This window comes from Zingiber officinale, chromosome 6A (assembly GCF_018446385.1).
Source record: "Zingiber officinale cultivar Zhangliang chromosome 6A, Zo_v1.1, whole genome shotgun sequence".
Lineage (NCBI taxonomy): Eukaryota > Viridiplantae > Streptophyta > Magnoliopsida > Zingiberales > Zingiberaceae > Zingiber > Zingiber officinale.
In genome coordinates, this window is record NC_055997.1 from 30,195,157 (window position 1) to 30,267,245 (window position 72,089).

Here is a 72,089-nt window from a genome sequence, read left to right on the forward strand (position 1 = left end):
TTAAGGAAAGATTCGACACTTATACAAAAATTTTTGTACAGTGAAACCGATACATTTTCCTAGGACTAACCAACATATTCTTCCAAGGATAATTAATACTTATCCCACACCGATGGATTTCCACAAGCTTACAATAACCTTGCAACTGAGACTTTTCTCAAGAAATAACAATCCTTTGACTATGGAAATGAAAACCAAATATGATAAACTACCAAGAGCTTGATGAGGCTGAAGTCTTCCAAACTTGTATAGTAATTGAGAGAATATTCAATGAATCATGCATGAGTACCCAAAAGCTATCTAAAAGCTAATGCAACCGTGGTTCTAACTTTTATTTGGAAAAGATGAAATTTAACTCTAGTTGACTAGAACCCTATCAAATCAATTGGACACCAAATAACCTTTCATTCAATTCAACAGACTATTTTTCAAACAAAAATAGTTTATTTGTGATATAAACCTTGCATTTAATCAGTTTGAAATCTTCTCCTAATTGATTGACATCATTTGGACAATTCTTCTTACTCATCTTATAGTTTGTTAAAAGTCTACCTAAGGTCTAGGACTTAAGTTTATTGACATACATGACTTGAGAACACTCCAATCAATGTCAGAAAACTTCAATATCCAATCCCTAGGCAATCTATCATCTACCTATACTATCACAACATCATTACAACCAAACCTGTAAACAAGCCCAAGATAATGTAAGAATTACGATACATCAATAATGAACTAAAGGATACATCTACAATAAGATCTAACTATCATCAATTTCTAAAGTAATATTAAAACTAAAATAATAGCTAATGAAGAGCTTACCTGAATTCATCATAAGGTTATTGCTTCTTATTTGTCACCGGAGATCCTGCAAGTGCAGCGGAAGCCTGCCACAAGATTGACCTGACAACTCAAGGTCCTTCTCAATGGGGGACAAGAGGCAAGAGGAAGAGAGCAAGATTCAGAATGTCCTAATTGAACCAATCTCTTCTTTTATATATCTGACTAAAACTATGAGGACTATCTACCATAAAACTCATCCATCATTAACAGTCAATCAATGTTAACGAATCAGTTTAACGAATCGACACATTGAATCCACATCAATTTAATCCAAACCCCGTTATATGCAATCAAGCATTAGATCACTTAATTGGAGTTTATTTTCTTTAATGACAATTAATTATATGTGTGTTAATCAAGTGTAAACTCATCTTATGGAGATTAAGTCCATCCATGTGGACTTAATTGGATTTAGTCCACCATGTGAATTTAATCCTATAATCTCCCACTTGAACTATACTTGATTCCTTATACACCACATAGCCCCTTAGTTAAGTTCAACATGCCAAACTTTATGGGTTAAATACCTCTTTAAACAATCTGATCCATTAAATCAATTTGTATAAGACTAAAGAAGTTATAACTACTATAATTGTAATAAGACTCAACAATAATCACACTACTAATATCATTAATAATATAAATCAAATATGGATATGTAGTATAAGAATGACATGAAATATGATCTATAAGCGTTCATTCTCAATAAGTCCTCTTTATGATCCAAACCTGGTCCAAATCATATTTACCAAAATCTTATACTAAACTGCAATGGTAAATTATGATTCAACCTTATGACTCCAAATGGAGTCCATATCATATTTATAGTAACCAAATATAAAATTGCAATAGTAAATATAATATCCATATGTCAAAGAAAGTCAAAATCATGCACACATATAGAAATTTGTCTTATATATAATGAGACAAAATATGTGTTCATAAATATAGAGTATCATACAAAATATAGATTCCTACATAATGGGTACTTCATTTAAAGGAAGAACCCTCATGTTCAGCACATGCTGATGAAACACCTTGGGCAACAAGTCCTTGATGAGTGTATCTGCTAACATGGAATCTGTGACCATACTGAATTATTTCTTTAACAGTCAAAAACTTTATGTCAATGTTTTTAGACTTCAACGAACTGCGATTATTTTTGGAATATAATTCTGTAGCTTTATTATCACAGTTGATCCTTAATATCCTGTCAGTGCCCTCAATGATCTATAAATCTATGATAAGATTTCACATCCATATCCTATGGTTGGAAGCTAACTTTGCTCCATAGTAGAAGCTGATAGGACCTTGAGTATGGCTAGAGGGGGGGTGAATAGCCTTTCTTTGATTCTTCACCTACAATTTGTTATCGGAAGCACGAAAAGAAATGAAATTGAAAGACAATAAGAGAACAAGGCTAACTCCTCGATTTACTTGGTCTCCACCTCCTTGAGGTGACTAATTCAAGGCACACACACACCCAATCAAGCTCCACTAAGATCTTCTCCTTTTTAATCCAAGAGTGATGGTGGAGAAACCTTTACAAAATGATCTCCTCCTTTTACAAGTTTTTGATGAGCTTCGGGAGGAGAGAATAAGAGTTATAGGACTTGAAGATCACTTGGAAAGCTTATACAGTAATTTGAATCAGTTAAGTTTTTCTTTCCAAGCTCTCAACTTTTTATACAGTATGCTGGAATTCCCGATATCAGTCGACTGCTAAAACATGCAGTCGACTGGTATCACACAACGGCTACTATTTTATTCAAATCTGTGGAGATCCTGTGCGTCATCATCCCAACGGCATTATACCAGTCGACTGTTGAAACATGCAGTCGACTGCACCAGTCGACTGCATGTTTCATCAGTCGACTGGTGACTATGGACTGAGCGAACAGAGGCATTCTGTTCGCTCCCAGTCGACTGCATCAGTCGACTGGTGTCCGGAGTTGCTCTTGAAGTCTTCCTCCTCAGCCTTTGTCCCTCAGATGCACTCAAGCCTGCAGTTATTCTTCGTTCCATCCTTCATATTTCCTTGAGATTCACTTCCCTTCACTCCGTTTGCTTCTTGTCCGTGGTCCATCGGATGCACCATCCTTCACCAATCTTCAAGAACCTGAGTCATGAAACTTTCCAAGCTTGTGCAATCTACCAAGTCCTACACAACTTAAGTACATATTAGAACCAATGTAAAGCCTAACTTAAACCCTTTGACACACACATCAAAAACAAAGATCACCCTATTTAATCCTATGCCGATTGTATCAACAATCTCCCCCTTTTTTGATGTGTGATAATATGTTTAAGTTAAACATAAAACCAACTTTGAAAGTTACAATCATAATATAGGCATGAAACATAACTTTGATATTTGTTATCATGAAGCATAAAATCATGAAAAATATAAACTCATAACTTTGAAGATTGTAAGCATGATATAAATCATGAACCATAAAGCATAAGGAGATCCACATACACTCCCCCTTAACATATGCTCTATCAAAAGTATTTTTAACTTAAACTTGTTGTTGTATCCTCCCCCTTTGACATACATCAAAAAGGTAAGAAGAAGCAACAATTTCATCGAACCATAGCACGACAAGAGTAAACTGAAGCATATGTGTACAAGAATAGTTACAAATAGAAACACATAATCATAGAGTAACAATAATACCAGAAACATAACTATCATGCATAAATAGAAAGATAAAAGGTCTCAAACAACATAGGAAAAAGAGTGAATAATATCCAACAACATCAGCATCAACAGTGTTCGAGGTGAGAAAAGATAGTCACAACAAAGCCAAAAGGTCACCCGACACCATAGCAACACAACAAAACCCTATGCTGAAGCATCATCATGGGAAGGTGGAGGAGGAGGGGGGCCCTGGTAGGCAAGATCCCAGCGCCGCATCATATCAAACATCTCTGTCTGCTACTGGCGAACGCTCTGAAACTCCTCCCGAACAAACTCCTCCAAGTGGAAGACACGCTCCCGCAGGGAGGCATGTACTGGCTTTGCAGCAGGAATAGGGACCTTCTCCGCATCATCATCAGAATCAGAATCATCCTGGCCAGGACAGCGACGCCACACCATAACACCGTCACGTGGCTCAATCTGGGCTAAAGACATCTGGCGAGGCCCTAACTGATCAAAGTCCTTAGACAACTGATGCAAGGCACCCCTAGTGACATCTATCCCTTTATGCACGAAAAATGATGTTAAGACATGGCAAAAAGGCATGTATAACTTCCCCTGGACTGGTTTAGAAAAGTGGATGATAGACTCATAGACCTGAAGAGCAATATCGATATCAAGACGCTGCTCTAGGGCATACATCAGAACTAGATGAGGAAGACGGATTTTGGCTTGCCCTTTGGTCACGATGGGCAGAAGACATGCAATGACAACCTTATAGAGAACGTAACTGGGGGTTGACATGCGGGTGGCATCAAAAATGCATTTAAGTGGAGGCCTAGGAACATGAAAATAATGCTGATGAATCAGATCAACGGAGACATGAGAGAGTGTATCAGATAGAGGCTCCTCAACCTGAGGAAAACATGTAAAGGTGCTAGTAGACTGCCTACACCCTAAGAATGACCTCAATATTTCAGGGGTGAAGCTAATGGATGTCCCGCCAACTATAGTGACATATGCATGACCCTCAGTACTAGATGGACACAGATTATTGTAGAATTCCTTACATAGGTCCAAATTGACGGTAGTCGTGCAATGACATAACTTTTCTAAACCATAATGCACATTGATGTCAATGATTTCGGGGGCAATTCCAGTGAAATAGGGACGATTGAGATAACGACAACTCATCATTTTGAAGTCAGTGTTCTCAAAACGAGTACGGCAAGCCTCGGAGGGAAACCGCCCTCCTCGGAGGGACAACTCATCATTCTGCCGAGTGGGCTGCCGAGAGGTACCCTCTCCACTCGGACGTTTTTGCCTAACTCTAAACCATGCATATGCAATAACCGTGCCAATTATCAGTCAAACAGGAAAGGAAACAACATGTAAACAACACATAGAAGAATTTAGGCATGAATCAACCCCAAAATAACGAAACAAAAATGGAAGAAGGTATTACCGACGCTCCATTGTGTCGGGAAATCGTCGAATGACAGAGGAATGGCAGGAATCGCAACCCAAACCTCGGAGTGGTGGCTAAACCGTGTTCCAGGCGACAACATGAGAGAAGGAGCGTGAGGGAGAACAGATCCGAAGGTTTGGAAGAGGATTTGGAGCCACAAAATGGTGCGAGATGTCGGGAAGAAGGTGTAGGAGGTGAGAAATAGCGGGCGGCGGCGAAAAACTAGGGTTTTTGCCGCCGCCCCAATCGGGCGGCTTATATAAAATCGAGGGCATCAGTCGACTGATAAAACATGCAGTCGACTGCACCAGTTGACTGCATGTTTTAGCAGTCGACTGTACCCCAGAGAGAAAACATGCAGAACCATTCTATATGGTCGAACAGTGCTATCAGTCGACTGATTCAGTCGACTGATGCAGTAACAGGGGACTGGCACGCAGATGGAAAGATCAGGATCCGAGTTTTGAAAAATCACCAAATATTCTCTAGACCTTTAAAAATGCCCAAAACTCGTGGAGTGATCTGTTATGTGAATATTTACTTGGGAAAAATAGGTATCCAAGTGGATACAAGCCAACCTATAAAATAGATACAAACTTGATAACCATCAAGATTACAAAGATGGAACCTTGAGCCAAAGTACTAGTTTGAGTTTGTCCTTAAAATGATTTACCTAGCCAAATCTGAGTATATCTCAAGGAGTCATTTATATGATAATTATGCAATGAATTTATAAATAAATGTCCTCATGACCATATTTGTTTCAAAAATTTCCAATCATATTCTAGGAGCAAAGAGCACATTGATCATGCACAAGCCTTCCCAATGATTGGTCCAATGAAGGATTGATATCTCTAGATGCCATTTTGGCTCACAATAATGCATCATAACTAACATGGTGAACCAAATGCATCTTCCTAATATCTCCCATGATGTCTAAATACAAGCAAGTCATCCTAGGACTTTGTGAGATACATTCAAGTATATATTTAGCTTCAATAAAAGATAAATCTATTATTCTACAAGGCACAGACCAAGCTCTCTTCTAATAGAGATAAACTCCGCTTCGGGTAAAGGTTTGGTAAAAATATCGGCAAGATTAAATTTGGATTCAACATAAAGTAGTTCAATGTCTCCTCTTGCCACATGATCTCTAATGAAGTGGTGTTTTACCTCAATGTGCTTTGTTCGAGAGTGATGTACCGGATTTTTGGTTAAATTAATGGTGCTCACATTATCACATAAGACCTTGACCTTGGAATAATGTAGCTCATAATCCTCTAAGGTATGCATCATCCAAAGTAATTGGGCTACACAACCACCCATTGCCACATACTCGGCCTCGGTTGTGGACAATGTCACACAAGGTTATTTTCGACTACTCCAACTTACAAGAGAAGGTCCAAGAAATTGACATCCACCGCTAGTACTCTTTCTATCCAATTTGTAACCCGCATAATCGGAATCGGTATACCCAATTAAGTCAAAATTTCTAGTTCTAGGGTACCAAAGCCCCACATTAAGAGTGCTCTTGATGTATCTCAAAATTCTTTTTACCGCTACTAAATGTGACTCTTTAGCACATGATTGGTATCTTGCACACATTCCTACCGTGAATAATATATCCGGTCTACTGCGGTTAGGTATAGCAAACTACCAATCATGCTCCTATATTGCTTTGGATCCACTAACTTTCCTTCTTGATCACTATCTATCTTGGTGTTTGTCCTCATAGGGGTAGTTGCTCCTTTAGCATTTTCCAACCCAAATTTCTTGATAAGTTCTTTAGCAAATTTGGATTGGTAAACATAGGTTCCCTCATTAGTTTGTTTGACTTGTAATTCCAAAAAGAAACTTAATTCTCCAACTAGACTCATTTCAAACTCACTTTCCATGTGTTTGATAAAATCATGAAGAAGGTCATTATTTGTTGAGCCAAAAATGATGTCATCAACATAAACTTGGGCAACAAAAATGTCTCCATCTTTAGACTTTAAAAACAATGTTGGATCAATTGTTCCCCTCCTAAAGCCCTTAGAAATTAAAAAGGATGAAAGTCTCTCATACTAAGCCCGGGGAGCTTGTTTTAAATCATATAATGCCTTTTTAAGTTTATAAACATGGTTCGGATAATCTATATTCTCAAATCTGGGTGGTTGCTCTACATAAACTTTTTCCTTAATGAACTCATTTAGAAAGGCTGATTTTACATCCATTTGATGAAGTTTGAACCTCATATAGGCGGCATATCCTAATAGTATCCGAATGGACTGTAATCGTGCTACCGGAGCATATGTTTCATCATAATCAAGTCCTTCTACTTGATTGAAACCCCTAGATACCAACCTAGCCTTATTCCTAGTGACTCTCCCTTGATCATCCAACTTGTTTCTAAAGACCCATTTTGTTGTGACAATTGTACTATCATTTGGTCTTGGAACCAACTCTCATACATCACTTATTTCAAATTGATTCAACTCTTCTTGCATTGCTAGAATCCAAACCATATCAAGTAAAGCGTCATCAATTGTTTTTGGTTCAAGTTGTGATATTAGAGCAATTTGACTAGTGTGATCCCTAAAGTATGATCTAGTCCTTACCCCTTGTGTAACATCTCCAACTACTTGATTAATAGGATGATCTTGATGATGCCTTAAGATCCTTGAGGTTATAGAATCATCATCTTTGGAAGGATCATTGTTTACATTGTTTCTTTCATCATCCGAACCATCTCTTCCTCCCCCTTGATCAATATCCCCTAAATGTAGATTTTGTAATCCTTGAGTAATGTCTTGATTTGGTTCACTTATATCCTTATCAATAGGGGATTTCCTAGGGTAAGTACTAGTGGATTCATCAAACTCAACATTGGATGATTTCTCAATCGTTTGAGTCATTTTGTTGTATACTCTATATCCTCGACTAGTAGATGAGTATCCAACTAAAATTCCCTCATTGGACTTGGCCTCAAATTTTCCTAAGTCATCTTTAGTATTAAGAATATAAACCTTACAACCAAAGACTTTAAAATAGTGAATTGTAGGGATTTTGCCATTCCATAATTCAAAAGGTGTTTTACCTAAAAACTTATGAATCAAGACACGATTTTGAATATAACATGCGGTATTAACCGCTTCGGCCCACAAATAGCTAGGTAATGAGTATGCATTAAGCATGGTCCTAGTCACCTCTTGTAAGGCCCTATTTTTTCTCTCCACTACACCATTTTGTTAAGGTGTTCTTGGACAAGAAAATTCGTGCTTATAGCCATTTTCCAAGCAAAATTTAGAAAAGTTCAAGTTTTTAAACTCTCCACCATGATCACTTCGAATTCTATCAATCTTGAGATTCTTTTCATTTTCTACCCTCTTGGTAAACCCGATAATTGTTTCTAAAGTTTCCCCCTTTTGTTTCAAGAAATAAACCCAAGTATATCTAGAATAATCATCTACTATCACCAAACAATATTTGTTACCTACCAAAGAGGGTGTTCTATGAAAATCAAAAAGATCCAAATGCAATAACTCTAATGGCAATGAAGTGCTAGTTAAAGTTTTACCTTTGTGTGATGACCTTGATTGCTTACCCTCTTGACATGCATCACACAATTTGTCCTTGATGTACTTGATCTTTGGTAGTCCCTTTACTAGCTCCATCTTGGCTACCTTGGCTATATTTCTCATGTTGATATGTCCAAGTCTTCTATGTCATAACTATCCTTCCTCTTCTTTTGATATTAAACACTTAATAGGAGGATTAGAAGCATATGAAAGATCAATATAATAAAGATTTGCTTTTCTAAATCTGTTTAGCACAACATTCTCAAAATTTTTGTGCTTAACTAAACATTTATCAGGATGAAACTCAACATTATATCCGGCATCACATAATTGGCTAACACTAAGCAAATTAAACCCCATACTTTTAACCAATAGAACTTTATGAATGGTAATTTTAGATGATACCTCAATTGTACATTTACCTATAATCTTGAGCTTTCCACTATTCCCAAATGATATTGTTCCCTTCTTTATATAATTTATTGTGGAGAACTTGCTTACATCACCGGTCATATGTCTTGAGCAACCGCTATCCACAATCCACATACTTGCATCCTTCTTCTCCTCTACCTAAGAAACATAAAACACACAACTCTTTGGTACCCATGCACTAGATTCGGAAATATCATTCAAATATTTCTTAGGCACCCAAGCTTGTTTTACCTTCCCTTTAAGATTTTTCGTAACTTTGTTCCTAAGTGCATCATTCCTAGTACCATTGATTAGAGACATATAAGCAACTTCATTTTCCTTAGGTCTATATCCTATTCCGACTTTGTTATAAACGGCTCTTTGATCTCTAATGATCATATCTAGATACTTGGATCCATTTGTGAATTTTTCTAAACATGCTCTTAATTCAATCACATAATTCTTCAATTTCTCATTTTCTTCCTTGAGCATATTTGACTCACTAGACATGCATGCATCAACTTTAATGGTCCTAAGCTTTCCCTTCAAGATTTTTACCTTAGATTGTGATTTGACAAAAGCATTTTTGAGGTGAGCAATAGTTTTATAGAGAAATTATACTTTGGGAGATTCTTTTACCTCATCATCATCACTTGATGATGATTCCTCACTTGATGACTCTCCATTTGATGAATCCTTTTCACTTGGCACTTCTTCTTGACTTGACTCTTTTTTGTCATCTTCAAACGCCATAAATGCCATATGTCGAGTAACATGGCATAGCTCATCTTCATCCGATGAGTCAATGCTTGGTGTATCCCATGTAGCTTGAGCCACCATGGCTTCCTTCTTCTTTTTCTCCTTCTTCTTCTTCTCCTTTTCTTCTTTCTTCTTTAGTTCCAGGCAATTTGGCTTGATGTATCCTTTTTTGTTACATCCATAACAAGTGACATTAGTGTTAAAACTTGAACTTTGACTACTTTTACCTTTTGAGGGTTGAAATATTTTATTCACATCCTTTCTTGTGAATTTTCTTGATCTTCCCATCATCTTTTTGACATAGTGAGCCACTTCGCTCGCTGACATTTCATCATCACTATCCGATGATTCTTGCTCGGATTCGGATGATGAGGATTCTATCTTCTTTTCTTTCTTCTTTTTCTTTTCCTTCTTTTCTACAATAAGAGCCATACCTTTCTCTTTTGAAACCATATTAGCTTGTTCATGAAGTTCAAATTCACAAAATAATTCATCAAGCTTAACTAAGGAAAGATCTCTAGAAACCTTATACGCATCAACCATTGATGCCCATAAGGTAGTTCTAGGAAAGGATTGGAGAACATACCTTACTAAGTCTCGATTGTCAATTTTCTCACCTATTACATGAAGTCCATTTACTATCTCCTTGAATCTATCGTGCATTTGACTCACGGTCTCATTGGACTTCATAGTGAAAGTTTGAAGTTGCCCCAACAAGAGATCTCTCTTGGCTCTCCTTGATTCACTTGATCCTTCATTTAACTTAATGAGTTTTTCCCAAAGCTCTTTGGCGGAGTTGAATGGTTCTACTTTGCTTAGTTGCTCCTTTGAGAGTCCACATTGTAGAGTTGTTGTAGCCTTTGCATTTGCTTGAGCCTTCTTTGCCATCTCTTTTGTCCAATCCTTGGTTGAAAGAGGAGCTCCCGACCCATCCTTTGGCATCTCGAATCCATCTACAACACTAAACCAATTTTCAATGTCATTCATTAAATAATACTCCATCCTACCTTTCTAATATGCAAAGTCGTTCCCATCGAAGAAGGGTGGCCTTGCGGTGCTATATCCCTCTTGAAATACCATTTTGATGCTTCGGTTGACAGTGAGGTCTTCCGATGCGAACCTTGCTCTGATACCAATTGATAGGACCTTGAGTATGGCTAGAGGGGGGTGAATAGCCTTTCTTTGATTCTTCACCTACAATTTGTTAGCGGAAGCACGAAAAGAAATGAAATTGAAAGACAATAAGAGAACAAGGCTAACTCCTTGATTTACTTGGTCTCCACCTCCTTAAGGTGACTAATCCAAGGCACACACACACCCAATCAAGTTCCACTAAGATCTTCTCCTTTTCAATCCAAGAGTGATGGTGGAGAAACCTTTACAAAATGATCTCCTCCTTTTACAAGTTTTTGATGAGCTTCGGGAGGAGAGAATAAGAGTTGTAGGACTTGAAGATCACTTGGAAAGCTTAAACAGTAATTTGAATCAGTTAAGTTTTTCTTTCCAAGCTCTCAACTTTATATACAGTATGCTAGAATTCCCGATATCAGTCGACTGCTAAAACATGCAGTCGACTGGTATCACACAACGGCTACTGTTTTATTCAAATATGTGGAGATCCTGTGCGTCATCATCCCAACGGCATTATACCAGTCGACTGCTGAAACATGTAGTCGACTGCACCAGTCGACTGCATGTTTCATCAATCGACTGGTGACTGTGGACTGAGCGAATAGAGGCATTCTGTTCGCTCCCAGTCGACTGTATCAGTCGACTGGTGTCCGGAGTTGCTCTTGAAGTCTTCCTCCTCAGCCTTTGTCCCTCAGATGCACTCAAGCTTGCAGCTATTCTTCGTGTCATCCTTCACATTGCCTTGAGATTCACTTCCCTTCACTCCGTTTGCTTCTTGTTCATGGTCCATCGGATGCACCATCCTTCACCAGTCTTCAAGAACCTGAGTCATGAAACTTTCCAAGCTTGTGCAATCTACCAAGTCCTGCACAACTTAAGTACATATTAGAATCAATGTAAAGCCTAACTTAAACCCTTTGACACATACATTAAAAATAAAGATCACCCTATTTAATCCTAGGTCGATTGTATCAATAGAAGTGGTTATAAGCATCTGTTTAACGCTTTTCCATGGCACAACCCCTCCTATCATCATGAAGATATAGCCTAAGGTGGACCTCTTACTATCTAAGCATCCAAAAAAATCAGAGTCTAAATATCCAATGATCTCCAGATGACCTGATCTCCGATATGTGAGCTTATAATCCTTCGTTCTTTACAAATACCACATAACCTTCTTTACAACTTTCCAATGCTCTGATCCAGGGTTACTCAAATATCTATCCAACATTCTTATAATGTAGCAAGATTCAAACGTGTACATACTTGAGCATACATCAAAAAAAGGTAGATCGGCTATCTTAGCGCCCCCCCTAGTGTCGGCCCCATGGATATGGAGGGAGGTACATGTAGGTACACATACCATAGGCACATAGTGGGGTAAACTTCAGGTCATCAATTTCTTAGAATCGACCCCTGGCTATTACGCCAGAGATGTCATGTGTTCACCGTCTGCGCTATGCCCTGGGGGCTACTTGAGCATACATCAAACTCTCTACTACATATGGATAGGGGAATTGCTTTATTTCTAGAATCTCAAGTTTATGACATGGATATTATTACAAGATAAGTCTATCAACCTTTGCCACCGGAGTGTTACCAGGAGCATAATTTACATGCATATCGATGAGCACCTTTTCTATATATACCTTTTGTGATAGTTTAAGTGTGTACCTTGAATGATCACGTATAATCTGTATGCCTAAGATAAAAGATGTCTCACCAAGATCCTTCATTTCAAATTCATCGGATAGAAATGACTTGATTTCTAACAGCAGACTCATATCATTGATTACAAGTAATATATCATCCACATAGAGAACATGTATGATAAACTTTCTTTCACTGAACTTGATATACAAACATTGATCAACTGGATTCTCCTTAAAATCATATGAAAAAATCACTTGATCAAACTTTTGGTATCATTGATGAGATGTGTGCTTTAAATCATAAATATGTTGGTGCAACCTTAGGTCAAGGTTGACCTGGTTGACCTGACTCGAGTTGACCTGACTCGAGTTGTGTTTTGATGTTTGACGAGAAGAGAGTTGTATTCTTGATGTTTGACAAGAATAGGTGTTTGGGAGATTGTAGGTGCAACCTTAGGTCAAGGTTGACCTGGTTGACCTGATTCGGGAAAAGTCCAAGCAGGAAGCTTGGCACGCGAAAAGTCCATGTATGGAGACTTGGCACTGGAAAAAGTCTAAGTACGGAGACTTGGCACGGGGAAAAGTCCAAGCAGGTAGCTTGGCACGCGGAAAGTCCAAGTATGAAGACTTGGCACGGGGAAAGTCCAAACAGGGAGTTTGGCACCGGGAAAAGTCCTGGTGAGTGAAGCCAGGCAGTCGGAGAAGTCCTGGTGAATGAAGCCAGGCAGTCGGGAAATCCTGGTGAGTGAAGCCAGGTGAAAATCCTAGTGAGTGAAGCTAGGTGAAAGGGAAAACCCTGATGAGTGAAGCCAGGTAAAAGTCCTAGTGAGTGAAGCTAGGCAGTTTGAAAGTCCTGGTGAGTTAAGCCGGGCAAGGGAAAATCCAGATGGATCAAGGGTGATCGAACATCTGGTGTTGGGAAGTCCAAGTAGATCAAGGGACTGATCGGATACTTGGCACGAAGAGGAAAGTCCAAGTGGGTCAAAGGGATTGACCGGACACTTGGTGGGGAGTCTTAGCAGGTCAAGGGAGTGACCGGATGCTAAGCATGATGTACCAATAGGTCAAGGTTGATCGGATATGGGTTTGGAAGGTTTGGGACTTGGTTTGGGCAAAAACCAAGCTCTGGATCGGTCTGCAGACCGATCCAGTGATACCCTTGTGTATTTGATCGGTCTGCTGACCGATCAGATGACAAACAGAAGGCATGCATCGATTCTATGAGCTTACTGATCGGTCTGGGGACCGATCAGGCGATATCCTGATCGGTCTGCCGACCGATCAGGTAACGATCTTGAGGAGTGCGAGGAACCACACTCAATAAGCCCTGATCGGTCCCCACGACCAATCAGAGCACGATCAGTAGCTAGCGGAGTTCGGGAGAAAGCGCTGATCGATCTGTGGACCGATCAGGGCACTAGCCGTTGCGACGCAACGGCTATATTCCTTCGTGTTTTTCTTTGCAGGTATAAAAAAGAAGCTACAGGGCTTCGTTGTGGTTACTGCTTCCTCCTTAGAACTTCTGTTCTTGTGCTCTAGAGCTTCTGCTCTTACCTGCCATCAGAGCTTTGCTGAGCTCCTCGCAGCTGAAGCTTCGCGTGAGCTTCTCGACTGGATTTTCGTCAGCTACTGCTGGTGTGAAACTGCTGCTTCATCACTCCAGTCAACAAGAAAGGCAAGCAAGTGTTTCATATTGTCTTTTGCTTTCTTGTATCTGTTGTACTCCTATCTTGCTTGTGCAAGAAACATTGTGGCGAGGTTTCTCCACCCAGAAGGAGTATATTGTATTAGCCGGTTCTCCGGGGACTCATCCACCGACGGATTGGTAGGCTTCGTCCACCTTACGGACACGCCGAGGAGTAGGAGTTCATCTCCGAACCTCGTTACATCGGTTTGTTTGAGGTTTGTCTTCTTTTCCTTCGTTTCTACGTGTTATTTTCCGCTGCGCTAACCTAGTTTGTAGAAACGCGACGATTTGGTGTCGGCTATTCACACCCCCCCTCTCTAGCCTCCGTACGAAGGATCCTAACAAAATAGACTTTCTTAGTTTACATACTAGGCACTTTGAATCTTTTGACTCAAAGTTCTCTGATTGCACTATGTATATAGTTTCCTTAATGTTTCCATTGAGAAAAATAGTCTTAACATCTATTTGGTATAGCTCTAGATCATAATAAGCTACAAGTGTCATGATTATCCTATAGGAATCTTTTGTCGAAACCAGCAAAAAAGTCTCCTTGTAATCAATGTCCTCCTTTTGAGTGAATCCCTTGGCGACTAAGCATGCCTTATACTTTTCAACATTGCTATGTGAATCCCTTTTGGTTTTAAATATCCATTTACAACCAACAGGTTTCACATCTTCAAGCAATTCAACAAGTTTCCAAACACCATTATCCACCATAGACTTAATCTCTTCCTTCATGACTTCAACTCATTTTTCTAGATGAGGGTATTGTTTGACTTCTTGGAAGGATATGAGATCATCTTTCGACCTAATGTCAAACTAATGCTCTTAGAGATATACATAATCACGAGACATCGTGGATCTCCTTTCTATAATGGATCTCCTTAGTTACACTTGATCTTAAAGTGGTTGGGAGATTCTCAACCGTGAGAGGGAATACCTCAATTTGAGATGACGTACCTTCTAATTGAATTGGAGGTGGCGTGGGAATATCATGGTCAACTTCCCTTTCTGGTTGTACAACTTCAACTGTATGTAGAATGAAAATTATTTCACTATTGGCTGTATTGATAGTTGCCATATTAGGATCATCAATATTCTTCTCAAATAATGTTTCCCTAACTTTATCACTCCCACCATCCTCAATAAATTTAGCATTTTCCATCTCAAAAAAAGATTTACTCAAGAGGTTAGAAAACTTAAAACTTCTTAAGTTTTCAGAGTATCCTATAAAATGAAAACTAACAGTTCTTGAGTCCAATTTTTTTTCATTAAGCCTATAGGGCTTAACCTCAGTTGGACAACCCTAGACATGTAGATGTCTAAGATTAGATACTCTATCTATCCATAACTTGTATGATATTTTTGTTATCGTCTTACTAGGAACTATGTTAAGTAGGTAAATCACAATCTTGAGTGTCTTACCCCACAAGGACTCCGATAGAGAAGAAAATATAATCATACTTCTCACCATGTTCTTATAGGTTTAGTTTCATTGCTCTGCTACACTATTCTACTGAGGTGTTCTAGGCATAGTGTGTTGCGCCATGATATCGCACTCAACAAGGTAATCCGTAAATGACCCAGTATATTATTCACCTGTTCGGCATATCTACCATAGTATTCACCACTACGGTCTGATCTTATGACCTTAATCTTCTTACCAAGTTGATTTTCAACTTTAGCTTGAAGGTTTTCAACATTTCCAAGGAATGTGACTTCTCATGATAAGGTATAAGTATTCGTATCGGGAATAGTCATCTATAAAGCTTATAAAGTACGCTTGACAGTTTCAAGAAATCTTAGGGAACAGTCTACATATAGATGTATGTATAACCTCTACAACATCATTACTCCACCTTAAACTCTTATTACTTTTGTTATTCATTTTCCCCTTGATACACTCAATGCAGATTTTAAAATCTAACATATCAAGAGAATTAAGAATTCCAAGTGACATTAACCTTTCTAAGCGTTATTTAGAGATATGCTATAAACGTCTATGCCACAAGATGGATGAATTCTCATTTGTCACACCAAGTTTCACACATATGCTATGCATCACAATATTATCCGTATAAGTTATAGTATCTAATCTGTATAGTTTATCAATCAAGGAATCCATATCACATAAGATATAATTTCAAAAAATACTAAATTTTTCATTTTCAAATGAACAAGTGTATCTAAATTTGTCCAAACATGAAATATAAATTAAATTCTACCTAAAAGATGGTACTATAAATGTATTATTTAAATTCAAAAGTATATTGTTCCCTAAATAACCCCTAAAGACACATATTGCCTCTACTTTTATTTTTTTACCAGTTCCCATATAGATGAATCTTTCAATATCAATTGACATTCGGCTCCTAAGGCAATCATGTATAATTATATTTATATAAGTAGTTGCACCAATATCTATTCACCAAGTGGTATTAGGTACAGTAGGTAGGTTGACTTCTGAAGTGACAAAGTTAAGAAGTGTACCTTTTTTGACATGTCAGTTGACATATCTGGGATAATCCTTTTTTAGATGGCCTTTCATTTTACAAAAGAAACAAGTTGGATACAGATCTCATTGCTTTTACACCTTATGCCTTGAAGCCCCAGACATTGTAAGTTATTTACCTTTACTCTTATCATTACCCTTTTTCTTCTTCTTGTTCAAATATTGAAATGAGGATGCATAATGAGCACTATGAGATAAGTCACCCCTCAATCTCACTTCTTCCTATACACACTGAGCTATGAGATCATTTAGTGTCCATTTCTCCTTTTGAGTATTATAACTAATCTAAAAAGAAGTAAATTGTGTAGGCATAGATATTAGGATAAGGTTCACAAGGACACTTTTAGATATATCTTTGTCTTAACCCTTGTAACCAAGTTGGACATCTCCATGATGTATCCCTATGTTACCCTTCCCATTGTACCGCATGTACACTAATTTCGTGAGAAGTGTAGTAGTCTCGACCTTTTTTTTTTAGGCGAATTGGTCTGCTAATTCCTTAAGAAAGGCTTTGGTATCCTCATTCTCAATTATTGAATCTCTAAGTGATTCTGAAATAGACATCCTCATGATCACCAGACTTATGCCATTTGATCTCTCCCACTTGTCAAAGATCACCTTTTGATCCACAGTGGAATTATTAGTTAAAGGTGAAGGGTGATCATGCCTAAATGCAAAGTCTAGATCCATGCAGGATAATAAAACTCTAATATACTCTTTCCATTGTCCAAAGTTTATGCTAGTAAACACAAGGATGTTGTTTAGATTAGCAGACATTGAGAGTTTTGAATAAACAAAAACAAAAAAACATAGCTCAATTTAATAAACAAGGCATGTATCTTTATAGTTATGCAATAATAAAATACAACAAATAAAACATGCAACTATATGGATATTAATAGAGATACCTAGTGTAACATTACATTAAGTCTTCGGACTAAATTATAACTTACTATTGGTACTCTCCAAATAACTCATAATTACCTTCAACTGTTACATAATTCATCTTCCTTTAGGTTGATGCATTATGCACATGATACTTTATTTATGAGTTTCCTTAGCTAGCTTATGTTTTCAACCATCACTCACAATGCTTCTAATCGATCACATAGTGTCCCTTCCTTTGAGCTGACACACTATGCGCATGAGTTAGAAGTTTAACTTAATTCATGAGCTTCCTTAAATATACATCTGGCATAAGAATGACTTTTCTTTGTGCTAATCACCCTTAGCATGGACACACATCCTTCTACACTAATACTCCTAGCTTCCCCAAAAAGTTCTTACTTTGGCGATAGTATATGTTTGACTAAGCAGCAAAAACGAAGAAGAATCCCGGAAAAGTCGTTGAAAACTAAGCTAAATTCAGTTATCAATCGATTGGTATCAGATACCAATCGATTGACACCCTTCTTAATCGATTAAGAATAGATGGGAATCAATTCACACTCGCGCTAATCGATTGCCCAACATTACCAATTGATTAGTACACAACAATTGATCCTCAGATCGATTCCAAAGGTCAATGTTCGCAAACTCATCCACTTTAATCGATTGGCATAATCGATTGGTGAATGTCAATCAATTCACCGATCCATTCAGAAACTCTCTATGGACAACTTAATGAATTGTAATCAATTGCTCGATCGATTGATAGCACCAATCGATCTGTCGATTGATTTAGAAACTCTCTTTGAACAATGTAAATAACCATAATCTATTGCCCAATGGATTGGTGAAAACCAATCTATCAGCAATCGATTCAGAAACTCTCTGTAATCTTCCTCAAATTCTATAATCGATTGATTCCTTATAGTAATCAATTGATGAACATCAGTCGATCACCCAATCGATTTGAAAACTCTCTGTTAATAAATCAGGCTCACATAATTGATTAACTCAATCATTAGTGAACACCAATCAATCAGCTCAATCAATTTGGAATCCTGTCGTGATCTAGCAATCCCAATTGATTGGCCTTCATGCTAATCGATTGGTAAACATCAATCAATTAGCTCAATCGATTTGGGAACATTCATTGTGATTTGACAATCCCAATTGATTGGTGTTTATGTTAATCAATTGGTAAGTACCAGTCAATTTGGGAACTCTCTATTCACGATTTTGGGCATCTTAATCAATTGAACCCCGTATGGTAATTGATTAGTGAACACAAATCGATTACCTAATCGATTGGTGACTAAAAAACCTGATTTCTTATCATGATTTTTCAGCCCTAAGAACCCTAAAATCACAACGTTAATCGTTTCTTTGTGGATAATGAGAAAACCTCATTTTATAGGTTAAATCCTAACCTATCCATGTTACATTCAATGGATATATGTTAATTTTGATCATCCATATGGAATCAAATGTATATGTATATATATATCAAATTGTTGAAAAATAATCCTTATGCCTTAGCTAAATCTCGTTCTGATACTAATTGTAAGAATTGTGATACATCAATAATGAACTAAAGGATACATCTACAATAAAATCTAACTATCATCAATTTCTAAAGCAATATTGAAATCGAAAAAATAACTAATGAAGAGCTGACCTGAATCCATCGCAAGGCTATTGCTTCTTACTTGTCACTGAAGATCTTGCAAGTATAGCAGATGCCTTCCACAAGATTGAGCCGACAACTCAAGGTCCTTCTCAATGGGGAAGAAGAGGCAAGAGAAAGAGAGCAAGATTCAACATGTCCTAATTGAACAAATCTCTTCCTTTATATACCTGACCAAACCTATGGGGACTACCCACCACAAAGCTCATCCCTCATTAATAGTCTATCAATATTAACGAATTGGGTTAATGGATCTACATATTGAATCCACATATATTTAATCCAACTCTTTTTATATACAATCAAGCATTAGATCACTTAATTATGGTTTATTTTCTTTAATGGTAATTAGTTGTGTGTATATTAATCAAGTATAAGCTCACCTTATACAGATTAAATCTATCCATATAAACTTAATTAGATTTAGTCCACTCATATGAACTTAATCCTACATACCATAAACACAATTCATTCACATGTTTTTGGTCCTTCTCCAAGCTTAATGATCATGCACAAGTCCTTAACCCAACATTGGCTTCTCACTAGCTTATGCCATCTTTTGTACCAGCTTGATCTCGAAATAAATTTGTCCCCAGGGCGTAGTATAGTTGGAGGTGCATGGTCTTGTGGCCAAGAGGTCCAGGATTCGATACTCGGGGTGTCATGGCCTGGGGTTAACGTCTCTGCCATGCACCTTTAACTATGTACCTGCATTTACCTCCTTCCATATCCGTGGGACCGGCTCTAGGGGGGTCGCTGATGTGGCGGTTCCACATTTTTTTGATCTCGAAATGAATTGTGTCCCCAGGGCGTAGCACAGCTGGGGCGCATGATTTTGTGGCCGAGAGGTGCAGGGTTCGATCCTCGAGGTGTCATTACTTGAGGTTAGCATCCCGGCCATAAGCTTTTAGCTGTATACTTACATTTATCTTTCTTCATATCCGTAGGACCGGTTCTAGGGGTCGCTAATGTGACGATTTCATTTTTTTTTTATCTCGAAATAGCGTAGTACAGTTGGAGGTGCATGGTCTTGTGGCCGAGAGGTCCAGGGTTCGATACTCGGGGTGTCATGGCCTAGGGTTAACGTCTCTACCATGCAGCTTTAACTATGTACCTGCATTTACCTCCTTCCATATCTGTGGGACCGGCTCTAGGGGGCCGCTGATGTGGCGGTTCCACATTTTTTTATCTCAAAATGAATTGTGTCCCCAGAGCGTAGCACAGCTGGGGCGCATGATTTTGTGGCCGAGAGGTGCAGGGTTCAATCCTCGAGGTGTCATTACTTGAGGTTAGCATCCCAGCCATATGCTTTTAGCTGTATACTTATATTTATCTTTCTTCATATCTATAGGACTGGTTCTAGGGGTCGCTAATGTGACGATTTTAATTTTTTTTTTATCTCGAAATAAATTATAGATTGATTCGAAATAAAAAAAAATCTTGATACAAAAAGAACACTCAAAGATTGACACGTCTATAATAAATAAAATTATCTTGGAAGAGATTTATTTGGTAATTAATATTCTCTATTTTGGTAATAAATAGAGAATAATTATAAGATTAACTTATTTTTTATTTAAAATATGTATTTCCATAATTACTATTGAATCTAGTTAGATTCCTGTATTTTAATTATTTTTTAATTAATATAATTTTCAATTTGACATCTCTAGTATGAGATTTTTTTTTCTCTTTGGGAGGTTATTTTCTTATTTGCTCTATCAATTTCATTCATAGTTCCTGCGTGGTTCGATAATTCAAATTTGGTGTTACATCAGCACGCTTAATGAATTAATATGGATTACATATCTATGTCATTATTGTCAAACTATCAAAATATCATGATTAAACCTATCCATAAGAGAGGAATAATTTTATCAATAAAAATGATTCGGACAAAACACATTAATGATCATTATCAATTAAAAAAAATATGAAAAAAAAAGAAAGAAAGAAAGAAAGAAGAGAGATGACTATCAAACATGTAGAGGGAAATAAGTAAAGAAATTAAGCAATTGTTAAAAATGGAGCACAACAACAAGAGAGTGTCCCACTAGCAATCTAGAGAACCAAGATCTTTTAAGTAACTAGAAGGGTAGTGGCGGATCTAGAGGAAGCAGGGGTGTGCTTGAGCACTCCCTTGCTCCCCAAAAATTCCACCAGTATGTTGTAGTCAGAGGGACAGCGAGAAGGACAACAAGCTCCAACTCCCTTCTTTGAGTATCTTCTTTCTTTTTTTGTCTCGATTCACCACTGTAGAAGGGTGTTAGTGATTGTTGATCAAGAGAAGAATAACAACATAGAAACAATAGAGCTTTCAAAGCGCGGTAAGAATTTTTTATTATTCTCAAACACTTTTTTAGGTAGGATGTTGGATCAATACCTTTGATCAAACCCTTCGGATCTAACTTGTTAACTCCTAAACCAAGCAACGATCGATATTTACCACTTATTTAAATACACAATTAAATAAACCACATAATTTAGCTTCCCATCTATTCATATTTCCAAAAGCTAAACATGACTCCCACCATTTGACATTCTCACCAGCCAAGCAACTTTGAGGCTCTAGATATCATAATCAATTCATTTTAGATATCATAATTGCTACTAAATTATCATCAATTTCTAGTGAAGGTCACATTTATACCCTAGATGGCAACTCAAACCTAGCGTTGACTTAATCTCTTCATTTAATTATTTTCATACTTCATAACCCTTGTAGTGCTGGCTATAATTAATCTTGGTCGCATCAAGAGATCAACCCTATATAATATTTTCTTAAAATTTAAATCACTGAATTATATTTTTATTTATTATGACCTATTTCCTCGTTGACCATTTGTAAAAAAAAAACAGAATAAAATTATAAAAGGAGTTCGCGTGCAATTTGCGTATGTAATTAGAGAGAGCACACACATCATCATTTTTTTAATTAAATGTTATCACAAATAATTAAATTTCTATAGTGTTTGAAAGTTCAGCTTTTTACCGACTAGATAGTTTTTCCAAATATCTAAATTATCATAGTTTTAAAATTACTAAATCCTATATTTATTTTTCATTTTATCCTCATTCTTAAATCAATTGGCTTGAAAAAAAAATCAATCAACTGATTTTTTTTCCAATCGAATGGATTTTTTGTTCGTTCAAAAAATTCATCGTATTCGATCGAAATTGACTGATGGACCTATAGATATCAGAATGACATGAAATCAATTTCTATATATATTTTTCAAGTTCTACTGATTATAAAAATACTATTAACCATAAATTTGATCAAATATATTGAAAGTAATTATTTTTTAAGTACGAATTAATTTTTCAGATATATTTGTATTCAAAAAATTACTGCTCTTAATATATTGGATCAAATTGATATTTGATAGTATTTTTATAATCAGAAGAACTAGACGTACATATAAGAACTTGTTCCATATCATTTCGAGATCTCTAGGTCCATCAACCAATTTCGACCAAAACGGATTGATGGACCTAAAGAGCTCGGAATGATATAAAACTAGTTTCTATGTATTTATCTAATTCTCCTGATTGTAAAAACAATATCAAACATCAATTTGATGCAATATATTGAGAGCAATGATTTTTTTGAAACTATGACCGAATGAACCTAAATAAAATCAATTTAGGTTCATTCAACCAAAATCGGTTGATGAACCTAGAGAGTTTGGAATGAAAATAAAACCAGATTCTATGAGTTTTTCTAGTTCTTATGATTATATTTATGCTCTTAAATATTAATTTGACTCAATATATTGAGAGCGGTAATTTTTTAAATATGAATATAGCCAAAAAAATTAATTTATATTTAAAAAATATTACTCTCAATATATTCAACCAAAATCGAATGATGAATCTAGAGATCTCAAAATAATAAGAAACAAGTTCTTATATATTCATCTAGTTCTGTTCTCCTGATTGTAAAAATACTATCAAACATCAATTTGACTCAATATAGTAATAATTTTTTTAACATTAATTAGTTTTTCAAACACATTCATATTTAAAAAGATCAACGCTCTCAATATATTGTGTTAAAATAATGTTAATTGTATTTTTATAATCAGGAAAACTAAATGAACACATAGGAACTGATTTCATTTCATTTCAAGATCTCTAGATCCATCAACCAATTTTGATCGATTTAACCAATTTTGACCGAAATCGATTGATAAATTTTTTGAACACACATAAAGAAATCAATTCAATTAGAACAAATATTGATTTTTTTTCAATGGAATTGATTTGAGGATAAGATTAAAATGGAAAGTGGGTACCATTTGATCATTTTAAAATTATGGTATGTGATTTAGATATTTTAAAAACTTATTTACTGAGTTTGATAAAAAACTATTGAAAGTTAGAAGGCCAAGACAAGCGATACTTAGAGACGGCAATACTCGTTAACTGTCATAATGTCTGTAGTGAAATTTGAATTCTCTTTGTCTAACGAATCCATCCTCTTTTACCATGGCACCATAGCTCATGGGACCATGTGATATTCACTTTAAAACTCTAAACAAGAGGAAATTATAAAGTTTATGAGATAAATATGCATACTAATTCTATCAATCTAATAAGAACTAGTTGTAACAACAATACAAAAATAGTTTAAAGAAATAACGATGGAGGCGCAGACAGGGACCATTTTTAGAATGAAAGTCAAATTTGGATTTATAATTATTTATCTATTAATTAGTTATTTATTGCCATCGCATTAAATTAAAATCCACATGGAGAATCGAAAGTTATGTTCCCATAAATTTAACACAGACTTACATTTCTTATTATTGATAAGATATCGGGACCCGCACAGTAAATCGACATATAGGTATACGCGTATGGGTCGTCGCGTGCGATCCGCGGGTATACGAAAGCGGAAGCCGAGAAATTATTAACTGTTCGATTTGGTTACGCATCTTGGGTAAGCGAAAACCAGGATGATTTTACCCAAGGAATCTGGCCCCACCTTGTTAAGTCGCCGAGACGGAGAGGGTATAAAAGGCGGTAACTGAGGAGAGGAGGCAACAAGCGTGCCGTCTTCTTTCGTGCGCTCTCTGTTCGTTGCTCTGTTTCTTCGCGCTTGAATCCATTGAACGCCGCATGGCAGCTTAATTTTTAATCTCTGTGCAAAGTACTGCTGCCTTACCGGCTCTCTCTCTCTCTCGATTCAAGGTGAGGAAATGGCGAGAGATAAAGCCACGAGCTTGGAGGATCTCAAAAACGAGACTGTTGATCTGGTAATTCAAACCTCCTTGTTTTGATCTGTCTGTTTCTAGCTTCTTTGTTTTGGCGATTCAGTAAGCAGAGAGTTGACTCCGGGTTTCATTGATTAAACAGTATAGTAAGGACAGTTAGCAAACACAGATTTTTTCCGTAAAGCAGAAAATTGAAAGCATAGCTGAGTCCATAGGAAAACTATAACAAGAACTGAATCTGATCACGCGATTCTGTTCTTCTCTTTTTTCCTTTTTTTTTAATGTTGAGAACTCATTTGCCTTATCCTGGTTAATGTGCTTTCGGCAAGACTGCACACGACGTGGATGACAGCCTTAAAAAGTTGTAGATTCCTCGAAAGATTCTAATTTTGGATGTAAGTTTTTTATGCCCTGAGATCTGTGCTCGAGTTTGTCCTGCACTGTTTCATCTTCTTCTGGTCTCTTTCTTCGATTTCTGTTTACAAAATTCAGCAACAAAGTTGTTTAAAGCTGAATGAAGGTTACTTGAATTCACAGGAAAAGATTCCCATAGAAGAAGTCTTCGAGCAGCTGAAATGTACCAAAGAGGGTCTGAGCTCGGAGGAGGGAGCAAATCGGATTCAACTCTTCGGGCCGAACAAGCTCGAGGAGAAAAAGGTCGGTTATTTCAGCAATCCGGATCAGTTTTCCGATGACTGACTTGTTTTGTGTTTCCAGGAGAGCAAATTCCTCAAGTTTCTCGGGTTCATGTGGAATCCGCTGTCGTGGGTGATGGAGATGGCGGCGATCATGGCAATTGCGCTGGCGAACGGCGGAGGGAAGCCTCCGGATTGGGAGGACTTCGTCGGAATCATCATCCTGCTGGTTATCAACTCCACCATCTCGTTTATCGAAGAGAACAACGCCGGCAATGCCGCGGCCGCTCTCATGGCCCGTCTCGCTCCCAAAGCTAAGGTAAATTCTAATTTAATGCCCACTTGTGGCTTTATTTGAAAATAATTTTAACTTAAATATTCATTATTTATTTTATTTTATTTTATTTTTGTCATTGTTAAGGTACTGAGAGACGGCACATGGGGCGAGCAGGACGCGGCGATCCTGGTGCCCGGCGACATCATCAGCATCAAGCTCGGCGACATCATACCCGCCGACGCCCGGCTGCTGGAGGGAGACCCCTTGAAGATTGACCAGTCCGCCCTCACCGGAGAATCTCTCCCCGTCACCAAGAACCCCGGCGACGAGGTCTTCTCCGGCTCCACATGCAAGCAGGGCGAGATCGAGGCCGTCGTCATCGCCACCGGCGTCCACACCTTCTTCGGAAAGGCCGCCCACCTCGTCGACAGCACCAACCAGGTCGGCCACTTCCAGAAGGTCCTCACCTCCATTGGGAATTTCTGCATCTGCTCCATCGCCGTCGGCATCGTCATCGAGATCATCGTCATGTTCCCGATCCAGAAACGCAAATACCGAGACGGCATCGACAACCTATTGGTCCTCTTGATCGGAGGCATCCCCATTGCCATGCCCACCGTGCTCTCCGTCACCATGGCCATCGGATCCCACAAGCTCTCTCAACAGGGCGCCATCACCAAGAGGATGACCGCCATAGAGGAGATGGCCGGAATGGATGTGCTCTGCAGCGATAAGACCGGCACGCTTACCCTAAACAAACTCAGCGTCGATAAGAACTTAATCGAGGTGTTCTCCAAAGGCGTCGACAAGGATCATGTCGTCCTGCTGGCTGCAAGGGCCTCCAGGACCGAGAATCAGGACGCCATCGATGCTGCTATGGTTGGGATGCTCGCAGACCCAAAGGAGGTAAGAAATCAACCTCGCGATGTTTTGGAATTGTTTACTGAACTATAGTTGAACACAATCTCATGCTTTGCTAATCACTTGGACTACACAGGCAAGAGCAGGAATACGGGAAGTCCATTTCTTTCCCTTCAATCCCGTCGACAAGAGAACAGCGCTGACTTATATCGATGAAGAGGGCAAATGGCATAGAGTCAGCAAAGGTGCTCCTGAACAGGTGCAGCTCTGTCTCTTGTGTATCTATTTATAACCAAATTCATCCACTCATGGTTAACTGTTTGATCACCATCTCGCGCAGATATTGAACCTATGCAACTGCAAAGAGGATGTGAGGAAGAGAGTTCACACAGTGATTGATAAGTTTGCTGAACGGGGGCTTCGATCTTTGGCAGTGGGAAGACAGGTTTCTGCTTGCAACACTTGGTTATGTTCTCACTAGAACTTCAGCTTCTCTTGGGCTACTCAAAATATGTGATGTGCTGCAGGAAGTTCCTGAGAGGAGCAAAGAGAGTCCTGGTGCACCATGGCAGTTTGTTGGTTTACTGCCTCTCTTTGACCCTCCGAGACATGATAGTGCTGAGACCATCCGCAAGGCTCTCAACCTTGGCGTGAATGTGAAGATGATCACTGGTATTTGGAAATTCTTTTAGTCTGAAGTCGTGGTATTTTTCTTATGAGTTATAACTAACATATTGATTTGTTCTTAAGGCGATCAACTAGCGATAGCAAAGGAAACCGGTAGGAGACTTGGAATGGGATCAAACATGTATCCTTCCTCTTCTCTCCTTGGACAACACAAGGATGAGGCACTTGGTGCACTTCCAGTGGATGAATTAATCGAGAAGGCTGATGGGTTTGCAGGAGTTTTTCCAGGTTTGCTCATGTTGTTTGTCAACTGCTAGACCATAAATTCAAAAACTGGATCTATTCCTACACTAAGCTTTTGTGATCGTAGAAACTCAGAAAAAAACTTGCCAGAGATAAAAATTGACTTACCTTCTAACTGCTAAACCTTCAAATAATTTGACAAGTCATTCTTAAAGTATATCAAATTAGAACATTGTATTTCTACCATGATTGTTGCTTAATGTGGCATTCTCTGGACCAGAGCATAAGTATGAGATTGTGAGGAAGTTGCAAGAGAGGAAGCATATATGTGGGATGACTGGGGATGGAGTAAATGATGCTCCTGCCTTGAAGAAGGCTGATATTGGCATTGCTGTTTCCGATGCCACGGATGCTGCAAGAAGTGCTTCTGACATTGTCCTGACTGAACCTGGCTTAAGTGTCATCATCAGTGCTGTCCTTACCAGCAGAGCCATCTTCCAGAGGATGAAAAACTATACAGTATGATCAATTTATTATGCACATATGTTACTCTCTGGTTGTTTAGTTAATTGAACTGCTGGTTTCTGTTTCAATGGCAGATATATGCTGTTTCAATCACCATCCGTATTGTCGTAAGCACTGAATTGGCATTTGCTGGCCTATTATATTTAATCTTTTCTATGATCTCATGTGACAATTTTGTTTTGTTGATGGATTTTTATTTCAATTATTTGCAGCTTGGATTTATGCTTATTGCTCTGATTTGGAAATTTGACTTCTCCCCTTTCATGGTTTTGATTATTGCCATACTAAATGATGGTGAGGACATACTTAGAATCAAAGATGTCAACCATCCGACTGGTTATGGTTAATATTATTTGACAATATTAAATGTAGGTACAATTATGACAATATCTAAAGATCGTGTGAAGCCATCTCCAATGCCAGACAGTTGGAAATTGAAAGAAATATTTGCCACTGGCATTGTGCTGGGAACTTACTTGGCCTTGATGACTGTCCTCTTCTTCTGGGCTATGAAAGAAACTAATTTCTTTCCGGTAAATTGTCTATCTTCCTTGGCAATTCAAGTGTCATCATGAACATTGATTTGTGTCATTATACATTTTGTATGGTCACTTTTCTTAAAAACAAATCCATTGATGCAGAACAAATTCGATGTTAGACGGATAAGAGAAAGTGACCATGAGATGATGGCTGCACTATACCTGCAAGTGAGCATTATCAGCCAAGCACTCATATTCGTTACCCGTTCACGTGGTTGGTGCTTCACTGAACGTCCTGGACTTCTACTCTGTGGTGCCTTTGTGATTGCTCAACTCGTAAGTCCTTCAGTTTCCTGTCTCTGAAACATGTGTACACCAAGTACTCTTTGCATTTTAGAATACGGGCCTCAATGGACAATTAGTTTCGCCTCTTTCCAGTCATAACACAATCATTTTCTTCCATCAGATTGCCACTTTAGTAGCTGTTTATGCCAACTGGAGCTTTGCCCACATTAAAGGCTGCGGATGGGGTTGGGCTGGAATAATATGGCTTTATAGTTTAATTACCTTCATCCCACTTGACTTGATTAAGTTTGCTACTCGCTATATACTAAGTGGAAAGGCATGGGACACTCTCTTTGAGAGGAAGGTAACATAATGCTTCTCAAAGTGAACTCTATTTATTTTTCATTTGTGTTTCTACAATCTCTATCTATACTAACTGCTTTGTGTTATATACTCTTCTATGTTAATGAATATATTAGACTGCTTTCACCACAAAGAAAGATTATGGAAGAGAGGAAAGAGAAGCTCAATGGGCAATCGCTCAGAGAACACTTCATGGTCTCCAACCTCCTGACACTTCAAACCTCTTCTCTGACAAGAACAGCTATCGCGAGCTTTCAGAAATTGCTGAGCAGGCCAAGAGACGAGCTGAGATTGCGAGGTAATGTGCATTACATTATTAAGTACAGTGAGGTATCAAAGTAATTATTGAATTGGAAATCACAAGTTAGTCCTCGGTTAAGAAATCATTAACACCACGGAATATTCAGTTTTCTAGTATTGACAAACTGTTGCTTAATTTGACAGGAGCATGAGCGATGTCTTGTACAATAGTTGCAGCAAACTGGAAATGTCAAATTTGACTAATCTATAGCAGCTTAAACTTTCGAGACTGCCCAAAATCGCAATAAATAAAGTCATCCTGCTTTTAAATGAAATCGAGAAGTTATTCTGAATTATCATTTGTAGGGGCAGGATGACTATATTTTGGCTGAATAACTCATTCTCAAATATGGTTAGATAAACAGTTTAAGATATTTGTAAGGGCAGGCGTGAGATATTAATCTTCCTAAATCTTTGGTTAATTTCCAGGCTAAGAGAGCTGCACACACTAAAGGGTCATGTGGAATCAGTGGTCAAGCTGAAAGGGCTTGACATCGACACCATTCAGCAACATTACACAGTTTAGGAACACCCAAACGTTTCTGCCAAGAAGCTCCTCGTCGGAAATGGCGACAAAGCATCAAATGGATAATTATTGCGTGATGAAGTAATACTATCTATGTACAACGGGGAGAGGTAAGTGGTGTTTAAAATCTGCATCTTGCTGTTTAAAGTTTGTTGGAAATAAGCTAATTGCCTTTGGTGTATCTTGATCCTTAAGTACCTTTGTTAATCATATTCCCAAATCGATCATTATCATGAACACAAAACCCAATTTGTTCTAATCAATCGCTCGCGTTGCACTCCGGCGGCACCCCACGAGGGAACCTTCTCCAATCAGTGCAGTAGTCATAAATCATGTAGTTCGTCCGCACCCACTTCAACCTCTCCGTGCCATTCGAATCCAGCTCCTGTCTCATCCACGCATTACTGCCAGCCGCCGCGTTCGCACATGACGTAGCCGAGGTGCCGCCGTTGCCGCCCCAGCTCACGCACCCGTCGGCGGTGAAGTTCCTGTAGGCCGCTGTGAACGGCGCCTTGGACCAGTCGGTCTTCACCAGCCCACCCCTAGTCGCCCAGTCGTCGGCGTCCCACAAGCTGCCGTACGCCCTCATTGTCTGGCTCTTCGGGTAGGCCACGCCGGTAGAGGTCTCCCTGTTCTTGAACTCCCTGATCGGCGTCCCGTCCACGTAGAACCTGAAACATAGTTAAAAATTACACAGAATCGTAGAACGAGAATCGGAAATTAAGCAGCGTTGGATTTTTAAGAATGAGATGGAACTGGTTTAACTAATTACACGATATGGGAAGGATTCCAGAGAACAGAGTAGGTGTGGAAGTCCTTCGTGGGATCGAACCACAGATAGAACTGCTGCTCCCTGTCGCCCTTCCCCTGCGAGTACAAATTGGTGTGCAGAACGTAAGGGTCCCCGCTAAGGTTCCCCAAGAACTCGAAGTCGATCTCATCGTGCGTGTTTCCTTGCGAAGAAAGCTGCAATTTCGCATCCACTTCATGATCAATCGATACAGAATCGATGCTATATATATGATATATACACAGTGAGCGCTCACATAGAAGGTGGCTACGGTTCCGGCAGAGTCGCCGGCGACGAGCTTCATCTGCACGTCGAAGCGGCCGAAGAGGTGCTGGTTCCTGGACTGGAAGCCGGAGCCGGAGTAGCGGTCGAGGGAGAGGGTGAGGAGCTGGCCGTTGTCTAGGATTTTGGCACGGCCGTCACCCCAAGTGATGTCCACGTCTTGGTAGAAATTAGCAGTCAACACAGAAAAAACAGAGCACGATAAGAAGAGAAGCAGCGCAGCAAGAAAGAGACGGAATGTGGCCATGGCAACTGTTTTCTCTGTTTGCGAACTATTGCGCTCACTGGGAGTCGTATTTATAGTAAAGTGAATCGTTCAGCAGCAACATAAAGCAAAGATTGTGGGCAGAACCTAAGACTGGATACGACAAGGAAGGAAGTCATATAAAAGTCAACGTGAATTCGATTTGAGAGAGGGCGGTGCCGGATCGAGTGCGGTCGCCGGCCAAGAGCACCGACGTCCACGACGCATGCGTCGACTAATTTAGAGGAGACGGCACAAAGCACGCGTGGATTAACTAAGAGGAGCATTAGCGGAGGAGATTTTGTTTGTATTTGTTTTGGATCGCTTCACCAACCGGACTCCACTACTGTAAAGATTGGGCTGTCGCTGTGCATGGCCATGGCATTTGGGGTTTGCTCCAGTAAAATATCAAATTTGGAAGGATCCATTTGGTTCCATAAAAACTTTTCATAAGTCATCTGAAAATTCTTAATAATATATCACAGTTAAATAAATCATACTCTTTTGAGTTGTGATTTGTGATGTATATCATTATCGATCGTTGTGTTAAAGCTAGCAATAGATGAATTGATAGAAGCTAGCAGTGGAGGTTCCCTGGGAAATAGACATTTTTGCTGAGGAGGATTGGGTGGGTTGACAGAATGTGGAGTCACATCTCTATTGATGAGTGGAGGGTGCAAATTGGATGAAAACAAAACTGGAAGATTGTGTAAAATGTAATGATAATGGATTGGAATTGGAATTACAGATCACAAGCAGAAATGTTAGACTATGGATAAAGAATAACTTGCCAGAGTTAGAGTTAGAGTCGTAAATGAATTAAATATTTATAAATAAGTTTGATGTTCTATTTGATAGATTTTTAATACGCATAAGATTAATTAAATAAAAAAATGAAATTGAATTTTCTGAATATTGACTTGTGAAGAGAAGAGAGCTTAGCTTAGGTTGCATGAGATAATTAGTTCTTTGCCACAGTCTAAATGGCTGCCCTGCTTTGAAGCCAGGGAAGCTAGTGCCTTGACCATTACAATTATTTTTCTTAAACTAAAGTGTAGATATTCTCTTGTGTTAGACCTAAAATTTACACAAACTGTAATTACCATTTAATTTCAAATTAGTAAATAATAAAAGTGAAAATTTGGATTGTGCCTGTTTGTTGTTTTGATAAATCAAACTAAAAATGATAAATCAGAATAAAGATGATTAGGTGTGCTTTTGATGACAATCTAAATAGAAATATTTATTTGTAGGATTCATCGTTCGAATCTGCTGATGCTTAAACAGAGTTGACATCCAAACTCTGTTGAATTGTCCAAAATAAACATATTAGTTAGTGTTTGATCAACTTTATAAGATAGAGATAAACAGAGCTCCACGCCGGCACAGAGCTAAGGGGCGACGGCGTAATCGGATCCATGTACCATTTCTTGGTCTGTTTTTGGACCAAAAAAAGTGGATTGGTGGGAGGCAATGACCCTCACATGTTAAACAGGTGGGAGTCATTGCCTCCCACCAATATAAATGTTGGATCAGGAGATGATCCAATATTTACGGACCAGAGGATCTTTTTCCGATAGCGAAGGTCTATCTTTGAGATGATACTTTTTAATATTATTTGAAAATAAAAATAATTTTTTTATAATTCAGATATTCGAATATCCATGCAGTATGATAAATTTTGGAGATAGTCAATCTCCCCCTTGGTTCACCTATAAGATAAATCTAGAAGTTCGAACGACCCAATGATCTGGTGACCCAATAGCTCAACTGTCTCAATAGTTGGAACTCAATGGTGAATTCATTATCAATCATGAGATTGAAATCCTCGGTCATGATTAAAAATCATAACCATGACTTGATTAATTTACACCCCTAATCAGGACCTTACTGCTACGTCTTCCTTGTTCATCGAGTAAATCTGGAGGCGCGAGTGATTTGGTGGCCCAATAAGCCTAATTGTCCTAATTGTTCGAATTTAAATATGAATTCTTTACTTAGAACCTCAGTGCCTAGTCATTTATGCCTGGTTTTAAACTTTTTTATTGTTTAGTTGCATCGTGTCTTTAGCGTACTGACTAATTCTACGGTCACTGATCAGGTTTTATAAAAAATTTTACACTAAAATAAATTAAAAAGCAGCTAACCGTTTATCTACCCACGTTGGTACATCAACGTCAAAAACCTTTTCACAGAAACTATACCAAGTATCATACTTTCTGTTTTTTTTTTTTATTTTCCATATATCTGTAGATTTGTTTGATGAATACTGTTTTGCTCCTTAACTGCACGGAGGTCCAAGTGACGTAACTGCTCACTGGATTCCTTGTTTTCTTCAAACATGCAGTGTTTGTCTCTTCTCCTCCTCCTCATCTCCATCTCCATCTCCTTCTCTGTTTACGTTCTTTGTTTCGGCACACTGGCCGGTTTGCCTGCGAGCGAATTGAAGCGCCATTAATTAATGCGGTTCGGTGTCGTCACCGATCGAAAGACAAGTTAGTGCCATTTTCTCTTCTCCTCTTCCTCCTACCTCTTCTCTTCTCGCGATGAGGTGGAGACGTCGAACGTACGCTTCCCTGTTCCTGTGCTGCTTAATTCTAGCCGCTGCCACCTCCCACGGCTTTGCGCGGGAGGAGGCCCGAAAGAGGACCGCCGTTAGTACAGTCGTCGGCATCGGCCGGTGCAAGACGGAGAAGGCCGGAAGCTGTCCGGAGGCCAACAGTAGCATCGTGGAGGACGACAAGCACATTGTGCCCACCGGCTCCAATCCCCTGCACAACAAGTGAAGGGAAAGGAGGATACTAAAACAGGGGAAGAGAGATTTATGCTCTACTTTTAACTATAATGACAGTAATTTCTGATGAGAATCCATGTAATTTATAACAGTGTATGCATGTTGATAGTGTTGTGAGACATGTATCTTGCTTAAAATCTATTAACGCATAATTATGATCAAAATGGCTGTGTGATTCAGTAGTTGTGAAATAATAGATGGAGACGCTAGAAATGGGCTGTAGATCATAGAGAAGAGAGATATGGATTTGTTCGTATTTGACAGAGACACGAGAGAGGAAGTCGCCATGAAACAAATCCAGTGCCATGAAGTTCTCTGCTCACCTCTGAAGACACAATTAGGAATGGGGCTCAGAGAGCAGAGACGAGGGGCCTCGTCCCTTTCACTGTTTCTGCCTCTTCTATTTTGTTTCCATCCTTCCTCATCTTTTACTTGAAGTTTCTGCAGTAATTTACCAAGGACACAACATAGTTTATAACTAGGGAAAATTGAGTTTCAGAGATCCAAATCTTAAAAAAAAAAAAGAAGAAAATCTAGAAATTAAAGCTGTAGTATCATAAACGTGGTAAGGCAGCATTAATGAGCAGGGAGGAGAGCAAGAAACAAAACCACTGCAGCAAACTTTTTTACCTCTTTTCTTTTCTCTTCCGCTGGCAATGGCGCAATGCGATTGCATAAATAGCTCAGTAGGCAGCAGCAGTGCATGGCACTGCACCGTGCTGGAGTTTAATGCTACGTCCACTCCAGGACCACCGATGCCTTTGACTCGGTGGCAGATGATCTGAGAAGAAAATACTATGAGATTTATGATAAATGATGAACACAAGAAGTTAATGACAAACAATTTCACTTTATTCAAAACCAATTATGAAACGTAGACGCATGCATACTCTTTGGAGAGATATGATTACGCTAACACAGTAATTTATAATTACACCAATAAATGATAATAAGAGTAAGATTAAAAATTTATGTATCTCCGGTTGAAACGTCGGTCTTACCGACTGTCTTTAGAGAATTTATTGTCGCTCATGGTGCAGAGGCTCTCCGGCAAAATCCGACAACCGCTCGCGCCATTCGTAGGTGTATTCCAAGACGAACGTCGCACTCGGACTCAACCTCGGATCGCAGAACCAAGCCTCAGAACTTGGAAATAAGAAGAAGAAAAAGAAAGCAGAGGAATGCTTTGCTTTTTTGGAGTGAGTTGAGAAGGAGCAGAGGAAGTGAAATGGGGACAAAGAGAAATGGAGACAGAGGATCTGAACTGATTTCTCTCTGTCCCCGTGTCCCATTGCCGATCGGATGGATCAGATTAAATCTCAAGGATGCTTTGCACATCACGAGAATACTGTACATATTTTAAAAATGTCATGATATCTTAAGATTTAATCTGATCCGTCCGATCAATAATGAGAGGGATAGAGAATCTAAACTAGAGAAAAATGGAGACAGAAGATCTGAACTGTCGGGCCTCTACTGCATGCATCCACCAGCCTCAATGGAGAGATGAGCAGAGGTTTAAGTTTAGGGACTCGAACAGTTCGCCTTCCTAAAACTGCATTTTTACTGCTTGGGTGAATGGATTCCCGTGCACAGTGAACTGAATGATTCCCTCATCATTAATGAATGACTCATGGAACCTTTTCTCTGGTTATTTTTGGAGGAAAAATAATTTATCATCGAGCTGCGTTTGGACTGATGTGGTGGGTTTGCTTTAAGGCCACCGTGAGGCTGTTTAAATGCTCTGCTTTCTAATTTCTCACTGTGTATTGAAAGCTCCTCTGGAGGACTGGCAATGTGACAAGGATTCAGTTCAGGAACAGAGTGGGAAATGGTTATCAGTTCTTGTCATGCAAAATATGAAAAATAAATAAATAAAGTACTGCTGTGTTTGTTTGTGCAAGAGATTTGAATCGGTGATTGAATTCTGAAACTGACACAGCAGCATAGAGATTGAAGAATCAATCTTATTCTGCTAAACTTATCAACAAGTTTTATTTTTTAGTTTTAACTGTCAAAAATAGGTAAAAGTGGTGAAGAAGAATTGATATTCTTGTGAAACTACGCAAGGACCTAAGAAACGGAAATATTTTTTTATTGTCTATCAATTTTCTTAAAAGAGGAACGAGGTTAGTATAGCTCACTACTCTGCTTCAGTGTTAATAATCAGTAAAAAAAAGTTATTAGAAAGCTCCTTGATTTGGCACAGATAATGCATGCGGCAACAGAGAAATCAAGAGTGGAGGTGAGTTCAGAAGACACTGAGCACAAATGTGAGGATGATCCAGGGAGGACTCTTCTTCTACACTGCCGATTGCGGTTAGCAATTACTCATGTGTTGGACAATCTATTACCAAGATATTAGGAGAGGACTCAGGCTGCCAGCAGAAACTGATTTCTATCAAATGCTGATTACAGAGTGGCTGAGCGAGCAGAGTAGCCGAATGGCTGGGCATACGAGTACTTGACCAAGAAGAGCAAAGTAGCTGCGAGTAGTGCGGTCGAGCAGCAAATCAGTCTGAGTGGCCGATCGGGCAGAGTAACCAACCGGGTATAGTGGTCGAGCCGGGAAAGGTAGGGCTGCCTAAAGGCAGAGTAGCCCGAGCAACATAGCAACTGATTAGGATGAGCGACCGATCAGGTAGTGCAGTCGAGTAGGAGATCAACCGAGTGGTAGATCGGCCGACTTGTAGAAGGGGCTGACTGAACTTGTGATGGTCGTAGTTTCTTTGAAACAGATTCGCCCCACCTCCGACTGTATTTCAAGATTTTCTCGGGTCATCTATTTCCCAGTATACAACGATTAACTGTAATGCGCACCAAGTACTGGTGGTCACAACAAACTGAGATGTACTCGACTGCTATCACAGGTACTTTGCTAAGCAAGAGATGCACGATAGAGGAGAAGGAGAAACATAGATGGAGAGCTTCAGCATTTTGGTTGTTCTGTTCAAGACCATGGTCTTCCTTTATATAGGAGCATCATCCCTCACCTGCGTTGAATGTCGAGTAATGGCCGACCGATCCGACATTAGGCGCGCACAGATCGTGCTTGCACAGGAGTCAACATGGTTCAGTGCAATCAAGATGATCGGTTGATCAAGTAGTGTGGTCGAGTAGCAAATCAACCGAGCAGCAAATCGACCGAGTCACGAAAGGGGTTGATCGGGCCTGCAATGGTCGCAGTTTCTTTGAAACAAATTCACCCCACTTCCAACTACTATCATGGGTACTCTACCGAGCAAGAGATGCACGATAGAGAAAACCTAGACTGAAGAGCTTAACTTTTTGTTTGTTCTATTCAAGACCATGACCTCTCTTTATATAAAAGCGAGCAGTATCCCTCACCTACATTGAATGTCGAGTAATGGTGGACCGATCCGACATTCGGCACGCACAGATCATGCTCACACATGAGTCAATATGATTCAGTGCAATTCGGATCCTATATTTACATCCCTGCGTACCCACGCGTGAGAGAGAGACTCTCTTCATATATTTGTTCACATAATTAATACATATGAATCCATATAAATCAAATAATATACTTTAAAACTCCTAATATAGTACTAAAGTCTTATTCACAATAAATTTTTTTTCCTATTCCACCTTTTTTTCCATTCATGTATATCCAACATCATGCCCCTCCACTGCCCAAGCATCACCTGAATCATAGTCTGACTTGCATGCATATTGAATTATGTATCCAGATGCAATGAGTAGGCCTAGGGTACTTAAAACTTTGAGAATGGAGTATGGTTTAGAGTCTCACTCAATCTGTTTGCCTCAATCGACATGCTCAATTTGTCTTTCCTATCTAATTTACTCAACTCACTTATTGTAACTCATCCATATGACTCACTCAATTTGCTCGATCTATCTACTTCCGTGTAATTTATCAACCTTTTCAATCCCAACCACAACTCGCAGGTCGCAGCATGCATATTCCACTTGGTAGCGTACTACCTGCTCATTCATCCATCCAGTCCATTTGTCATGCTCAACCAATCTGATTTGCCTATCATGCTTACCTCTTTCAATCTATTAGGTTTGTACAACCAATCGATTTGCTTTATTATATACTATATAAGGAAATCATATATTGTCTGATCTCCGTGTCCAATGTGCGTGCAGGGTGCCCGAAAGTGATTCGGGCACCTGAATTTCTATGTATCGCACATGGGAAGTCGCACCTGAATTTCTATGTATCGCACATGGGAAGTCATATATATATATATATATATATTTTTTATAAAAAAAGAGATATATAACCAAGGAATAACAATAGGATGAGAAATAGTACAGCTTCCAAGTCAATGTTTAGACATTTTATAAGAAATAGAAAACTATTCCGCACTAAGAATCACCTGCAAATTACAAATGAATTAATTGATTGAAGGTAGAATGAAACCACCGTGCAGAAGTTCCTCTTGATACTGAAGCAGTGCATCGTTTCTGTATCAGCACGCTCGGGCCTCAGTTATGTAAGTAGAGGTGCGAGCTGATGAAGAAGGTTCGAGAATCCTTCAAGCGCATTCATTTCTGGACAACTTCAAAAGCATAGTTTATGCTGCCACAGTCGATCACAAGGGAATCGATAACACAAGCATTTGAATCATGCAAAATATTCAGAAAATAAAATGTTAGAAGCTGATTGACGACTTTCAATGAGAACGGCCAACTAAATAATGACAACCAAGTATACTGATGGGAATAAATGTTGTTACACAGGAATAGATTTAGCGATACAAACAGTAAGATTATTTGAATAGCCATAATATATCTTTTGTTAGGATCATCCATTCAGACTGCAATCACGAATTCAACTGAATTTGAACCTGTCTATTTTTCCATAAATGGGGCGCACACGCTGCTTTGAAGATGTAACTGATTTGCCATTGGAAAATATGTCTGGCTTTAAGCACAAACAGAAAAAAAGAAAAAAACCGAAGACTACAAACTCCTGTAGTCAAGAACAGTGACTTCATCATCTGGTGCATCGAGATCCCTATAACTGGAAGAAGAAAAAATCAAGTATAAGTTGCTAGTAGTTAAGCCAAAGATCAAATTCCTGTAGTCTAAACAAACACGGGAAGAATAGAAGAAAATGATTCTAGCCCGTCAATTGTTAGCTCACAAGGGGAAAGAACCAAGCATTCTAGAAAATCAATTAGGTAACAAACCTCCTCATTCGCCGTGGATCATGTCTAAAAAGTGGAGGCATAGTAAGAATTGGGGCTGCTGGACCACCCAGTTGTGGGCCAAGCCGTCCTTTTCTACCATGAGGACCTCCGATAGAATCAAAGGATGATGGTCCACCAGGATCGGTAAGCATGCGCATAGCCACCTCGGGTGGGGCAGGCACAAAAGGTCCGAGTGGGCTAGAAGATTTACTAGATGATTAGACATGAAAATTAAGTAATGGACAAAATTGAACAATAATAAAACTGTAATAATCAACTCACCCAGCACCAGGAACAGGCATCAAGACCGGCGGAGGAATCTCTGAAGGAAAAGCACTGTGCAAACCTTGTCCACTGTAAGCTTCAAACGGAGGCTTATCATGAGTTTCTCCATCCAAGCCACCATGGGTATCACGAGGTGAGTTGTCACCTCTGTCATCATCTCTGTTCTTGTCGAGCTCTATGCGGTTGCCATGTGCATCTGTCAAGCGATTGTCTAACAGCCTTCTTCTTTGAATCTTTGCCTTCTGCAGATGAGTGCAAAAGAAAACAAGATGATAATTGGAATAACACTGACAAATTTGAAAGTTCATGCATATGCAAAAACCTGGAAAATCTTTTTCGTTTGTTAGGCAACCTATGCACAGAAAATGTTCTCTTTTGATATAACCCAATTTCTGCACGTCCAACTCATGAAATGATTCATACAAAATCTATTCTCAACAAGATTTTATTATATTTTTCAAATCCAAGAAAGAATGCAAATTGAAGATTGAACATGTAAATTATAAGCTCCTAATCATCTCGATGAACGCTCACACAGGCTGATAATCATTTTTAGTCTTTAACTTGTTAGTGTTCATGAAGGGGAGCCTTGGCGCAACGGTAAAGTTGTTGCTTTATGACCAAAAGGTCACGGGTTCGAATCTTGGAAACAGCCTCTTGCAAAAAAAAACTGGGTAAGATTGCGTACAATGAATCCTTCCACGGGACCCCGCATAGCAAGAGCTTCGTACACCGGGTTGCCTTTTTTTTTTTTAACTTGTTAGTGTTCATGATCAGAGCTTGTGGTTGTAAAAGATATTAACTTATTATAGCAGCAGCAATGCATTGCAATTCTTAGTCGTTAATACATCTTATCAGATTGCATTCTTAAATGATTAGATATGCAGGAACATGTATAAATCTTAGTCCATTTTCCTTTTACAAATTTATTTGATAATTTCTAAAAATCTAGCAGATTAGTTGACTAGTATAACAATAAAATAAAATCAGCTACCTTGTCATTAAGTTTCTTAAAACAAAAAAAAAAAATTGTAGATAATCGATTAGAGAAAACATGCTTTAAAATAAAGACAGAGATCTTACTGGTGCAGACTGTTGCATGATAGGAGTTCCACCAGGTGCATTGGGATCACTGCATTAGAGTAAGAAACAAAACTGATTTAGCAATTCAACTACTATGAACAAATTCACAGCCACAAGATAAGATGAAAGCTTACTCCATGTAATTTTGAATATAAAGGTCTTCTCTAACTTTTGACGTCAGCTCAATAACAAGATCTGGGTGTTTCAGCTTGAGATGTTTATGGACAAACTCAGGAGCATGGAAAAGCTTTGTGCAACCTTTGGCTCCACATCCATACTTCCAACCATATTTTTCATCTCTTATTTTTCTCACAACAGGATCTAGGGCCTCTGTAGCTGCAGCATCAATCTTATCTTTAGCTGTTAATATTTCCAAGGATCCTGACCTTCTAGTCTTGCTTGCTGAATGAATCAAGCTTTCTTCCCACCAGAAACCACTAGAATTAGATCCATCATTTGTCTTATTGTCAACTCCCAATGTCGGGCCCTTTTGCCTCGGCTAGCCTATACATTCCATAATAGTCTGCCATGAACACGCCATAGATAAGCATCAATGTGTCTAATAATTCAACACCTTCATGCCCTGACAGTGGTAAAGCCCACGATAATTATAATCGCCCTGAAGATCCCCAAGGCTCTTGTCTGCACTATCTGACTCACTACTTAGAGAGGACATTATCCCATACCTTCTCCATGTCAAGCTTGCACCATGCCCAGCTTGTCCGGTCAGTTTGAATTGACGGGCTCGGAGCTGACTGGGTGAGCCATGGGAGCAGAAGAAAGCAGGTTTCTAGCAGGTCCCTCTACCATGCCTTCTCCTTTTCTCACTAAGATCTATCTCTCTTCAGAGTTTGTCTTACTATCATTCTCAGAATGCAGTGGATGAGGCTGTTAATCCTAAGCCACTGATGAAATAAGCAGAAAAATCACCTACAGCAAAAAACCACAAATTTAGTACATAAAGAAACTCAGAGGTCAAGTGTGTTCCACTTGCAAATCACAGAAACCTGCAGAATAGATTTCATGTCTTTTCTCCCAGCAACAGCAAGCACAGTTGATAAGCATGGCAATAACAAGAGTCGAGGTTATAATTAATGTAATTTTAAGACCAAAATATTGAAACTGAGTATTCAAAGAATACAGAAGTTTACAAACTTCACCCATTTGAAGAATAGGTACTAGGAAACTTAAAGACTTTTAAGAAAAACTGCAGAATACAGTTTAGTTTTCTGAAACGATATATACAAAACTCACCCTCTCAATCACTGCCACTAAATTCAGTCGGATGATATTTGGTTCCTCAACCCATATCAAAAGAAAATCAGAAAAGGATTAAAAGTACTTGGCAACATCGCCTTAAAACATAAGAAAATCCAGAAAAATGTTCCTCACTTACCATTGTTCTTCTTTAGTTGAAAAACAAGCTCGCTTGAGTGGATAAGGTATTCAATCTATATTCCTTCACCTACAGATTATCAGAATCACTGGGGAATACAAGCTAAAACAAGGATCCAATAGGAAGCAAATTTATTGAAAACAGTTAAAAATCATGAAGCAAGAGAGAGCATTGATCATTAAAACCCATTTTCCATTTCTCAATCATTTTCCTGTAAGATATTTACTCAAGTGCCTGCTTCAGCAGGTAAACGCCATCTTCAAGTTCTGAATGAACTCGTTTATGATATCAAACCCAATTTCTGCAAGAATATCCCAATGACATTGTAACAAGAAATTAAAATTTATATGACATCTCAAAAAGTAACAAACCAAGATAACTAAAAGACCACACAAGTTTCTTTCTAGTCTCAAATCCAAGCTATCATGCATGCCTACGGGTAAGAATATAAAAAAAAAAAAAGCAAAAAACACCCCAAAAACATGATAAAACAAATGCGAAAGATTTTGTGAAGAGGTGAGGTATAAACAAGATAACTAATGTTCTATCAAGTTATATATGAGATAATATGGACAAAACAGGGAGTTGCTGAGATTAAGGGCCATTTTGGGTGATCACAGAGTTATGGGTTTAATAGTTTTTCTGATTGGAATTTAGGATGGATTGAATTAATAGGATTGAACCAAATTCAGTAGGTAAGTGGATTTTGAGTGTTTGGATTATGGGTTAGATCCAAACCAAATCCATTCAGTTTGGTGCATTGTTTCAGTTTGGGCTCATGGAGAGAGCATTTAATCATTTTTTATGTTCTCATTTGATTTTTTTTCAAATTGTAAATTTAAATTTTCAAAACCAGTTTGAAACAGTTTCAAATTGATTGATCGTTAAACATGTTCTATCAACTGGTCATTAAAGGATTTACGATCAATTAAATGTTTATTTGTCTTTAAAATTTTACAAATTTTCCATTTTAAAATAAAAAGAAAAGAAAAAGAAACTTAGAACCTCATCATGACTATCTATATAAACCTTTTTAAATAGTGATTTCAAATTGTACACCTTTTTTAATTTATAGTGATTATTCTCATCCTCTCTTTCCCATTGAAAAGAGGCAGATAAATTTAAGATATAAACACTACGTTTACCCTCTATTCACTTTATTCTTTTATAATACAAGAACTTTAAGCATCAGAATTTTTTATTCACATTATTTAATTGTCTGAAGAACTTTACTTCGATGTTTGGTTAACATATTAATGTGCCCCTTAAGGGATGAAGTAGTAGGAATAATTAGAAAGGAAGATAGGATTATCTCTCAAGATAGTAGTAACAAAAGAATCTATTAGTAAGTAGTATATATACACCTCAAGTAGAATTAGATGAAGCCGCTAAATATAATTTTGGGAAGACTTAAATGAGGTAGTATACAAATTTCAATAAACGAGATAATTTTGATATGAGGAGATCTAAATAGGCATGTAACAGTAAGAAATGAGAAATATAATAGAGTGCATGTGAGTCAGGATTTTAACTATGAAATTAAGGAAAAGTTATATCAGATTTTGTGATAACATATATGAACTTATTAAATTTTTCAAAAAGAGAGAAGAACACTTGATTATGTTCAAAAATGGGAATAATAAATCACAAATTAATTTTCTTATAGTAAAAATTTATAAGGATTGCAAGGTCAATTTAAGAAAAAGCAACCCATCATAGATTAATGGTGTTAGATATGTGCCACAAACATGCATAGTATAGTAGAAGGAAAAGGTACATGACTATAAAGATCAAGCGGTGGAAATTAAAGGATGTGAAATAAAGTAACTTTAAGGAGAGGATAGGAGCACAAGTTTTAGGAGAAATATATAACGACTTGAATACGACGTATAATAAGATAGTATCAAATTTGAAAACGATAACCAAGAGCATACGTGTGTCAAAAGTTTAAGCACCATTAAATAGAGAATATTAGTGGTGAAATAAGAAAGTACAAGAGAAAGAGAAAGAGAAAGGACAAAAAAAATCACTTGTAAGAGTGAAAAAGTATGTAATAGCCAAGAAAGAAAATAGTGAATGAAGCTAAAAATGAAGCTTTTGAATGCTTGTATCCACGATTTAATACAAGAGAAGCAGAAAAGGACACTTATACAATAGCTAAAGTGAGAGAAAGACAAGGGATATTACTAAAGAAAGATGCATTAAAATTGGATTCAATAGAGAACGATATTTTTATCAACTTTTTAGTGAAAATTTAAGTGACTAACTTAGCTTAAAAAATTTAAATAGATTAAAGGAGTATAAAAAAATTAAGTTTTTATTAGAGAATTTAATTTTCAAATGGGTGTTAAATGGAATGCAGAATGAAAAAATGATAGGATCATATAATATTCCACTAGATGTATAGAAGTGCCTAGAGAAACAGTATATTGAATGCCTTATGAAGTTATTCAACCAGAATGGAGGATTAGTACCCTCGCCCCCTTATGCAAAAATAAAAGGCATATACAAAATTATGTGAATTTTACGGTATTAAGATAATGAGCTATGCTATAAAACTTTAGGAAAGAGTGATTAAAAAACATGAAGGAGAAAAAATAATTCAACTTCATGCTTGAAAACTCGACGATAGAAGCTATACATCTCCTCAATTAATAGATTGAAAGAAAAAAAAAAAGCAAGACTTACCCAATGTATTCATTGGCTTACAATCCCAAGGGGATTTGTATGGAGAATTTAAAAAAGAAAAGTATTGTCATAGTGTATATTGAAATAATTAAAAATACGTATAAGAATATACTAACAAGAGTGAAGATTTCAGATTGATCAACAAAATATTTTTTATAAAAATAGAGTTAATTCAAGATTAACTATAAATTAATATCTTGATAACATTAGTCATGGATAAACTTATTGGACACATCTAAGACACATTACTATGGTGTATTTTTTTAAAAAATGACATTGTTTTAGTCGATGAAATATGTGATAGAGAAAATGAAAAACTCGAATCTTGACAAGGAGCATTGGAAGTAAAAAGTTTTAGACTTAATAAAATAAAGACAAAATAATAAATGAAATTTAAATTTAACAGTATTAGATGTAGCAAGGCAATTGTCAAGATAAGATATAGCGAGTTATCCTATAACTACGAGTTTTAAGTATACATGATCATTTTTGTAAAAGGATGGATGGTTAATAGATATGCAGGATGGTTGAAATGGAGAAAGACGTTAGGTGTTCTTTATGATTGTAAAGTACCTTTAAACTTAAAAGGAAGTTTTACAAAAATGATGTTAGACCTGTTATGTTATGTTATGTTATATAAAGTTGAATATTGGATTATGAATTGAGCACATAAACAAAAGATGAGTCATAGGGATGAGGATGAAAAGAAAAAGGCAGTTCGGTGCACGAAGCTCCCGTTATGCGGGGTCCCGAAGAAGGATCCATTGTAGGCAGCCTTACCCTACTTTTTGCAATAGGCTATTTCCAGGATTCGAACCCGTGACCTTTTGGTCACAAAGCAACAACTTTACCGTTACGCCAAGGGTCCCCTTCAGTCATAGAGATGAGGATATTAAGGTAAATATACAAAGATATGAGGATGAATAGATAAGAAATAGAACATTAGAGAGAAAGTTAGAGTTGCGTCTACTAAGGAAAAACTCCATGATACACGTTTACGATGATATGCACATGTATTTAAGCAACCAATAAATAGCTCAATTAGACAATACGAAACCATGATAAATATGTACATTAATCGAGGAAAAAAGACCAAAGATTTAGTTAGTAATAATAAAACAAGATAAAATTTATTTAAATATAGATAAAGATATCGTATAAGATCGAGCCTAATAGTATAGAAGGAGCCATATAGTCGACCCCACTAAGTGGCATAAAGGCTTGCTCGTCATTATTGTTGTTTGGATAACATTAATTTTAGCAAGTTAATTAAATTTTACTATTAAGAAAGCAATATGGCATGCTAGAGACTTCCACTAACATGAAAATCAAAAGCACAAACCATATAAATATCATTAGTTACCACGAAGTATTACAAAAAGGCATGAAATTGAGAGGAAAAAAAGGTAGAGCGAACAAGAGAGAGATGTTTATAAATTGCTCTCTAAACTTGTAGTCCATGCATCATGAAGAAAAAAAGAGGCTCTTCGACCATCCTTTATCACCTTGTCTTAGCATATCAATTGGTTCTATTCCGGGATATTCTTACATGTAATCAAACAAGGACTCTACTAGGATTATGCATTATTTAGTTCAAACCAAAATAAAATTTCCAATCAGTTATGATAAATCAAATAAAATTTCAGTTTGGTAAAATTTTTAGCAAATATAGACTAATTTCAACCCAAGTTAGGTTTGTTTTGATTATAAGTTTTAGTGAACAATTTTAGTTGTTCAGTTTGGTTTATTTCGATTTGAAATGAATGGACAGTCTTCTCCTATGCATCACATCAAAGGTGTATGGATATGGTGGAAATAGCAATAGGGAGCAAAGAGGAACAAACAGGTAACTTCTTTCTCTGCTAATCCTTCTCTCATATCTTGCTTCCTCCGGCACCTAGTTGTAGATGTATCAGAAGCAAACTATACAGTAGTCTCAAAATAAGCCACCTAAAGAAACATGAACAAGGAAACAAAGGTAAAGACAAGAATATATAATGCCAAAACAAGAAGTCAAAAAATGAGTATCTAGTTTCTATGTATTTCAATTTTCAAAATTCCAATGTCATACATGATGGTTGTTTGTATGAGAGAGTTAATCTGTCTACACCAAAACAAAATCCTTAAGTGACACACCAATCAAGACAAACTGGAAAAAAAAAAACACTAATAAAAAACATGACAGTGACAGAAAAACTTCAGATCAACAATAGGGCCATACCTAAACAACATTAACTACTTAAATATGGCATATGAGAAATAACAAACCTTTGAATATTCGCAGAGTCACCACCATAATTGACATGCCTTGAATCAGGCCAATCTGATGATCAATCAAGAATAAAATATTATTAAACAAGAATTTAGCAACATCGGAGAAATTGAATATGTTATTCTCAATTACTATATATATATCATTATTTTGTTCTCTGTTGACTTAACTTTAATTAGTGACTACTAAACATGCTCAGGTGCCTTCAACAGGGTATATGTATGAATGTGGCAAATCTGAGGATAAATCGATAAAATAAGAACTTAGCAACATCAGAGAATTAGTTTCAACAGGCCATATGTAAGAATGTCAACATTTAAATAACCTTCAATATAGCATCCCCTTACAAACACTAGCATGTATCAAACCCATGCCAGTGTATCTACAAGGAAATTATCAAAATAATATAGACTGAGTGAGAGGCGCCCTCAAAGTGCATGCATCCTTTTTGCAACAACAGTGTATCTATTACCAATTACATTATTTATTCCCTCGGGCCAATGGTGAAGGCAAGTACTGGTGGGCATAGGTAAAAGTATATCATTGTATAGTAGGTTTCCAACTGATTACATATGCTTCCAACTAATATCTCCACGGGGGAAGGAATTCCCAGACTCCCAATGTTCTTCCATATGGTGTCACATTAGCCAGTAGCATGAATTAGGTCAGTGTTTTTCCTCTGCCCAGAGGAAACAAAGTGTACCAATCTTTGAGTTGGGATTCACCTATGAAGCCACTCATCATCCAATATCTAACAGTTGATGAGCCATGCTCTCCTATCAGATCCATGGCTTCTTGTCTCTACAATAGATTTTCATTCTCTTGTAAAAATTTTCCACTGAGCCACCTCTAACTTGACTAACCAGGAGATCCCTGAAACATGGTTTTTTGAGAGGGATCCCCTGGTTGTGCTAACAACTTAGATGATGAAAAACATCAAATAAAAAATAGATCTTTTATAGGCTTAACAAATCTTTTCAAACTGATTAACCACTGAGCTTAACTGCTTGCATCTTTTTCAAATTTGGTAACATTAATAAAAAAAAGTTTACTCTTTTATACATCTAACATTGAGCCTATATTTAAAGAACAAAAACCAGTCAGAATTAATATATCAGTTTGTATACATGCCATGCATGTATCTGAAATATGAAACTACTATTAGTTATAAAATGTATAAAAGGCTTGCAAATAACCAATCTTATCTCATACAAAATTCTAAGCATATTCTATGATCACCTAGCCTTTCCAGAAAACCAGTTCTCTTAGCTCAGTTCAAAAATCAGACAGCTCCATAGATCAAACTTACTCTACAACTTCTGATCTGAGTTGCACAAGATCGCAAAATGTTTAAAAGTAAGGTAAATTAACTAGATATAGACACTGTAAACAGTGGGAGACAATATAATTAGGCTGCAAGTCAAGTTTTTCTTCTAGAATTTTAGTGAATAGAATAATTCAGAAACATTCTGCAATGTGGAGGCCGATTTCACAGAAGCACCATTCACCTTCCAGTAAACATATGAGAAATATCCATTTTTCCTTAATTTTGATGTTGTTATCTGATTCTTAATCATGAATCACTTAAGGTTTAAGATTGGGCAGATGTGTCTTGCTGATAGATGGAGATGAAGAAGAGGTTCAGGGGGAATCCCACTAGGAAGGCAGGATGAATGTTTTCCATAATCACTTGAGGTCGTGGAAACTAAATCAAACAGTCCAGAGGAGAGAAGGGATGTAGGTTCAATCATCAAAGGAAGGGTGGATTACTGACTGGGAATTTATAGTTAGTTGGGACTCTTGTTGTTTGTGTTATTCAAACACACAGCTAGAAATTTCTTGAAATTGCATAAATGCCTCCTGAATAGGGTTTAAATTGCATAAACTATAGATGCATGTGTCATTCCTTCAATCAAAGTAAGAAGTCTTCTAAGAAAACAAATACATATCATCGAATGAAAATTTACATGGAACTAGGACCTACGTTAGAGATCTAAAACTTCGAGTCAGATGTTCTTGCTCAGTGTGTAGGATGTTCTAGAAGCATAGACTTGGTTTCTAATTAATTCAAGGACATAAGGGACAAGAAAATGAAGGTTCGTTCACAATTACCTGATGGACGATTACCATGACGAGCATGTAGCCTCTCATCCCCATACCATCCTCTGCCTCCTGAGCCCCCACGATCGTACCCCCTATCATAATCATAATCATAATCATAATCATAAATCAAATTAGAAACAGAATATATAAACTCCATACAGCCTAGACAGGAAGATTCAATAACAAAGTATGTTTTTGATTCAATAAATCCCGTAATTTGACAATAAATAAATAAATAAAATCTCAGCACCGTCTTTCATCTGGTCCGTAACCCCCTCTTGGACTCCCTCGTCGTCGGTCGTATCCGCCGTCATCCCTCCTGGCTCGTTTAAAGGTTCCGGGAGGCGGAGACCGTCGGGGAGGTGAGTGTCTACGGTCACGATACGGAGGAGAGCTAGGGCTGTTCCGCCTACGATACTCCTGATTCTTGTCGTCCTTCGGAAGCGGGATGGGCGGAGGTGGGGGAAGCGGCGGTATCGGGGAGCGGTCTCTGGAATCACGGTGGTCGTCCCTCATGCCAGAAGGCCTGTCGTCCCTCTCCCCCTTTGAATCCCTGTCCCTCTTCCTCGGAGGAGGCGGAGGTGGAGAGAGAGAACCTGCGGCGGGGCTCTCCCGCTGGTCCGGCTGAAGGCTCCGGCGACGATCTGGAGCTTCGGACGGCATGTCGATGACGTCGGCCATGGAGATGAAAGCGAGGGTCCTAGAACCCCTAAAATGGAAAAGAAAGAGCAGTCCAAGTCGAAATGAGTGAAGAAAACGGACAAGAGGAAGGATGTAAATGCATTAATTAATTTGATAACTGAGTGTTTTTTATTTTTAAAATAATAAATCAATCAGTATAAAAAATAAAAAATAAAAGATTAATGTATTTTAATTCTTTCAAAATATATATAAATTAGATTTAATAAAAAAAAATAGATTCATTACTATTTAAAAGAATTATGTTTGATATTTCAAAAAAAAAAAAAAACATTATGTATGATTCATCTTAACCGATTATCTCCGGATTTATCAAAAAAAAATATATTGGAGAAAACATATAAATAATTTTTCATTCTATTGATACAGTAGAGGTGTATAAGGATGTTAAAAATAAATCCGATTCGACGACCTAATCTAATCTGAGTCGGTCTAAAAAATATCTAAGTTCGAATTTGATATTTTCGAATTTGGATCGGATTTGAATTGAAATATTTTTGGGTTAAAAATTTTTGGATCAGATTCGGATCAATCAAGTTGACCCAAATTTAAGATTCATTTAATTTTTAATGTTAAATCAAGCCTATAAAACTATATATCCCGAGGAAGTAGTCAGGATGACATCACAAGAAAATAACATACTCAATTTTTGCTATACAATTCATAGGTTGTTTACCGTCAGAGATGCTAATACTGGATTAGATATAAGACAAAGAGAATCTATGAGAGACTTAGCGGGCATTTGGTTTAGGGGAATAGGAGTGGCGAATGAGAATGAGAATCATTGATTGTCATTGTTAATGTTTGGATTATAGGAATAGAAATACAAATAAGGGAATGAATCTTTGAAATTGGGTAATAACTCATTCCCATGTACCTCCCCTTCAATGAGTCATTACCTTATTTCCCTCAATCAAAATATTCTCTTATTCCAAAAATATCCTTGACCTAAAACTAAAATTTTCTCCCTTAATATCAAATATCAAAATATATTTATTTACTTTTTCTTTTATATCACTTCTCTCAACTTGTTCTCTCTCATCATATTTTCTCTCTCATCATATTTTCTCTCGCATCATATTTTCTCTTTCATCATTTTATCACATACTTTCTCTCTCCTTATCTCTCCTATCACACTCTCTTTCCTCTTTTTCTCATTACACTTTCTCTCTCATCATACTTTCTCTCTCCTCAATCTCTTCCATCGCACTCTCTTCCTTCTTTTTTTTCATCATACTTTCTCTCTCCTCAATCTCTCCATCGCACTCTCTTCCTTCTTTTTTTTCATCATACTTTCTCTCTCCTCAATCTCTCCATCGCACTCTCTTCCTTCTTTCTTTTTCATCATACTTTCTCTCTCTTCAATCTCTTCCATCACACTCTCTTTTCTCTTTTTTTTTTCTCATTACACTTTTGCTCTCATCACACTTTCTCTCTCCTCAATCTCTCTTGTCACACTCCCTCCTTTTTTTCCTTAACACACTTTCTCTCTCATCATACTTTCTCCCTCATCATACTCTCTCTCCTCAATCTCTCCCATCACACTCACTGTTCTCTTTTTTTCTCATCACACTTTCTCTCTCATCATATTTTCTCTCTCACCATACTTTTTCTCTCACCATACTTTCTCTCTCATCACACTCTCTCTCTTCATTTTTTCTCATTATATTTTCTCTCTCTTCATCCTCTCCCATCATATTTTCTCTCACATCATATTTTCTCTCTCATCTTCTCTCATCATGATCTCTCCTATCACACTCTCTTTTCTCATTTTCTCTCGTCACACTTTCTCTCTCTTCATTCTCTTTCATCATACTTTCTCTCTCTTTATTCTCTCTTATCACACTTTTTTTTCTCATCATACTTTCTCTCTCATCATTCTCTTTCATCATATTTTTCTCTCACATTCATTTTTCTCTCATATCTAATTTTTCCTCTTATTTTCCTTTAAGGGTAAAAAAGGAAATTTTGATTTATTCCGATAGAAAATATGCAACTAACTAAACATTGCTTTTAAGAGTGATATCCATGCTCATACCCATTCTCATTCCACAATACAATGATTCTCATTCCGATTCCTATTCCTAGGAAAGAACCAAACACCCCCTTAGAACAATTACAACTCTTTAGTTGGAACTGAATTAAACCTTTTTGTAATGACTTTCTAGCATTAACAGGAGTTTCGGGAAATTATTGTAACCCGGAACTAGGGAAAAGACTTTTTAGCAAACTTCCAGGAAACTTAGGAAAGGAAATACATAAAGCCTGGACAGACATGAATGTAGCACCATAATACGATAACATTGGAGTAAGAATTCAACACATTATTTCCATACTTAAAGAAAAATGTACCTATATTCATATACAAAAGTAATTAAAAAATCAACGATATGGATTTTGTAGCCAGATATATACCCCTCAACAATATGGCCTCACCCAACCTAGACCAAGACTAAATCATTCATCAAGAACACCCATAAAATTGGTAACAAGGCCAAAGGCAATATAACCTAAAAAGACTTATTATCTTAGAAAAAGTAGAGAAAAAAAACCTTACTTAAATAAAGAAAAACATGTACGGAAGTTCAAACCAAAGAACACATATGTCAATACTATCACATGTTTTGCCTGTAATGAACCAGGTCATTTATCCTCTGCCTGCCCAAATAAAAAGAATTTATATACCCGAGAAGCAAAAACTAGTTACCTGTACAAATCTAGATTTAATAGAAGTATAATCAGACGTTTCTGATACATCCTCCATCTACTCTATTGTTTCTGTAGATGAGATAGAAGAAGTTGTTCCTTCTTCTGATTATAGTCTTGTAAACTCTTTCTTGCAACCCTCGCATTAGCAGCATAACCTATATCCTGAAAATTACATACCCTATGATACACTAGACAATCTAGATGAATTATGGGATGACTTTCCATTTTCATATACAAATCTAATGTTTAAACAACTCAACAATAAGACTACAAAAGAACTTAACTGCCTACATGAGTGGATACTCAAAACAGGAACTGATAACATTCCTTGTTTCTTTTGTAGTTATTATCCATCTTTAGATAAAAGAGGAACCTGCAAAATATGTAAAAAAACAAGCCTGTAATCTTTGTCTTCAATAACTGTTCTCTATTACGATACCCATAAGCCAACTCTCTAAAGGAGGCACTCGAAATTTTTTATTAGAAACAAGAGTTTCTGTATTAGAAACACGTATTAATAAATTAGAAACAGAAATCGAGACCCTAGATAAACAAATAAAAGAAAACCTTCCTCTACATTCTTCTTCTCAGGCTACCCTTGATAAAGCTAAAGGTTTACAACTTACACCAGCCGATATAATAGATCGAGATCTAGTCTTTATAAAAGCCTCTAGTATATGTAATACAGGAAAAACTCTAGACATTAGAGTCAAATGTCTGGTAAATATCCATGGCTATGAATTCACACTACATGCCTTTTTAGATAGTGGAGCTACCAACTCCACCATAGATGAAAATACACTTCTTTCTGTCTTACCAAAAACTTTTATAAAAACAGCATCACAACCATTACTAAGTACACAATTTGATGGCCAACAGTTAGCTTGCACGCAATTTGTTACTAACACACATCTAAGGTTTTATGACAATTGTGGTAAATACGACACACCACTCTCACTTCCTAAGCTATGGATTAAACCACTATTACATCCTAATATTCACTTAATCCTAGGTTTAAATTTTCTGGTAGCATCAGATAGAGTTTATCTTCTAACTAAGGATTATGCTCTTTTCTTTTCCTTACCCATAATATCCCCAATAGTATCAGACTATCCCTATATTATCCATCCCTTAACTACAAAATCCCACATAGAACTCCTACCTTCAAACAACACATCTTGTCAATGTTCTCCTAAAAATGCCTATAAACAACCTAGTAAGAAGGCACAACCGAATAACCAGACTTGTGCCCTAGCTTTTTCTGACTACCAAGACTCGGAAAACTAGCCTCACTTGGCTGGTCAAGCCCTATAACTGATGAAACTTGGATCCCACATGATCTTATACTCCCACAACAGTTACTTCAATTAATAAACACACATAAACCTGATTTAGACTCTCTCATTTCTAGATTAGAAAAATTAGAAATAATTGGAGAAAATCCTACTAAATATTGGGACAGAGACAAAGTATACTGCAAACTATCAATCATTAATCCAGACCTTACAATTAAAGCCCAAGACTTAAAATATACAAATTGGGAAACTGAAGAATGCAAAATACATATTAACCAACTCTTAACTTTAGGAGCCATTCAAAGGTCTACATCTAGGCACCGCAGTCCAGCTTTTATAGTTAATAAAGGATCAGAACAAAGACGTGGCCAATCTAGAATGGTATTTAATTACAAGAGACTAAATGATAATTGTCAAGAAGACGGTTATAAAATCCCCGACAAAGACCAACTCTTAAATAAAATCCAAAACTCAAAATGGTACTCAAAATTTGACATGAAATCAAGATTTTGGCAAGTCAAAATGCATCCTGAGTCCATTGAATGGACAGCCTTTTCCTGTCCCGAGGGACATTTTGAGTGGCTTGTTATGCCTTTTGGTCTCAAGGTCGCTCCTCAAATATTCCAAAGGAAAATGGATGACATTTTTCGAGATTTTTCTCTTTTCACTTGTGTAAATATAGATGATATTTTAGTCTTCTCTAAGACTAAACAAGAACATTATGCTTATCTTCATATTATATTTAACTTATTTGAGAAACATGGTCTGATTATTTCTCGAAAGAAAATGACAATAGCTACTACTCATATTGATTTCTTAGGAGCAGAGATAGGGCAGGGGCAAATAACCCTTCAACCTCATATCTCTGCTAAAATCCTTGCTTTTCCAGATAAGATGTAAGACACTAAAACTCTAAGAGCCTTTTTAGGACTCCTAAATTATGCTAGACCTTATTTAAAAAATATAGGAAAAATCAGCGGCCCCTTATATAACAAAACCTCCTTAACAGGACAAAAACACTTTAATCAACAAGATATAGCACTTGTAAAACAGATTAAAGAGTTAGTAAAAACAATTCCCATGTTAACACTCTCACTTGATGCTGACTACTTAGTCATCGAAACAGATGGATGTGAAACAGGATGGGGAGGAATTTTATTTAAAAAAACATCCAAGTATGACCCTAAAACTACAGAAACCTTATGCAAATATGCCTATGGAAAATTTCAAGAAAAAGGACTTCTTACCTCGTTAGATTTTGAAATATTAGCAGTTATTTATTGTCTAGAAGTCTTCCGATTATTCATTTGTAATAAGAAAGAAATCACCATTCGAACCGACTGCGAAGCTATAGTTAAGTATAGTCAACAAACTAAAGGATTAAGAAAAGGATTAAGTACTAAGAGATGACTAAAATTCACAGATACTATTATTAATAAAGGTTTACGCATTCACTGGGAACATATAAAAGGAATTAACAATTCTTTAGCTGATACTTTATCTCGTTTACTTCACTAACATTTTCTATTTAGGTAATGGATCGACCAGGGAAAGTACGCCCCTCGTTTGCTACTAAAACATTAAGATTTGGAACACAAGAATTACAACAGTTTACACAGCAAGAAGATCAGTTTCGCTCTTTATTCAGAGACAAACTAGATCACATTCAACACTGTTTGATAGATAACATTTGGCACATTCCTACCATCCCTGGTAGCTCAGGACACAAGATAGCAGTCATAAATGCTTTAACAAACTATTTTCTAACCACCATACAAAAGCCAGCAGACAAGAAATTCTCTTGTTATGTAGTCTTTTCTGGGCCACAAGCTGGGGTATATGCTACTTGGGAGGAAACAAATATGACCATACAAGGCCTAGAACATCCTTTCTTCAAAGGGTATTATTCACTTGAAGAAGCTTTTAATGCTGCCAGAACTCAACTTGGTGCTAATTTCTTTATTAGCACTTTATTAAAAACAACAACTATGGTGCCAACTAGCTCACAATCAGAAGAGACTCCTACATATGCACAAATTACTGAAGGAATTCATGGGTCTCCTTCCTCTTCCATAACATTAGAAGAAAAGAAACCACAACGGGCCAATTATCTAACACTGGCCCAGTTAAAAGAACAAGCTGCTACAACTTTTGCTCAAAGAACATCCACAGCCCATATATTGGGTCTGCCCAACACTATACCCGAGGATATCAACTCCTACGTTAGGAACCTAGCAGAACAATCTACACTACAAACATTTTTTGAATTATATGAAGCACTAAAGGCCTTCAACAAAAATCCCCCTCCTGGGATAACTATTACCTATGAAGCAGAATTTGGCCCAAAACTTAAATGTCAGAAAATTGGGTCAACCTGTGAAGACTCTGCTAAATACGGATGTCCATGCCAGCTGCTATATTCCTTCCGAAAAGCCAACTTAGACTATGAAAAGTATAAAGCAATTTCATACAAAGGAAGGCTTATCACTCCTTTTCTTCTGATGGATTACGGACTACTATATAAAGTTTGGGTACATGATCCAGATTCTGTTAAAGATTTTCCTAAAAAGCTTGGTACTATTATTTCTCTGGCCCTCGAAGAAGAGGAAACGTTTGTTGTATGTACTTTTGACAGCTCTCCACCGGAATGGCTTAACCTTAATATTGAACCAGCCAAACATCTGGTTAAGCTGGATATCAATGAAGTCGGGGTATCCAAACAGAACTTGAAGATTACCCATCTGACCCCGATCTCCATTGGAAAGCTCTCCCTACTATTGAAGATCAATTAAAGCATTGGAGAGCATCAATACAAGGAACTAATTGGGCTTGGGATCGCTTGACAAATCCAGACAATTACTTCCTAGTAGGAGAAACTTACACTGAGAAGATCTATTGGCCAAAAGATATGGGAACTCGATTCCTCCCTTTCTCCTTCAAAACACAGCATACGACATTGCTTCAACATTATAAAAGAAAAACTGAAAGATACTGTCAGAAGAGACTAGCCAGCTCTGTCCTCTCTGCTTATAAAAGATTACCCATCTGACCCCGATCTCCATTGGGAAGCTCTCCCTACTATTGAAGATCAATTAAAGCATTGGAGAGCATCAGTACAAGGAACTAATTGGGCTTGGGATCGCTTGACAAATTCAGACACATACTTCCTAGTAGGAGAAACTTACACTGAGAAGATCTATTGGCCAAAAGATATGGGAACTCGATTCCTCCCTTTCTCCTTCAAAACACAGCATACAACATTGCTTCAACATTATAAAAGAAAAACTGAAAGATACTGTCAGAAGAGACTAGCCAGTGTTGGTGCAATATCCCTCAGGTCAAGGTTGACCTGGGTAACCAAGCTGAGTCTTGGTTTGGGTTTAGATGTTTGACAATAAGATATTGATTGAAGAAGAGTCAAGTAGGTCAAGGTTGACTGGATACTTGACTGGGAAGTCCTAACTGGGATGTTAGGCTAAATGAAAGTCCTGGTGAGTGAAGCCAGGCAGAAGAAAAGTCCTGGTGAGTGAAGCCAGGCAGAAGAAAAGTCCTGGTGAGTGAAGCCAGGCAGAAGAAAGTCCTAGTGAGTGAAACTAGGCAGATGGAAAACCCTAGTGAGTGAAGCTAGGTGAAAGCCCTGGTGAGTGAAGCCAGGCAAGGGAAAATCCAGATGGATCAAGGATGATCGGACATCTGGTGCTGGGAAGTCCAAGTAGGTCAAAGGATTGACTGGATACTTGGCATGAAAGAAAAGTCCAAGTAGGTCAAAGGGATTGACCGGATACTTGGCACAGAGAAAAGTCCAAGTGGGTCAAAGGGATTGACCGGACACTTGGTAAGGGAGTCCTAGCAGGTCAAGGGAGTGACTAGATGCTAGGCATGACATACCAATAGGTCAAGGTTGACCGGATGTTGGTTTGGGAGGTTTAGGACTTGATTTTGGACAAAAACCAAGTGCTGGATCGATCCGTGGATCGATCCAAGCTCTGGATCGATCAGTGGATCGATCCAGACCTGTCCTAGCGAACAGAGAGCTTCTGGATCGATCCGTGGATCGATCCAGAGGTCCCAATCGATCAGTGGATCGATTGGGACGCGGCTGCTTCGCGCGATAAGCGCTGGATCGATCCGTGGATCGATCCAGGCGCGTTTCCAGAGCACAGAGGCGCTCTGGATCGATCCGTGGATCGATCCAAAGCCTCCCCGATCGATTGGGAACATTCGAATCGATCGGGATCCGACCGTTGGCGTCGTTTATAGCTGCAGGCGTTCGATGGCTGCGGTAATCTCTTCTCCGATTCACTCCAGAGCTCTCGCCAACTCCTCCACAGCGCTCACAAAGCTCAGATCGCCAGTTCTTGAAGGATCTTGGAAGCTCTCCAAGTCAAGAGGCGGATCAAAGCCAAGAAGAGAAGCTAGGGTTAGGGTTTTGTACTCATTGTAAGCTTGTAAGCTTGTATTTCTTGTATCCTTTCCCTCTCTTCTTGTATTGAGTATTGTAGGGCTTCTCCGCCCTTGGTAGTTACCACAAAGGAGAGTTTTATTTAGTGGAGGGTGTGTGTGTTGGTGTGGATCCTTGGATTAGTCACCTCTTGTGAGGTGGATACCAAGTAAAACCAACCGTGTTAGCGTTGTTTGTTTCTGTATTTTCTACTGCACATCTTTGAAGGAACAAGCAACGCCGAGCACCGAGCGAATGCGACGAGCTATTCACCCCCCCCCCTCTAGCTACTTTTGGTCCTAACAAGTGGTATCAGAGCGAGGCTTGGAATCATCACCGGAAGGGTCAAGCATATCAAGAAAAGCTAGAGGGTGAAGAAGTCGGAGCAAATTCTTCAAGTTCAAGATTCTATCAAGCTCAACTTCAAGATGCAATTCCAAGATGGACTTGGATTTGACACAAGGGTGGCTCCACCATACACATCGGCAAGCTTCGATTCTTGGAGATCAAGAATCGAAAACTTTCTTATGATGGAGATAGAGCAATGGTTTGCTCTAATGGAAGGCTTCAAAGCTCCAACGAACTCCAAGGGCAAGCTTCTAAAGAAAAGCAGATGGAGCTCAGAGCAAATTCAAAGGGGCGAGGCAAATGACAAAGTGACCAAGCTTCTGGTCAACTTATTGCCTAGCCACATCTTGGCTCGAGTTGGAGAATTCGAAGATGCCAAGGAGCTTTGGAGCAAATTGGCCAAGCTTCATGAAGAGATCCCCTCCACTGTACAAGATCATGAAGAATCCAAAGAGGGTGACTCTTTGGAGCAAGACCAAAAGGAGGATTCCGAGGTTGATAGATGCTCAACCTCCGAAGAAGAGGAAATCCAAGATGCTTCATCCTCAAGGGAATGCAACGAAGGGAACAAGGAGGGAGCATACTCCTTGTTTCATATTCAAGATGATGAAGCCTCCACCTCTAGGATTGAGGGGGAGCAATCCTTGGTGACACCGGATCAAGAAGAAGGAGAAGCTTCTACATCCGGGTCAAGTGAAGAAGAAGAAGATGGTGCCACCTCTGAAATTCAAGAAATATCAAATGGAGGAGCAAGTGCCATCCCTATACAAGAAGGTATAAATATTTCAATTAATAATAAAAATCATATAATATGTTTTGAGTGTAGGGAACATGGGCACTATAAGAGCAAGTGTCCCAACTTGGCCAAGAAGAAGGGCCAAGTGGCACAAAAGGGCAAGGAGAAGCCCAAGGAGACCACCCCCGGGACAAAGAAGAGCAAGGAGCACATTGTGTGCTTCTTGTGTCAACAAAAAGGGCATTACCGAAGTCAATGCCCCAAGGGGAAGAAGATGGTCAAGGCTCAAGGAGGCACTAGTCAAGGGGGAGCCTCCAAGGTAAAAAGGAAGGTAACTTTCGTTGAGCCTATTCCCTTGCAAAATGGTAAAAAGCATGCTAGGTCAAATTTTTATCATTTTAATGCAATTTACCATAATAATAGGAAGCATGAGGGCTTTAAGGAAAAGCATGTGGCCCTACATGCCAAAACTACTATCCCTAAGGCTAGGAATGTAGGTAAAAACCTAGGCAAGAACACTAAGGATAATAGATACAAGCCCAAGAATAAAAATGCTCATGGATCAAATGAAAAACCAAAAACTAAGGACTTAGTGATAGAAAATCAAGTCTTGAGATCAAGGCTTGATAAAATGGAAAAGACCCTAAAAAGGATGGAAAATATCCTATTAGGGCAAAATGAGCATAACCTAGGTTTAGGGGTACAAAAGCCATCCAATGGCCATAGAGGTTTGGGATACAAACCAAAGGCTAAGAAGGATGTGCCCTCTTACCATAGAGTTCCATATAGTTATGGAACAAACCCTAGGTCTAGTGGTCAAGCCAAAAATACTAGGGAAGTCATCCCTAAGAGTATTTTTGCAATAAATGTGACTAAGACTTCTAAGAAGTCTAAGAAAGTCACAAACAAGGTCACAAGGGAGGTTATCCCTAGAGTTGACCTAGAAAATGTGACCAAGGCTTCTAAGAAGCCCAACAAGGTCACTAGGAAGGTATCTAGGGAAGTTATCCCTAGTGAGTACCTAGAGCATCCAAGGAGCACCAATAGGTGTTGGGTTCCTAGGAGCATCTTCTCTACCCCATAGATGGGTTAGAGAGTGTCAACTCCGATTAGAAGGGTAGTTAACCCAACTTTGAGGAAATTGACACTCAAGGAGCATTTTCAAGGTTTTAGTTAACCTTTGAAAATGAAATGGACCTTTTGATTACTCCTTGAAAGAGTAAATGTGCCAAATTGGAGAAGTATTGATTTTATTTTAAAGTGGCACAAATTTGAGAAAACACAAGAACTACCAAGTTGGGATTTTGGTATGTTCTTAGGAAATTAAAGGCAAACTAAGCCTTAATTTAAAAGTGCTACTCTTGAGGAAACATGGAATATGCCAACATTTGAGGACATGTTTATTTTCAATTGGCATACATTAAATCAAGGAAATTAGAAATGCCAATTTAGGTTTTGGCATTCTCTTGTAGCACTTTAGGGCAATCTAGGTTTAAGGTGTAAGTTTAGCTAAGACTTTAAGGATACTTAGATAGTTAATCTAGGTATATTTTATTTATGCTAAATCTTGCCATGATTGTTTGCCCATCATATGCCATGACAACATGTCTAGTTTTTGCATTCATGTGTTATTATGGAAAATCCAAAAATACCATGTTATGACATTCATACATCATGTAGTAATAGGATATTTTCTTTTGAAAATTATTTTCTGTTGATGTATGCCATAACATAATCATGCATTAAGTTTAATTCCTTGTAATTAAGGACGAATGGCATTTAACGACACTTATTGACAAGTGACATCCTGGGTGGATGTCTAACATTTCTAAAATGCCTAGATAAATATGCATGATCCCTAGATTAGGGCAAAAACCAAAATCTACATCTCACAAAGACTATAAGGTGACTTGTATGTGTTTTAGTGCATATTATATACAAGTGAGATGTTAGGATGATGAACAAAACTCAAGATGTTGATTTAGTGCATTCTTTTGAGTTTTAGGTTCATCAAAACACATAGTTATGTGTTTTCCCATCATTGGGAAAGCTAATGTACAAGTCATGTGCATTATGCCCAAGGAACATGATGGGATATTGGTTTTGAAAATGTTTTAAAATGTTTTGGAAAACCTTGGTGAAGGCTATCTTTTGATAGTAATCACCATTGAATAGTTAGACACAAACTTGAAGAAAAACACTAAAGTTTTTGCAAGTTTTAAGTTTGTGTCAATCTTTGAAAATATGATGTATTTTCATAGAAAGCTATTTTTCCATGATTAAGTATGCCTAAATAATGTCTACACGAAATTTCATAATTTTTGGATTTTGTAGAATTTTCTAGGGTTTCTGAAGTTGACCGAAATGGAATTTCAGCAACTATCGAGCTCCGATCGATCCATGGATCGATTGGGTTCTGAATCGATCCATGGATCGATTCAAACATCAATTCCCGCGAGCGATATTGGATCGATCAACCGACCGATCAGGGAGTCCGAATCGATCGATGGATCGATTCGAGAAGGTTCAATCGATTGGAACCCAACTCCAATCGATCCAAGTTGCTGATTTTGGCTGGGAAAGCTTGATTTCAGCATCTTTGAACCTGTTTGAGTCTAGGTAACCATTCCAAACCCTTAAATACATTTGTATACATACAAAGGGTGTTTTCATGTTGAAAACAAGGATGGATTGGTTAACGAAGACTAAGTAGAAGTTTAGGTTGAGGTTGTTTCAAATTTTGAATATTTGAACCTCAAAACTTCTAAATTTGGGTTTCCTAATGGTTTAGGGATTCCAAGTCATTGTTGGTGCAATGACAGAAGTTACCACCATGTCTTTAGGGGAGGGACTCTTTAAAGACATGAAAATTATTTTTCATGAACCTTGGAAGGTGGTTAACCTTCTGTTGTGAACTTGCTCAAGGTTGAGCATTTAAACTTGAAATGGGGAGAAATGGGGAGTGGATATCCTCATTATTTCAAGTGGACACTCAAGTGGTAGATAATGCTCAAGGTTGGGTAGTTGTCTACATTGAGGGAGAAGTTAAGGATAAATGAAGGGTATGGGACCTTCATTATCGTGTTGATCACAACGAGTGATGTTGTGAACAACGATGAGCAACTCTTCAGGGGGAGAGTCTTCAACAAATGGATTTGTTGAAGTGTGCCCAGAATTGGAGCATAGGTTGATGTGTGTCCAACGATGGGTTGATGTGTGCCAATAGGGGGAGAATGTATGGTTAAGCTTAGTCCTTCATTACCTATGGGAAGGTCATAGGGGGAGAATGAAAGGACTCATGAAAGGGAGTAAGTTAGGCTTTCATTACCTAAAGGGAGTTTGCCCTCTTAGGGGGAGAATGAAGAGCTTAATTTATTCTTTCATTACCTAGTGGCATGAAGAAGGAGGCTATGGGATTAGCCTAACTTACATATGGGATTGTAAGTGTTATTGTGGTATTGTCAAACATCAAAAAGGGGGAGATTGTTGGTGCAATATCCCTCAGGTCAAGGTTGACCTGGGTAACCAAGCTGAGTCTTGGTTTGGGTTTAGATGTTTGACAATAAGATATTGATTGAAGAAGAGTCAAGTAGGTCAAGGTTGACTGGATACTTGACTGGGAAGTCCTAACTGGGATGTTAGGCTAAATGAAAGTCCTGGTGAGTGAAGCCAGGCAGAAGAAAAGTCCTGGTGAGTGAAGCCAGGCAGAAGAAAAGTCCTGGTGAGTGAAGCCAGGTAGAAGGAAGTCCTAGTGAGTGAAACTAGGCAGATGGAAAACCCTAGTGAGTGAAGCTAGGTGAAAGCCCTGGTGAGTGAAGCCAGGCAAGGGAAAATCCAGATGGATCAAGGATGATCGGACATCTGGTGAGAGAGTAGGTCAAAGGATTGACTGGATACTTGGCATGAAAGAAAAGTCCAAGTAGGTCAAAGGGATTGACCGGATACTTGGCACAGAGAAAAGTCCAAGTGGGTCAAAGGGATTGACCGGACACTTGGTAAGGGAGTCCTAGCAGGTCAAGGGAGTGACTAGATGCTAGGCATGACATACCAACAGGTCAAGGTTGACCGGATGTTGGTTTGGGAGGTTTAGGACTTGGTTTTGGACAAAAACCAAGTGCTGGATCGATCCGTGGATCGATCCAAGCTCTGGATCGATCGGTGGATCGATCCGGACCTGTCCCGACGAAGAGCTTGGATCGATCCGTGGATCGATCGAGGTCAATCGATCGATGGATCGATTGGGACGCTACTGCTTCAAGAGCTGGATCGATCCGTGGATCGATCCAGCGCTTTCGCACGAGGTCGGATCGATCCGTGGATCGATCAAGCCCCCGATCGATTGGGAACTTTCGAATCGATCGGGATCCGACCGTTAGCGTCGTTTATAGCTGCAGCGTTCGATGGCGGTAATCTCTTCTCGATTCACTCGAGCTCTCGTGACCTCCACAGCTCACAAAGCTCAGATCGCCAGTTCTTGAAGGATCTTGGAAGCTCTCCAAGTCAAGAGGCGGATCAAAGCCAAGAAGAGAAGCTAGGGTTAGGGTTTTGTACTCATTGTAAGCTTGTAAGCTTGTATTTCTTGTATCCTTTCCCTCTCTTCTTGTACTGAGTATGGTAGGGCTTCTCCGCCCTTGGTAGTTACCACAAAGGAGAGTTTTATTTAGTGGAGGGTGTGTGTGTTGGTGTGGATCCTTGGATTAGTCACCTCTTGTGAGGTGGATACCAAGTAAAACCAACCATGTTAGCGTTGTTTGTTTCTGTATTTTCCACTGCACATCTTTGAAGGAACAAGCAACGCCGAGCACCGAGCGAACGCGACGAGCTATTCACCCCCCCCCCCTCTAGCTACTTTTGGTCCTAACAGCCAGCTCTATCCTCTCTGCTAAAGCATATAGAGCAGCACTCCACAGAAGTATACAGCCAGACTTAGCCGGAAGTTCACAAACTCCTTCTCTAGACCTTACCAGTGACAATAACCTCGACAACTTAATGGAGACTTAATGAAGTAATGTCATCCATGACGTCCTCTCCCATAAACACAACACTACAGTAACATCTACCAAAAACGTCATTCCTGACTTTTTTTTCTGCCAACCAGCCAATATGTCCACCCACCTAAAACGAAGCCATCTGTCCCCCCCCCTCCCCCAACTAAACCCTTCTTTTGCCAGACCCCCTTTCCATTTCTTAGTGATTTCCACTTGTCCTTCACCAAACCTTCTCTTTCCAGGCCCCTCTCTTTCTCTGCTTTCCTTCTCCTCCAAGAAAAGCTCTCTCCTCAGCCTATAAAAGGACCCCAAAACTCTCTTGCTGAAGCATCCACTTCCCCCACTGCCCTCACTACTGTCCATACTCTCCCGCTGTTCTTCAAGTGTGCTCAAGTGTGTTTGTAAGTTTTCTTTGTCAAGTTATGTAAAAATTCGGTACCATTATATAATATATGTTGTTTTCTATGTAAGCTATCTTCATGTAAAAATTTTATGTAACTCTCTGTAAAAATTCTCTACTAAATAAGATCTATGCTTGTTGCTTGTTTTATAATGACAATCTAAGTTTAGACTCAAAAATATTCTGTCTCTCTCGTCTTGGTTCTTTTCCTCAGGCCTTGTCTTAGTAACCAACAGGTGAATAGTAACTGTATCAGGAATAACCAAAATCATATAAGACCTGTGCGGGCTAAGTAAAAAGGGTAGCAACCCAAAATCTTACGCATAATCTGGGGCACTGATTGAAAGGTGAGGTCTTGAACAGGTGAGGCTCCCTGGAAAACAAACAAGAAAAGAAAGCAGTTTATTAAAAAAAAAAGTAAAAATTTAAAAAGTCAATATATTTGATCGTACTATTACGGTATTATGATTATCTACTTTATTTCTGCACTTCACTATTACTGTATTTTTCTTTTACTATTTACTGTTTTACCAAGAACTATTACTATTTTACTATTACTGTTTACTACTTCTGTTTACTATTACTAAATCTACTTCTGTTTACTATTACTAAATCTACTTCTGTTTGCTATTACTAAATCTACTTCTGTTTGTCATGGCTTCTTCTGTTTTTATGTCTAGTTCATGTCTAGCTTGATAATCTCTTTTAACAGAGACTATCCACTGTTCTAGATAAGTATCATAAAATTGAGGATCATCGCATTCTCCAATATTTAACAAGACCGAATTTTTGCCAAAATAAGTAATTTCAGGTGGTCTTCTTTTTCCTATTGTTCTTAATAAAGGATTATTATTAGTATATGGGGTAATCTTTATTCTTGGAGGATGTCATTCCCCATAATCCATAGTTCTCATAGAGCTTTCAGGGTATCTTACTTGTAATGGTTATGGTATGAAGTTACTAGTGCTACTAAATTCGGCTGGATTCATTAAATTTACTGTTGAGAAGTAATCTTGTTTTTTAGCAATTATGTTATGCTCTTCGTCGAAATATAACATCCAGTCAGGCTCTAATTTACGGTGTAAAAGGTTAAAAGTTTCTAATTCTTTTAAATCTTTAAATCAAATTTAATTTTAAAAAATAAGATATTTTTATATATATTAATATTAATTTTTAATGTTAAATTAAATTAAATTTTAAAAATTAAAATGTTTATATATATATATATATATATTAATATTAATTTTTAGTGTTAAATTAAATTAAATTTTAAAAATTAATATATTTTTATATATATTAATATGATAAGATGAAATATTAAGATAAAAATAAAAATAATTAAAAAATAGATAAAAAATTATTTTGAATCATATTTTTAAATTATTTAATCAGATTCGGATTGATCATATTAGAGTTGAATTCGAATCAAATTCAAATTGGATTTAAAATAAATTATGGTCCGACCCAAACTCGATCCGTCCGAATTGACACAGTGGTGTGAAAAAAGAAAACATTTACATTATTATGAAATACCAAACAACAATAAATTAAATACCAAACAACAATAAATAGGATTTTAATTCCCATCTGACGCAAAGCCCAACCCGCCCGTTCAAAATGTATCTCATTCACCACATGATTATTGGCATATCACAACCGAAGCACACCCACCCTCTTTTTATACATTTTGCAAGGTCCCTACCCTCACTAGGCAAGAACAAGCATCCTTATTTACTGGCTCTATCCTGGGTTTACCACATCCTTGTCAATGGGACTCAGCAAAACCTTGAACGTTCGTTAAGACGATCTTTCCAATTTGAAGCTCTTGTTCTTGATGATCTTCTGCAGTGCTTTCTTTGCTTCATCAAGAGTCTCCACCGAGTGCTCCACCTCAAATGACAGCCTTTGAATGTTGAACTGCAAGATTGAGAGAGAGTCTAAGAAGGTGAAGATGCATAACAAATCGACAAATATGTCTGATGGCACAGTAAGAATCATGCATTGCAGCCAAACAAGCTTACTCGATAAACTAGTTTACTTAAAATAGAAATCTGCCTCTCCGATTACCGAATGGATAGTCACTGTTAAGCGGCAACACCAATTTTTTCCTTTGAAGTGCTTTCTTGCTACAGTTGAAGGGATTACTTGACCATTATATTATTAAAATCTAAAAGAATTTTGGCGAGGTTCGTAACTACAAGTTCACTTGATGATAGGATTTTTGAGGAGTCAACAATGAGCAAAGGATATTTATTGAACTAATCGTGCTAAAATAATCATAACCCGCTGTCAAAAGGATAAGGTGGACGATCCAAATTGTAACACTATCTGAGTTTCATGCAGAGTCAGCCCCTGCCCAGGGCCCAAAAGTAAAGGGCCTATTCTTATATATATCTATATCTATATAAATATATATATATTCTTTTTAAAATTAAAAAAAAATTCCTTCCTCGCCGAATCCTTTGCCAAGACACCGAAGCCCTAGCTTTCTCACCGACTCACCCCACATTTCTCCTCACCAAGACCTCCCTCGCCGCAGCAATTACAAGCCGAGAATCAACTCTCTGGCTCTGTGCCTCTGTCACGGGCTCTATTGTGAAGTTGAAAAGGTTGGTCAGGCAGTCAGGCTCGACCTCAGCAATAACCACCTTTCAGGCGAGATTCCAAGTGGGGCCGCTAATCTTCCAGTCTTTAGAACGTTGGACCCGTTGGTGAACGATTTCTTTGGTGAAATCCTGCCTCCCTCACTTTATGGCAAGATTCCAAATGGGGTCGCTGATTTTCCCCGCTGTGTCCTCCCTCGCCGCGATGAAACTCCCTTGTCGGTAAACGCTCATGCTTTTCATTTTCTTGCTAATCATGCTTCTTCTTTTTTCTACACACTGTATTTTTCATATACATATAATGAGTTTGGCCCAAAACAGAAGCTCATGGTAACAGAAGTGCATGGTAATTGTTTCTACACCTTAACGACCATGGCTATTGTTTCTATTTGAACTGAATTCCTCCGCCTTGTTGTTATTGTTGTTTTAAAGAGGCAGATTGATGGTGGTGCTCAATTGAGATCCCATAATTACGCACTGTTTACTTTCAGTTATAATTCATTTATACTGAGTTTTCATTTTTCTTATCAAGTGAAATATAATTTTTTTTGGGATAAAAAATTTAATTCTTAAACACTCTGTTAAAAGTGAATATATTTGTGATAGGTCTTCTTGTTCTTTTAAATTCCTAAGTTGACCTTGAAAATAAGGATTATAGAGGTAAGCTGACTAGGCTGTACTTTTTTTTATTATTTCCTAGTTTAGTGTCAATATTTTGTGTTACATTACTTTGCTTATCTCTTTGCATTCTTAAGTTAAATTTTTCTTTGTAATCAGTGTTCTTTTACTAAGAATTCAATTGATTGTTTTTTGTAAACACCTTTTACATTCGCAATGAAATTGATTACAAATAAAATTATTATTCATGAATAATTTAATAGTGTAGGAATGGAAAAAAATTTATATCCACAGTTTTAGAATTTGATGCTTCATTTGTAGTTTTATGTTAGAACTGCAGAAATTTGTGTATAAATAAAAAAGGAACAACCATCATAAAATAAAAAATCTACTTACAACTAACAAGTTTCCTTATCTCATTTCTGGAAACAAAATTTTATTGATTAAAATAAGTATTACTTAAGTTGATGGAAGGAATAACTAAGCTGAAGTAAAAGGGAACCACTATTTTGTCAAAATTTGTATTCTAGTCAATTATTTGAAGTGAAGTTAATAATACTATTATGAAAATTCATTAGGAATCCAATTATACCTGCAAACCAAACATGCATTTAAATTTTTATATATACTTTCTTTTAATTATTGATAAAGAATAATATTAAATCTATCACATATTCAGTGATTGCAAACTCGAAAGAAGCAATGCTCAAAAGATAAAATTGGGGCATAATTTATAATTTCACCCCAGGCCTTTAAACAATAAGGACCAGCTCTGGTTTCATGTGATGTACCTGGGCACCCTGTCGAACCCTTATATCAGTGCCTTTGCTGTCTATGGATATGAGAGCCGCATCATCTATCTCTGTTTCTGTAGACAAGAGTTCTTTAAGTGGCTTTGAGAAGATACCATTTAGTTCCTGTGGTAAAGTGCAAACAAAATAAGGAAACAAAGACAGCACAGCAGCATGATAAAAATATGTCAATGCTTGCATGAAACCGTTGAAAGGAAATTTACACAGCATAGACAAGTTACTAGCAGATCCATTGAAGTTTACATCGTACAGTTGACTACCTTCAGACTTTGTTCTCCACCATCAGCTGCAATCTTGTCTGGTTGGGTGGCCTCATATTCGTTCACATCAATCCACGCCACCGTCCCAAATCCTCCGATAAAATAAATATCACTGGAAATCCGGATTGTGGTAATTAGAATCATGAGCAGGAATATATGATTTGAGAAAACAAATTTTATAGGAAATCAATACATAAAAAATATGCTGAAGCAAAAAAAAGAATATACATATATATATATATATATATATATATATATATTCTTTTTTTGCTTCAGCATATTTTTTATGTATTGATTTCCTATAAAATTTGTTTTCTCAAATCATATATATATATTAGAATCATGAGCAGGAATATATGATTTGAGAAAACAAATTTTATAGGAAATCAATACATAAAAAATATGCTGAAGCAAAAAAAGAATATATATATATATATATATATATATATATATATATATATATATATATATAAAAGATACACAAACTGAGAAACTGAATAATGCAAAACACATATCTAACAATTACTACACTTAGGTGTCATTCAGAGATCTACCTCCAGACATAGAAGCCCGACGTTTATAGTAAAAAAAAGAACTGAACAAAAAAGAGGTCAATCCAGAATGGTATTTAACTACAGAAGGCTAAATGATAACTGCCAGGAAGATGACTACAAAATACCAGATAAAGACCAACTTTTGAATAAAATACAACATTCTAAATGGTATTCAAAATTTGACATAAAATCATGTTTCTGGCAGGTAAAGATGCACCCAGACTCTATAAAATGGACGACTTTTTCCTTGCCCAAAAGGTCACTTTGAATGGCTTGTTATGTCTTAAAATAGCTCCTCAAATTTTTCAACGAACAATGGATGATATTTTTAAAAATGTTTCTCACTTCACCTGTGTTTACATAGATGATATTTTAGTCTTTTCCAAAACTAAACAAGAACACTATGCCCATTTACATACAATCTTTAATCTCTCCGAAAAACATGGTTTGATTATTTTACGAAAGAAAATGAAACTAGCAGTTACACATGTTGAATTTTTAGGGGCCGAGATAGGCCAAGGACAAATCACCTTACAACCTCATATTTCAGCTAAAATTCTTGTCTTTCCAACAAAATGGAAGATACTAAGATATTAAGAGCATTTCTAGGTCTTCTAAATTATGCAAGACCCTACCTAAAAGATAGGAAAAATTAGTGGGCCTTTATACAATAAGACGTCTTTGACTGGACAAAAACATTTCAACCAACAAGATATTGCTTTAGTCCAGCAAATTAAACAATTGGTTAAAATTATTCCTAAATTAACTTTACCTCTTGACTCAGATTATTTAATTATTGAAACAGATGGCTGTGAGACTGGCTGGGGCGGTATCTTATATCGCAAAACATCCAAATATGAACCTAAATAAACAGAAGCCTTGTGCCGATATGCCTTTGGAAAATACCACGAAAAAGGACACTTGACATAATTAGATTATGAAATCTTAGCTGTTATTTACTGCTTAGAAGCTTTTGTAACAAACCAGAAATTCTTATTAGAACAGGCTGTGAAGCCATAGTTAAATATGATCAGCAAACTAAAACAGTCTGAAAGGGTCTCAGTACAAAGCGTTGGTTAAAATTTACAGATACTATAATCAACAAGGGACTTAAGATACAATGAGAGCATATAAAAGGGGTAAATAATTCCTTAGCAGATACCTTATCACGACATTGCATTAACTTTTTACTTTTTGAGCTATTCTTACAAGATGGGCAGACCAAAGAAAGTTCGTACTTTTTCCATCAAAATCATGCGTTTTGGTACTCAGGATTTACAGCTATTCACACAACCAGAAGTCATTTTCGATTTGCTGTCAGAGACAGACTTGATCACATCCAAAATTGTCTTATTGACAATATTTGACATATCCCTACACTTCCAGGAAGCTCTGGACATAAAATTGCTGTGATTAACGCTCTTTCCAACTATTTCCTTACTACTATCCAAAAACCAGCAGGAATTTTCCTGTTACATGGTCTTTTCAGGACCTCAGGCAGGGGTATACTCTACATGGGAAGAAACCAACTTAGCCATTCAAAACTTAGAACATCTATACTTTATGGGCTATTATTCGCTTGAAGAGGCTTTTACAGCAGCCCGATCCCATCTAGGGCCACATTTCCTTATTAGTACCACTCTGCAAACGACACCAATACAAGCTACTAGCCATGATATAAATATTTTCACTTATGCTCAAATTGTACAACATACTCCAACGATGGTGCTTGTGAGCCGGAGGCTTGTAGTGGTGCTCTGTGTTTGGCTAAGGCAGCTCGGTAGGCTCTGGCTGAAAGGGCGGAGCTTGTAACCTCTTGTTACTCATTCGTTCTGTCTTCTTCTAATAGTGTTAAAACAGAGTAGTATGCTGAATAGTAAAGTGAAAAGGAAAAAACCTGGTACCCATATCCTTCGGCCAATAATTTTTTTTTCGATAAACGATTCTCCAACCAGGAGATAAGTATCGGGATCTTCAATTCGGTCCCAGCCCCATTGCGTTCCTTGGACTGAAGCTCTCCAGTGTTTAAGTTGGTCAGAAAAGGAGGGAGGGGCTTCCCAATCGCAGTCTAGGTCTGTAGGATAGTCTTCTAGCTCGGCTTAGTAACCTCCAACTTCATTAACGTCAATTTTAACTAAATGTCCAGCCATCCTGGAGGAGTACTGTCAAATGTGCATACCACAAACGTTTCTTCTTCTTCCAAAGCAGTAGAAATAACAATACCAAGTTTCTTTGGGAAATCTTTTACTGAATCTGGGTCATGAACCCATAATTTATGTAGGAGTTCATAGTCAAGAAGAGTAAAAAGGGTAATTTGTCTCCCTTTGTAAGCTGTAGTGATGTAGGATTTATAATTCATGTTAGCTCTTCTGAAAGCATAGAGAAGCTGGCATTGACAATCTGTATTTATCTGATTCCAGACAAGGTGATCCTTTCTTCTGGCATTTAAGTTTTGGGCTGAATTCAGCTTCATATACAATGGTCATGCCTTCAGGAGGTGTTTTATGAAAAGCTTTCAGATACAATGGTCATGCCTTCATATAATTCGATAAAAGTTTGTAAAGTAGATTTTTCAGCTAAACTGCGAACATAAGTATGAATGTCTTTAGGAATTGTATTCGGTAATCTTGCCAGGCGCATCTCAGATGCTCTTTGTAAAGTTGTAGTCTTGTTTTGTTCTTTAAGTTGGGCTAAAGTTAAATACTCTGGTGTGTTCTGTTGAAGTCTCCGCCGGGCTGTTCTCAGGAGTATGTTGTACAATTTGAGCATAAGTGAAAATATTTATATCATGGCTAGTAGCTTGTATTGGTGTCGTTTGCAGAGTGGTACTAATATAATGTGGCCCTAGATGGGCTCGGGCTGCTGTAAAACCCTCTTCAAGCGAATAATAGCCCATAAAGTATAGATGTTCTAAGTTTTGAACGGCTAAG

General features: G+C 37.8%; 3 protein-coding genes and 1 pseudogene across 4 annotated transcripts in view; 1 reads left to right on the forward strand and 3 right to left on the reverse strand.

Moving 5' to 3' along the window:
• The first annotated feature begins 24,298 nt into the window (after positions 1-24,298).
• LOC121996204 (plasma membrane ATPase-like) lies at positions 24,299-29,757 on the forward strand. 2 transcript variants are annotated; one of them, XR_006115989.1, is made up of 17 exons: positions 24,299-24,497; positions 24,993-25,112; positions 25,173-25,409; positions 25,512-26,273; positions 26,365-26,487; positions 26,569-26,673; positions 26,756-26,900; positions 26,979-27,143; positions 27,379-27,617; positions 27,698-27,730; positions 27,836-27,917; positions 27,996-28,156; positions 28,265-28,438; positions 28,569-28,751; positions 28,867-29,048; positions 29,195-29,402; positions 29,480-29,757. XR_006115989.1 is itself a non-coding variant. In XM_042550068.1 (16 exons), the coding sequence occupies exons 1-16, from the start codon at positions 24,441-24,443 to the stop codon at positions 29,574-29,576; spliced, it is 2,865 nt and encodes a 954-aa protein (XP_042406002.1). In that variant the 5' UTR covers positions 24,299-24,440; the 3' UTR covers positions 29,577-29,757. The 2 variants fall into 2 exon arrangements, 1 of the variants encoding a protein (XP_042406002.1); XM_042550068.1 differs by lacking the exon at positions 29,195-29,402.
• Positions 29,758-29,775: 18 nt separating this feature from the next.
• Positions 29,776-30,929, reverse strand: LOC121996205 (probable xyloglucan endotransglucosylase/hydrolase protein 23). Its single transcript, XM_042550069.1, has 3 exons — positions 30,623-30,929; positions 30,349-30,542; positions 29,776-30,247 (listed from the first exon to the last, which is right to left on the reverse strand). Exons 1-3 carry the CDS (start codon positions 30,893-30,895, stop codon positions 29,836-29,838), a joined length of 879 nt encoding a protein of 292 aa, XP_042406003.1. The 5' UTR covers positions 30,896-30,929; the 3' UTR covers positions 29,776-29,835.
• A 7,439-nt stretch (positions 30,930-38,368) lies between these two features.
• LOC121994726 lies at positions 38,369-49,442 on the reverse strand (annotated as a pseudogene).
• Positions 49,443-65,810: 16,368 nt separating this feature from the next.
• Positions 65,811-72,089, reverse strand: part of LOC121996206 — a 20,729-nt gene continuing 14,450 nt past the window's right edge. Inside the window, exons 8-10 of the mRNA XM_042550070.1 lie at positions 68,606-68,717; positions 68,325-68,450; positions 65,811-66,229 (exon numbers count right to left, since the gene is read on the reverse strand). Of these exons, the coding sequence (XP_042406004.1) occupies positions 66,110-66,229; positions 68,325-68,450; positions 68,606-68,717 (358 nt within the window). The 3' untranslated portion in view covers positions 65,811-66,109. The remainder of the gene's footprint in view (positions 66,230-68,324; positions 68,451-68,605; positions 68,718-72,089) is intronic.

Coding starts and splice junctions, on each gene's coding strand:
- LOC121996205 (XM_042550069.1), bottom strand. CDS start 30,895: ATGGCCACATTCCGTCTCTTTCTTGCTGCGCTGCTTCTCTTCTTATCG. Junction 30,543..30,622: donor GAACCGTAGCCACCTTCTAT/GTGAGCGCTCAC, acceptor GCGAAATTGCAG/CTTTCTTCGCAAGGAAACAC. Junction 30,248..30,348: donor TGGAATCCTTCCCATATCGT/GTAATTAGTTAA, acceptor ACTATGTTTCAG/GTTCTACGTGGACGGGACGC.
- LOC121996204 (XM_042550068.1), top strand. CDS start 24,441: ATGGCGAGAGATAAAGCCACGAGCTTGGAGGATCTCAAAAACGAGACT. Junction 28,157..28,264: donor AAGAAACTAATTTCTTTCCG/GTAAATTGTCTA, acceptor CCATTGATGCAG/AACAAATTCGATGTTAGACG. Junction 28,752..28,866: donor ACACTCTCTTTGAGAGGAAG/GTAACATAATGC, acceptor TGAATATATTAG/ACTGCTTTCACCACAAAGAA.